The sequence below is a fragment of the Hibiscus syriacus genome, unplaced genomic scaffold, assembly GCF_006381635.1.
Source record: "Hibiscus syriacus cultivar Baekdansim isolate YM2019G1 unplaced genomic scaffold, ASM638163v2 tig00110840_pilon, whole genome shotgun sequence".
Taxonomy (NCBI): Eukaryota; Viridiplantae; Streptophyta; class Magnoliopsida; order Malvales; family Malvaceae; genus Hibiscus; species Hibiscus syriacus.
The window spans coordinates 1,786,664-1,858,752 of NW_024062887.1; the positions used below are offsets into that span (position 1 = coordinate 1,786,664).

A 72,089-nucleotide genomic window follows, 5' to 3' on the forward strand; every position below is an offset into this window, starting at 1 on the left:
GCTAGCTGGGCCTATTATATTTTTTTAGGTTTTTTAATTATTTTTGGCCTGATGTAAATTTTTTAATGATAATAATATAACATAATAATAATATAATACAATAATGATCGAACCCTAAAAACAGTGATCACACCTGCTATCATATAAAGATGATATAATACTAGTTAGATATATGTTATTCAAGATACCAAAGGTACAAGTAGATATGTATTCACTTTAGGAGGAGGAGTTATATCTTAGAAATCTTTAAGAAAACGATTATAACCAGATTCATGATGAAATCCGAGTTTGTAGCTTTAGATAAGTCTAGAGAATAAGCTAAATAACTTTTGAATTTCTTGGAGGATATTCTTAAATGGTTGAAACATGTGCATACAATATGTATATACTGTGACTAGGAAGTATAATGGTAAGTCGAGACATAAGCGTCGTTGACATAATAATATTAGACAACTGATCTTAAATGGAGTTATCTTTATTGATTTTGTAAGATCAAAGGATAACATCGCGGATCCGCAAACCAAAGGGTTAAATCAATTGAGAAAACATCTAAAGGAATGAGACTAAAGCCTATGAAATTTAAAGGTGTTATGTGAAGGAAAACCCTACTTTGTTGACTAGAGATCCCAAGATCTAGGTTTAAAGGGGCAACCTGATTACATAACCTGTGTATGGTCACTATGGCAATTTCTTATCCCAAGCTTGTTCTTATGATGTAAATAGTGATCAAAGTGGTATATGTTAAGCAAAAAGCTTTTAATGTCCATTGTGTGTTGCAGTGAACCGAGCAACATAAGTCACTTATGTGAGAGTGAAATAGGGTTGCTTTAAGGAGACTATTGGGTATAGTTCTTTTAAACTCTTACAAAACCAGCCGGTGCCTATGGTTTTAATAACATACCCATGAGAACTAACTTCTTGTCTCATTCAAAGGATGACACCTACCTATCGTATGCAACTATCAATCGTAAATGCTATCATCACATCGAGTCAAAATGTTTTTGATAAAATCATCAATTTTATTCTTACGTGGGTTTGTTGGGAAAAAAAGGGTGAATTCAGTTGATGGATTTAATGTTTATATTAAATTCATAGTCCTTTTAAATATTACAAATTAAAGCATATTATTTAATTTGAATATTAGTAGGATAATTACTCTTTGAATATGTTAATTAAAAAAGGTATTTGTAGTCTTTTTAAATTTGAATATTAAAAATAATTATATATTTTTGAAAATTTCAAATTAAATTTTGAATAGTAAAGGGGTGTTATATGTTTTGAATATTTTAAAATAAAATATATTTATTATCTTTTTAAATTTAAATATTAAAGATATAAAAAAGATATCAATATCTTTTTAAATATATTTCAAATTCAAAGATAATTAAAAGATATTATCTTTTAGAGCTTGAATATAATTGAATAACACCATTATTAGTAAATTATCCTTTAAGAATCCCCTATAAATACTGAGCAAACCTATTAAGTTTTCATATATCATAATTCAACAACTTTCTTTTCCTGAAAAATATTCTCTCATTCTTAGTTTTTCGATGATTGTTGAAGGCAAAAATAGTTCGTGATCTCGAAAGTTTGTGCAACAGTTCGTTGATAATCTAGTTGTTGTTTCCTAGGAGACTAACGACCAAAGATCTCAAGCACCTAAGGAGTGGCCGAAAATCTGTCTTAAAAAAATTTGTGTAGCGACATGCCTCGACTGTTTCTGATCACAAGATCAAAAAAATAAAAAGAGTATTGTTTATTCCTTTTATTTTTTTTAAGTTCAATTTCGTCTCGGATTGTTATTTTGAATAACATATATTAGTAAAAATAAGAAAATTAATTATAAGGAAAAGTAATTAAAACAATTTCATTGTTTTTTTAAATAGTTATGGATATATATAAACAGGTTTTACTATCACACATTAAATATTTATGAATAAATAAAATCAATTAAATAAAATTTTTGGAATCGATTAGAATTTAACTGATACTGAAATCTATGGATCGAGGGGGTGCTAGACAGCTATATGCCGAGGGCCTCGCTTGCGTCTGATAATAAATCTGTTAAATTAATTAAGATGTAAATAATAAGAAAAATACAAATCCGTACGACCAACGACATAGTTTTGTTGAAATTTTATAATCCCATTGGGCGGCTGAAGATAAATGGGGAAATTGACAGGTAAAATATTAAAATCTCTTGCTTTTGGTTCCCACCGCTGATTTTCCACACACAAAAAATTCGTTCAGCAATGAGAAATTACTTAATTACATAAGGAGGAATATATAATATCTAATATTAAGACCTTTCGACTCTCATTGCGATTCATTAAGTAAATCTGCGACATCACCAAGACCAACAATTTCAATCATTATCACCGTGTAAGATAAACTTGCAAGTAATAAGATCGGATCCCACCTTTGCTGGGATCGTGTTCTTAAAAGATAGGCTCAACTTTGACTCGTAATTTTGAGTTACAACCGAAACACAAATAGACATCAAAAATTTAAAAAAATAATTAAAGCCAAGCATAATGTAGATAATTGACTTAATTGTTTTAACTTAATTGTACTAAAGCATTTTAAAGTTTGATCTTTTTGATGTCGTTTATATTAAAATTATAGTTAGATGTTTTTAATTTTATTTAACATGAATGATCGTGAACATCAATTAAATATGAAATATGGTAGTGGGTTTGCTAAAGTATTAGACATATATACATAAAGTTAAAAGAACAAGTAAAATCATTTTAGTTTTGGTAAATAGAAACGGATTTCATTAAGTGAAATTTGTGATAAAAGGGATTGTTATTTTCCTTAGAGGTCTTAAGTTCAAGTAAATACGTTTGTAGGGGAATACGTAGTATCAATGATTGAGAAAAATTATGAACATATATTACCTAATAAATAATAATTATCTCAAACTATTTTTTGGAAAAAATATTAGAAAAAAACTGATTTCGTCTCCATAAAAATGAATTGGCTGGGTGCACTCGTGCGTGAGTCTATAAATACACATAAATATATATGTTGTATATGTATGGCTTGTAACCTAGTTCCCTACATCCATCCTTGCGTGAGGGGAAAAGACCTTAAGAATCACGAATAAGAAACAAAATAGGCAGACGATTAAATCGGGTAATGAATTATTTTAATAGTTTTTGCTATTACAAATTTGAGGAAAGGATCTGATTACTAAAGCTCGAATCATAATTTTTCATATTAATTTACAAGAATTAATATATTATGAAAATCGAATTTTAATATTTAAAATTTTAATGTAATATTCAACTATGCCTCGCAAAATGTATAACAAGAAATATATTAAAAAGTCCAAAATTTTAATCAAGGCCTTAATGTAATAATTTAGTTTTCTTCTCACATAAAAAAAGAAGGTTATTTCGTTTAGGAATGATTATCTAAATTAGCTTTTTCAACGAGTTTTTCAAACGCAAAATCACCGAGTCAATAATAACTTCTCAAACATGAATTTTTAGTTAGAAATGAGGTGTTTGTGATTACTTCCATAAGCATTCGGCCTAATTAGATGTTAAAGATGCAAACTAAAACTAAAAATTCCCCACTATTAGCTAGTTTGGTTATTCGGGTAGCGGACGGTTCGTTCGAGTATGGGGTCTATTCTTCGTTGTATTCTGAGTATTCTTTTCTTTCATTTAAGTCTAGAGAAATTTTTAACGAGACTCACTTCTAGTGGTTAATTTATTAATAAATTTAAGCCTAGCAAAAAGAAAAACTATTCAAAAATAAACAAAACTATTATTGGTTAGAGGCAACACCCTATAAACCCGAGGGTGTTATAGCCGTTGAAAATTTTGTGGTCGGTCCCTTTTCCTAAGTCTAGATCTTGTCTAAATATTTCCTCCCATCAAATATAAATTTTATTATCAGTTTAATTATTTTATTTTTATCAAATTAATTTAAATGTTTTAGAATAATAATGAAATCTGTTAACATCATGTATAATCTCAACCCAAATCAGCCTACAAAGACTATTATAAATTCAAACTAAATTTCAATAGTTTTAAAATTATTAAGAACTTGAAATACAATTCAACTAAAAAAGTTTGCGGTGGGCCATCCAACTCCCACCATGGGATGGGGACAAGGTTTTGCTCCAGAATTCTTATAGTACAATACTTGTGAGAGAACATAACCTTCTGAATGAAATGATAGCGATGGGAAAGAAACAAAACTTTTTTTGAATGAATTAAGTATGGTGTGGTAAAATTTTGCAAAGAAATTAAATCATTTCTTCTTTCCTTTTTGATGATTCCATATGGAGTGATCATTGAAGAGGAGGCGATTTCATATGACAAGGTGACATCGTATGATTTATGAGTGTGTTTTTTATGTTTGGAATTGTCATATTCATTCAAGAAAAAGGGAAATAAATTATAGGAAAATGAAAGATTAATACTGAATTGCAAATTCAAGCAAAGATTGGACCGAATTAGTAGTGAATGAAAGCCTCGGAATTCAAGATGTCAATCCAAAAAGCTGGCCTGCAATTCCAGGGCCACCACTAGACTACTTCTGCTGATTACATATGTAACAGTAAAATTACTACGTAAGGACGACAGCCAAATTTGGTATGTTGTTTTATTTTGGATTTTATAGGGTTGGAGACCCTACAATGTCTACCAACTACTATTATTACTCCGCAAACATAAATGAGAGAAGCCGCATGCTGTTCTACGATTTTCGGTCACAAGTTGTCCCTTTTTATGGGAATATTTCGCATATATTAAGGCAAATTAGAGTTTCATTTGTATTATCAAGTTTTAGGGTTGTCATATTTTTTTCTTAAATGCTTAAATTCAACACTTGAAGTTAACATATTTTTTATTACTAGTATAAAGATATGATTCATCAAAAACTGTTAAAATACCGTATAAGATGCCAACTATGTCAACACTTATATGAGTTTAACATATATCGGAGATAAATATAAGATTTTATGATAATTTAAATTTTTAGGATTGATATTGTTAATCGTCCCTCGACCTTTCATTGATTATAGTAACATGTTTAAGGTGTAGATAGTAGGAAAAAAGGGTAAATTTCTAGACGTTGTGGGGGCTTGAATTTGTTCTCTTTCCCCCCTTCTTTTTGGTGTATTTGGTCACTTTTCCTTAACGACATTATTCTGATGGAAATATTTGATGCATCCGAAGATCTTATCACACCCCAACAGCGGAATTTGTCTGTGGAGGGTTCCACACGCATTCCTGCACACTCTATTCAAAAAATTTAAAGACAAAATTCATTGCAAAATCTGGAAATGCACACAGTTTCTTCTGAGCCTAACAGGGTTTTAGTAGATGTGACCAAGATAAAAAATTGTTTTCCCATAACAACACGTTTGTAAATCATTCTCCTTATAAGAGAAAAGCCGTTCTCCTACCATACGAAACATAGTGTTTCATTCTCCTATGCCCATGTTTGAGAGAGGGAAGAATTTGCTGTGAATCTTTATTATTATCATCCAAATTAGAAAGCAAGGACTTGTTCCCTTCTGCTTTTTCTCTTTAATCAGTCCCTTTTCCTAACCCGAAGATTTTCAACTATCAGTCTACCATTTTTTCTAATATTTTCATAAATACTTTCAAGGATTATTTGCAACTAAACCAGAAAATATTGTACAAAAGAGGAGAAGAAAATGACAGAAAATGATATCATAAACAATTGGGGAACAACAAGCAAAATTCTGTCATTTTCTGATATCACATTGTTTAAAAACTGTTGGGACATCACGCGTAAAATCCAGTCTATTAGAACATGCATGCCATCTAAGCCAACGCTCGGATCACATTTAGGCTGAGGCTTGAGTACTCATGCTATAACGCTACTCTTGTATCAAGGACCAACGTAAGATTTTATTAAAAAGTATATTTATAAAATGTTAGAGATGAAAACGGATTATCAATAAAAAAAACTTAAAATATTTGAGAATTTAAAATTTTCAAAAAGTTTGATTATTCATATCCATCTCTAGTTGTAACCGAGTCAGGACGGGTTACCCGAAGTCATATCAAAGTTTGCTTATTGGCGAAATCCCCAGATTAGCTTAGGAGTTATATATCTGGTTGTCTTTAAACTTCAAACTAATAAACCCTTTCAAACCAGTCATTTAGTAGGCACAAAAAGGATGATAAGATAGGTAATAAATGTTTAATTAATTCCATTTTTCTAAAGTTTAAAAGATTTATTAGTGGAAATTTTTTGCCAAAAAGATTCCTTGTCTGGCGATAAAACAAATGAATTTAGTTAGCAGATAATGACATCATTAAGATTGAACTTAAATGGTTCAAAACTGAAGTCCAAAATTAAACGAAATGTACAGGAAAGTGATGACGATTTGGAATTGAAGTTTCTTAGACGAGGAAAAAAATGGATTTCAAGTCGATCAAATAAGCTGGCAACCAATGGATTCTTCTGCCTGCCTACAATTCATCACTACAATAATGCTTGTTTCCAGCTAGAAACTTGGGGACATCAACATAATTTGTCCTGTTTATTATTTATACATATTTTTCGTACTTTACTTTTCTATAAGATAGTACGTGTTCGAAAAATTCTCAATTATTTGATCATTAATGTTCGAACGTTCTTTCAGACATCGTACTCGAACTTAAAACTTTTAAGAATAATAACTATCTTCTTAACCATCAAATTACTTAATTTAGAAAAATAGGGAAGCGATAAATAAGTTAATATATGAAGAGAAGTGATATGATATAACTCTTTCATAGGATACAACAATGTCAAGTCCAAAACTCTTAACCTAAATGGGCAGTACACAAAACCCTGACCCATAACTATGGTCTCAAACTATGCTATTCATGGATCTTAGTTTAACCAAACCAGCCCATTGGATTAGGAAATAAAACACAACTCCTTTCATAAGTAAAAGTAGATTCAAAATACACATGCAACTCATTCGAATTAAATATTATTTTGGTTAAATTCCAAGTGTGGTAGTTGAACAAGACAGTTTTATAAGATTGATAATGTAGGTGGTGAAGTGAGGATTCAATTTGCATTTTACATATAAGATGCACATAGGAAATGGATAAGATTGGCGATGTGGAATACAATTTATAAACAAGTTTCGGATTAATTTAGCAAGGACGATGGTATTCTTCAAATAGGTGAGAATGATAAAGAAAAGAATTTGGAAGTTTCGTATGTAAGGGTATTGTGATTTTTTTCATAATTTCTTGTTCGGTCATAACTAAATGATTTATATAGTTTTCATATTTGAATCGGATGCAAGTTTGAAAACGTAACTAAAAAGCAGCAGATTTTTTTTATATTTATATTCGATTGATTATTAAAAAAAAAAAGCTGTGGTGCTGAAGCATTTGTAAGACAAATAACGAAACAACAAAACCAAGTGGAGATAGCAACGAATGAGCCAATGAAATGGGGTTAATCCTGATAACGTTGTGTCGCGTTTGCAAGCATTCATATCCAGATATGAACCACACATGCATGTCCACGTGTCAAGACCACGTCCACCATCTCCAGATTTTCTATCCCATTACCAAATAGAAAAGCAGAGGCAAACGTTTCTTTTGAGGTGCACATTTTGATCAGAGAAAAAGAAGGAATTGTGAGTAATAATGGCAGCCTCAGTTATGGCATCTTCAGTTAGCCTCAAGCCTTCTTTCAGAGTCGAGAGATCGGGTGTGAGGGGTCTCCCGTCCCTTGCAAGGGCACCTTCTTCCTTCAAGGTTGAAGCCAGTGGCGGCAAGAAGATCAAGACCGACAAGCCTTATGGTTATTATCTCACTCTCTTCCTATTTTATTTTAATTTCATCTTCAGAATTTAACATTTTATGATAAGGAAAGATTAGATTTGTTAGAGAGTTTGGTTAATATTAAACAAGGTTTAGATCCAACACTTGGACTTGATAATAGAGTCAGTTAAGTACAATTTAAGAGTACAGGGAGAGATTAAACCACCTACAAATTAATTTAAAAAAATAAAATTGAAGTTTAAATTATGATAAAAAAATTAAATTAAAAGAATAGTTTACATAATAATATAGAAAACAGAATCAGTGATTTCATTAGTCGAAAGAAATATTATTCTACCCACGTCTGGCTGCAGGATATATGTATATTGTCAATTATTAATAAAATATATAAACATATACTATTTTTTATAATTATCTCAGACTTAAATTTAATTTTTAATGTATATGAAATTCTTTTACTAAATATAATTACGCTCTTTTTAGTTAATATTAGATAATTTCAATTGAAACTATAAGATAAATAATGAAAATAATTAGATTGTTTAATAAATAAACATCTTAAAGGATAACATGGTCAAAAGTAAAGTTAAAATAAAATAATGTTAAAACTATTCTCTATTAAGTGGTAAGTAGGTCATTATCTACTAATTTTTTTATACTTTTTTCTTAAAAAAATTAACAAATAATTTCAATTTTAGACTATCGAACGTGCTTAAAATATTAAATCACTTGTAACTAAAAATATATTTAATCACTGAAATTATTAATTTTTGATGAATTAAATGTTTTTAAAGGATTATCAAGCAGACCTTAACTCAAAGCTCAATTAACAAAAATTTGGGACTTGATATAAAATGATCTAATAAATTTTCAATAATGGATTTTGAATGTTTTCAAAGGTATCAACGGTGGTATGAACTTGAGGGATGGTGCTGATGCCTCCGGAAGGAAGGGCAAGGTTGGTATTCCTCATTCTTTCTAGCCTTTTCTGTTTGTGCCAAAAAAATAGTTGAAAATTTATTGCATATACATTTATATTGTATATATCTTGAGAATTTAGCCATGTAAATTTGATGCAGGGAAAGGGTGTTTACCAATTCACTGACAAATATGGTGCTAACGTCGATGGTTATAGGTATGATGAATTATCTTCATGCCTACCACACCTACTACCTATTTATATATACATGCATTAATGAACGCATAATTTTATATCAAGAGATGAAATTATAAAATTTCATGGATAAAATTAGATTATCAATAGAATCCATAAAAATATTTAAATTTTACGATAATTTAAATTTTTTAAAGAATAATTATCTCCTTCAACTTCCTCGGTCTATCATTGTATAAAGTTCTGATATATATATATTTGTGACGGTTGAAACGCAGCCCTATCTACAACACCAACGATTGGTCTCCCAGTGGTGATGTTTATGTTGGCGGTACGTATACAATTCAACTTTGGTTCAAATACTTGTGACACTCAAAGAAGTAAATTTGGTGTGATCGTGGAACTAAATATGTTATAAAATGCCGTCGCTTGCAGGTACTACCGGACTGGCAATCTGGGCCGTCACGCTCGCCGGAATTCTGGCCGGAGGTGCACTTCTTGTTTACAACACAAGTGCTTTGGTACAGTAGATTTCTCTACGGTTGTCGGAATATAGCCTGTCCAATGTAATTGTTCTAATCGGAGAACCGATCCATGAAGTACTTTGCATATCTTTTATGTAGAATATTTTGCCTTGGACTGAATTGAGGTCTATGTATTTATAACTTTTAATTTGCTTTTCTGTTGTTTTTTCCATGAACAAAATTGTCTGGAATTACTTATATGTCACGAATATGATATCGAACTGACACGAAAAAGAGGTAACCATGTATTGCAAACATAGAAAATAAGATCTAATTTATGTTACATCACCAAAATAATATGAGAATAATTTTAAGAGATGGTACGTTTTTAAAACTAATTTCATCGGAAAAATTCGATTTAATGAATTAAATACGAAAATAATTATTATAAATTATATTAGATATTGTCAAACATTGTCTGTTGACTTTTATATTATTAAACTTTCAGTTTTGTCAATTACAGTAGTTAAATTTAATTTTACATTCAATTATATCACTTCGCCTTTAAATTATTAATGGACAATGACAAGCTAACACTTGTTGTAACACTCCGAACTTCGGGTTCATAGTTTTGGGTTGAACTGAGTGGGTCTTTGATGAATTGGATAGTCCATTAAGAAGAAGTGGGCCAAGTTTGGGCTAGTATTAAACCCAAAAGATTATAAAAAGGGTAATTTTGGAATTGAGATCAAAGTAAAAGGACCAAAAGAGTAACTATCACATTTTTAAAGACAATGATGATATTTTTTGGCTTTTACGGCGTGGATTTTGAGAAAAATATAATAACTTTCAACAGTCTCTTCTCCTCATTCTTTATTCCTCCTTTTTTTTTTCTTCCTTTTTTTCTTCCATCGTCTTCTTTAAACTTCATGGATTAAGAATGGTGTGGTAAAGGCTTCTTTTGTATTTCATCTAGCTTTAAATCAATCTTTAAGTCTTCCAACAACATCGTTTAAGGATTAAGAGTCTTGCTTTTTTTGTTGGCTAGAGAAAGTGGGTATAGATTGTTCAAATTTAAATGGAGATGAGAAAACAAATGTAGTTGAAGAAATGAGCTTCGTGTCTGATTCCTTAACTAAGGTAGTATATTTCTAATTATTAGTGGTGTTATGACTTTCATAATCATGATGCTTTGTTATGATTTAGATGTTTACGAATGTTAGGATTTTTACTTGATTTATGCTTAGATGATGTTATTGTTGTAAAGATTGTTTTTAGGGTGTTAGATGACCCTATAAGACTCTTTAGTTTTATTTACTGATTTGGGATTAAACTAGAGTGTTTGAGAAGGTTTTTGAGTGATTCTTGAGCCTTATTCAAGATTTTCTAGGTTGTAGTATCGATATTGTTCTTGTAGTATCGATATTGTTTTTGTAGTATCGATATCAATATCGATATCAATATTATTCTTGAAGTATCGATGCTCATATCAATACCAGTATCAATATTGTCCAATACCAAAATATTCAAAACATTACTCGTTGCATCTGAGTGTCTATAGATTGTTATAAAATGTATAACTAAGCTTAGAAAAGGGACTTAAATTATGAAATGACCCAAATGCCTCTAGGAGACATAAATTATCAAAATACTCTTAATGAGTAAGAAACTTTAAAAGTACCCTTAAAGGGGTGCATATTGAACGATCACGAACGACGGATCATTGTGAAGGATATGCTTGCAAACAAGGTGGTGTAGTATACGAATTGTTGAACCTATATTTTGATATAATAAATATGGGCAAAATGTTTTTGGACTTAATTGAATTTGTTTAAATTATTCAAAAATAATTCAAATTCCAAATTAATTTGAAAAATATGTTTCAAATGTTTTCTAACTTTGCTAAACCTTTTAAAAAAATACTCGAATTTTTTCGCGCTTTAAAATCGAGTTTCCAAGAATATTTTGCTCAAAGGATCGATCCCTTATATTCAGTAGGTTTTGGATCGATCCCTTCACAAAAAAGATCGATCCCTCAAGGAAAAAGGATCGATCCCTTGCCCTAAAGGATCAATCCCTTCCTTGCAACAATCGAATAATTTTAAAAATAATTGATCCCTTTCACCAAAAGATCGATACCTTATGCATTAAATTCTATTTTTTGTTGTAGTTGTGGCTATAATGATCCACAACGGCTCCAGATGGCTAGAATTGATACTTTTTGAATGTCCCTTAAAGTTTAGGGACTCGTTCCCCGATTTGAATATCATTGGTCAGCAAAAAGAATGGAAAATGTGGGATTTTTGTTTCAAACGTGTGATTGAGGGGAATTGAACCCCTAACCTTAGGAATGAGAGCCCATGCCCTTCCAACCGAGCTAAGCTAATTACTGTTCATTAAAATAAAATATAAAAATTATCATTTTTTTCTTAATTGGATCAAATTATTCAACTAGAACCATCTTCCCCATTTGAAAACCAAAATAGAGCTTAACCAACCCGTTTGTTGTTGAGCCTCGATTGTCGTCGTCCAATCGGAGGTGTAGTACGCTGCCCGTTCCAAAGTGATCAGTGACCACTCGTGACCAAAAGCCCTATGTTCTTCGTCGTAAATCGATGTCGTTAGCTATGAATCGATGTTCGAAGGTTTGTCGTAAACCCTGGCCACCGTATTGTTTATCGCAATTTTTGGCCCAATCAACCATCATTTTGTCTCACTTTCTACATCGTTGAACTCCTCGCTTCGTTCCGAGCAAAACCCAACTGATGGGTCTTGTACTATCATCGATTTCGTCGTATTTCACTGAGGGAAGCTTTCGATCGTTTTCTTTCGTTTTTCATTTAGCTTTGGGTTAGTGTATGGGCTGCTTTTAGTTAATTTTGGTGGGTGCTTGAATAAGGAGTAGTTGATCATCGAAATTTGCCCCATCTAAATCATCACGCACCACTACACGCCACTGTCGCACGTGGGGCTTCTCGGCTACCGATGAATCTTTTGGAAATGATCCAGTTGGACTGAACCTGTTTGTCTTAGATTGAACCGGTCTATTTTCCAACTAAGTCAACTCATCTAAATCAATTCAAACCGTTGACTTTGACCAAAAAGTTAAAATTTTATGTAAAAACCTACTTAATGTTTTTCGACGTCTTGAGTCCGAATCCGAAGTTTGTTTCTCCAAATTCAAACTCGGTAAGTTTTTTTTGATGTTTTATCTCCTGACTCGATACTAATTTTCAAATTTAAGTTTTGTTTCTAATGCAATTTATTTTTCCATGTATTCTAGATATTATGAGACATGAAATTAAAGTACGAGAACGATCAAATAAATTTAAAATGATTAACTGACGTGGCTCAAAAATCAAGATAATAGTCTACAACCTTTTGCATAATTTTCGAAACTCATTGATAACGGGTAAATGTATGAATGTAAATGATTGGTCAATTATGTGTATTTAATTATTGTTGGACTCGAATTGAACATGGTATAAAGGCATAACAATGTATAAGACTCAAATGGATCGCATAAGAAATTGGAAGACCTACCGGAAACAGTTCTAAGTTTAGTGATTAATTAGTAAATAAATTGACCTCAAGATCTGTAAATTCTGGTTAGTATCTTTCAAGGTTAAATGCCATGAATAATTGGTTAAAAATTACAAAAATAACCCTACGGAGTAAAATTATGAAAATGCCTTTGTATTGTAAAAAAAGACCAATATTGACCCTAAAAGTGAAAAATAACCCTAAAAAGACATACTTGACCAAATTACTAGATAAAGCACATATGTTTGGATTGAACAGAATTACCAAAATGTCCTCGAGCTACGAAATAACTAAAATAAGCTCCAGTATTCAAATGACAAAAATACCCCTAAACCCTAAAAAGATTAGAATACCTTGAACTCTAAGATGACTGAAGTAACATCGAGTGTTAAAGTGACTTAAATATCCTAATGACTTGGAATAAGTGAATGTTTTTGGATAAATTCTAGAAACACCAATAAACTTAAATGTTGTATCGTCCCTAAAGGTTATGGATCATGACACAGTCATATAGAGCATTCTTGATACTGATACAATACATAAATAAATAATACCACCGAAATACCTATTTGTCTCATCGATAATCGATCAATGACGATTCTAAATGTAATCAGTTCAGCTAGCGCAATTAGTATTAAGAAGAAAATATTCATGAAGGAATCTCGTATGAATTATTAGTAAGTATGTTGTAATACCCCAAATTTTTTAGTGACCAAAACATAAATTTTGAAAATTTAATTACTAAAGTGGAAAATTGAAAAAAAATTAGGGACTAAAAGGGAAATTTTTAAAAGTTAGGTATTTTGATGTTTTCATGGGAATCATAATTTTGATCCGGAATTTGTGTTAAAAGTTATAAAGTAGTAAAATCCGAAAGAAAATCGGATAATTAGATCAAACCAGAATTTTACGAAAATTTGAAGGATGAAATATAAAGGTTGGAAATATTATTTTCAAATTTTATAACAGTGAAATTTAATTTGGATAGGTGGTATTAAAGCCGATTTTGCACATTTAACTGAAATTGAAAAATTTAGTAGCTAAATTATAGTTTTTGAAAATTTGCAAGGGCAAAGGTGGAAAATGAATTTTTATTTGTTCATATTTGATTTTGGAATATTAAAAGGGATGATAATGCAATGTCAAGTTGAAATTATCATGTTTCATTAAGGGTAAAATGATAATTTCATATTAAAAGAATTTTAAATTCATTTATATTAGATTAAGCCAAGTGTATTATGTTTTAATTGAAGAAAAATCAGAAATTTTCAGTTTCTTCCAGCCCTAAAACGTGCACCACCATAGCTACAAGGTAAAATATTTTATTTTATTTTAAGCTTTTTCGATTGATTTTTTGATTAAACTATTAAATAGAGAATTAATCCCCTTGAAATTATCTATCATTTGATATAAATATTACATGGAGATCAGCTTATATGATGAGTTTGGAAATTAGGGTTTATGTAGGAGTTTTTGATTTTGAGGAATTGATGAAAGTTTTTTATGTTTTTGATGTTGGAGATTAATTCTAAAGCTTGTATGGTGATTAAAACTACTTGAAATTGGGTGAAATTTATGTTGGCGATGACTTAGGGTTTTGAGAATATTATGATTTGGTTAAATTATGCTAGGGCTTTGATTGTAGAAGCCTTGAAATGTTGTTTAGAGGTGGAATTCATGCTTAAATCAAGTGAAAATCAAGAACCCTAACCACTATGATATTCGACCTTAAGGAATTAATTTGGGAAAAATTGTGAAAATTTTCCCTAGGCTTATAAATGATGTTTGAAAGGTTCTACAAGCTTTAGAAAGTTATTTGGGCCATTTTGTAATTTTATGAAAGTTGGGAGACATATTCGACAATTATAAAAAATTATGAGGTTTATGCGCAAATGCTAAGATGATGTACTATGCTGGAATTGAAAGTTAGATTATTGAATTTGATGTTAGAATGTGAAATTTGACTATTTTGGAAAGTTGACAAAGTTTGAGTACTAAATAGAAAATATTAAGAAAGTTAGTGACTTAAGTAGTAATAATGGAGTTTTCGAGGTATTGAGCTGAAAATTAGATGCTGGAAATTTAATTAAGTTGTTTGAAACTTGAATTGAAGCTAAAAGGCAAAGGAATATTTGAACTAAAATGGAAATTTTATATGAATTCTAAAAGAATTCATAAATGGTAGTTAAAATGGAAAGTTGAAAAATGTTATGTGAAGTTTGGGTGAATTGGATAAAAAGGAATTTATTGGTCAATTTGAAGTATTAAAGTCAACATTGATGATGTGATATGAAATTCGTATCGAATGAGCATCGAAAGGGTTTTAGGAATTCACTTTCTATTGTGTGGCTATGTTAATAGGTTTATAACATATGGGTTGAAATGTATATGTTATGTAAATGGTGTTCATTTAGATTATGATTGAAATCAATATCAAACAATTTTAAAGCTAAGAAGAAGCTTAAGGACATAATATGAAGTGCTAGGAAGGTTTACAAGCTAAGGACATCATATGAGTGCATATTTAATTCTTATTTGTGTTATCGAGCAAACATTGGTTTGCGATGAGCCAGTGATGGAATTACTATGGTAAAATGTAACTTCTAACTATTATGTGAATTGTGATTCATACATATATGTTCAGTTAATATGCTAATAGAATTAGCGAATAAGCTGAAAATATAAGTTAGTGAAATCTACGCAGATTTATGTTATGAACAGTAAGTTTAGAAAAGCATAATAAATTATACAGAAATGATTAAAGGATAATTTTTACACCTTGGATTTGTATTTCAGTATAGTTTCGTTTAAAACAAACATATACTGATTTTCATAGGTATACAAAAAGATATAAATTTTTAATCGATGATAGGTCAGAAAGCAGAGCAACAAATTCTACTTAAAACAACTTCTGTTAATCAACTTCGAAAATTCACTATAAATTGTATAAGATGAACTAGAAAAAAAGTTCCTTATATAGTTAGATTCGCATTCAATTCTAGTTTCTATTGGTATAAAAGGAATAATTTTTAAGTGTGTAGATTAATATAGAATAATATTTCTTTGCAAGTAGTGCATATTGTCAGCATATAAAACTGGTCATAAATTATGTTTTCATGTTATTCCTATGTTATAGGTTATTATAAATGCTCAAAATAAGTCAACTTTATTACAATTGATATGAAAGTTATGATATTTATTACATGATGAATATGATGTTTAAATCTTAAAGAAAGATAATTGGCGATGATTATGATATATAAATGTTATGTGGAAATGAAATGTTTAGGGTATGAACTGCCCATTATGTTATGATATGAGGAGTTGGATATTTTGATATATTGATATCTTTGATAATTGAATAATATATAATAATTAATAGAAAATCTCATTTTATGTTGCATTGAGAGTCATATGTACATTTGGCATGCCATTAATGTAATACCCCAAACATCGGGTCAGTGACTAAAGTGTAAGAATTCAAAATTTAGTGGTTTGATTTTTATAAATTGAAATGTTCAAGGATTTATTTGGAAATTTTTGTTTATAATGTATTATCAAAGATTTAAGGATGGAAGAGAAAAATGATCTTTTGGCATGAAATAAATTTAAAATTCATTTTAATGCTATATTAACATGTGAGGAAATAAGAGAAACGAAAAGAAAAGCCTAGAGAATTCTCTTCATCTTCTTTTCTTCTCTTCCACCGTGAACTCCATTGCTAATGTGGGTATTCTTGAAGTTGATTGTTTCTTTAATTTTTGAATTGGTTTTGAGTTTTTGGATGGTATAGAAGCTTAAGAAAGCTTAAAGATGATTAGAAACTATAGGATTGATGAGTTAATGGTGATTTGGTAAAATGGGTTTTTAAGGGAGTTGATAAAAATTGATTAGTATTTAGATTTTAATGATATATTTGACTTGTAAAAGGTTTGAATAATATGTTTGAAGTATTAAATCAATCTAAATTGACCACTCAACCTGAAATGCGAGCGACTGCTTGGGTATATAACATTAAGACTAATGAAGATCGTGATGATCCAGAGATCATCGCAGGTACTTTCCAACTAATTGATAAACATGTTTTGGTATTTATTGACCGAGGATCAACTTATTCCTATATTAGTAATAAACTAGTGAGAGATTTGGGAATCCAATTAGAAGCTATAAGTAGTGAAGTTATTGCGAATAACCCGCTAGGGCATAGTGCTCGGGTGAACCAGATTTGTCGAGGGTGTCTTATAAGGATTAAGAGAACTGAATTCCCTGCTAATCTGATGGAATTACCCTTTGATGAGTTTGAGGTTATATTAGGAATGGATTAGTTGTATCGTTACCATACTAATGTTAATTGTCGATTGAAGCAGTTAATTTTGAGAAGTTTTGATGGATTAGAGATAATTGTAGTCAGCGAGAGAATTAATCCATTATCTAATGTGATATCGGTAATGTCGACTAAGAAATTAATGTTGCAAGGATGTCAAGATTTTATCGCTAATATGATTAATACTCGAGCCCCAAATATGAGATTAGAGGACATTTTGACACTCAGAGAATTTCCAGATGTGTTTCCAGATAAATTACAGGATTACCTCCAGATAGATAGATTAAATTTAAAATTGAGGTAATGCTTGGAACCTCACTTATTTTGATGGCTCCTTATAAAATGGCACCGAAGGAACTGAAGGATTTAAAGGCTCAGTTACAAGAGTTATTGGATAAAGGATTCATAAGACCCAGTGTATCACCTTGGGATGTGTCAGTGTTATTTGTAAAGAAAAAGATGGTTCAATGCATCTATGTATTGATTATTGGCAGTTCAACAAGGTGACAATAAAGACTAAGTATCTTCTCCCGAGAATCGACGATTTATTTGATTAACTTAAGGGATCTTCAGGGTTCTCTAAAATTGATTGCATTCTGGTTGTCACCAACTGAAGATACAAAAAAGGATATTCAAAAAAATGGTTTTAGGACCCGATATGACCATTATGAGTTTGTGGTAATGTCGTTTGGATTAACTAATGCACCGGTAGCGTTTATAGATCTTATGAATAGGGTATTCCAACTGTACCTCGATCATTTCATTATCGTCTTCATTGATGATATCTCGGTTTATTCAAAGACGAATGAAGAACATGATTCCTATCTTCGAGTCATTTTTCAAACACTTCGAGATAAGAAGCTTTATGCTAAGTTGTATAAGTGTGAGTTTTGATTACTTGAAGTTGCATTACTTGGACATGTAGTATCTACAGAGGGGATTCAGGTGGATCTCCAGAAGATTAAAACTAAAACCTTTATTGTTGGAGTGAATAAAAGAGTCTCAAATGAGAGATGAAAAGTGTTTAGCAAGAATAAAACAAGTGGAAAAGGTGAAATCAAATACTTTGAACTAAAGTCTGATGGATTTTTATACTACAGAGACCGAGTTTATGTTCTAAGTGATGAAGAGTTGAGGAAAAATATAATTTTGAAGTGCATTGTAGTCTGTTGACTATGCATCCAAGAGGGAACAATATGTATCAATATTTACAAGGACAATACTGGTGGCCATGTATGAAAAGAGCTATCACAGAGTTTGTTGCAAAGTGCTTAGCTTGTCAACAAGTAAAAGCTGAGCATCAGGTACCTTCAGGATTTTTATAATTAATCTTTATTCCTCGATGGAAATGGGAGAAAGTTATGATGGATTTCGTAACGGGGTTACCATTGACACCGAACAAAAATGATTATATTTGGGTGATAGTTGATAGATTGACGAAGACAGCGTATTTTATTCTTATTCAAACTAATTATTTGATGAATAAATATGTTGAATTATATATCAAGGAGATTGTTAGACTTCATGGAGTGTCGAGTTCAATAGTATCTGACATATATCCAAGGTTCACATCAAGGTTTTGGAAGTCTTTATATGAAGCCTTGGGTACTCGATTGAACTTTAGTACATCTTTTCACCCACAGACAGATGGTCAATCTGAGCGGACTATCCAGGTTTTGGAAGATATGCTAAGGGCATATGTAATTGATTTTAATAGATCTTGAGAGAAGTATTTACCGCTTGTAGAGTTTGCGTATAATAACAATTATCAATCGAGCATTAAAATGTCACCGTATGAGGCGTTGTATGGAAGACAATGCAGAACACTGCTTAATTTGTACGAATTAAAATTTGGGATGTTCTTGGTCCTAATTTGATTAAAGAAGTAGAAGAAAAGGTCCAGGTGATCCAACATAACATTAAAGTGGAAGCAGACAAACAAAAGTCCTACGCATATTTGAAAAGAAATGAGATTGGGTATCAAGTAGGAGATAAAGTGGTTTTGAAAGTCTCTCCTTATAAGAAAGTGCTTCACTTTTGGCGAAAGGAAAAGCTCAATCCTAGATTTATTGGCCCGTATAAGATTATAAAGAGAGTGGGACTAGTGGCATATCAGTTGGCATTGCCACCAGAAATGGAGAAAATCCACAATGTTCTTCTTGTTTCGATGCTTAGAAGATATCAATCAGATCCTTCTCACATCATAGCACCAGAAGAGATAAAAGTTCCAATCTGACCTGACCTATGAGGAAGAACCAGTGCATATTTTAGCACATGCAGTCAAACAACTAAGGAACAAGATGATTCTGTTAGTTAAAGTTCTTTGGAGAAATCACAAAGTGGAAGAGGTGACATGGGATCGTGAAGAGGACATGAGAAAACAATTTCCTCATCTCTTTGTGCAGTGAAAATTTGAGGAAGAATTTTCTTAAGGGGGGAATTGTAATACCCAAACATCGGGTCAGTTACTAGAGTGTAATAATTCAAAATTTAGTGGTTTAATTTTTATAAATTGAATTGTTCAAGGACTGATTTGGAAATTTTTATTTAGGATGTATTATCAAAGATTTAAGGATGGAAGGGCAAAATGGTCTTTTGGCATGAAATAAATTTAAAATTCATTTTAATGCTATATTAACATGTGAGGAAATAGGAGAAAGGAAAATAAAAGCCTAGATAATTCTCTTCATCTTCTTTTCTTCCCTTCCACCGTGAACTCCATTGCTTAGGTGAATATTCTTGATGTTGATTATTTCTTGAATTTTTGAATTGATTTTGAGTTTTTGAGTGGTATAAAGCTTAAAAAGATTAAATATGATTAGAAGCTATGTGATTGATGAGTTAATGGTGAATTTGTAAAATGGGTTTTTAAGGGAGTTGATGAAAATTGATTAGTATTTAGATTTTAATGATATATTTGACTTGTCAAAAGTCTGAATAAGATGTTTGAAATATTATAAAGGATCGGGAACATGTTTGTAGAATGGGTGTGATTTTTTGGTTTTAACCGTTTTAGTGAAAATTTTAGATTTTAAAGGGGATTTAATTGATATAAGTTGGTTGTGATAAATGTTATTGAGTTAAAGGGTATGAATAGAGTTAGAAGTTTGAGATTTAGGTGAGTTTTGGGTCAAATTTGAAATGAAATAAGTGAATTCTGGGCAAGGGTATCGGTACTGGAAGAACAATAACAATAGTATATGAATGGATGAACAAATCGATATTGAAGGGATAGTATTGATACTGGGGGTATCGATACCAATAGTAGGGTACCGATACTGTAATTGAAGAGGAAATTCCATAATGCAATTTGAGTATCGATACTGAGGTAGGTATCAGTACCATAGAAGGTAAGTATCAGTACTGGGTGTAGAGTATCGATATTGTTCAACCTGAAATTGTGAATTATGTGTTTTATTTAGTTTATGTAAATGCTAATTAGTTAACAATTATTTGAGTTCTGATATTCATTTGGTCATGTTAACGTGTAGATTTCAATCGAAATCAAGTACCGAACGACTCGCCGTAGTAAAGAGATTGAGCGAAAGTGAAAAAGATTTTGCTTAGGGCTTAAGTAAGGCAAAGGTGAGTGCATACTACTTTAATGTATTAATACAAGGGAGGAAGACTTGTGATGAGTCAACTTCCAATGATTTTAACTAAAATAGAATTTTGAATAGTTATTTATGTAAATTTTGTTTGGTTTTACTTAAATTGTATTGCAAATGCACTGTTTTAATTTCATTACTATGAATATATGTTCTATACGAATAAATGATAATTTGAACAATGATATGTGAAATATTTATATGGTTAAAGCCCAAAGTATGTGCTATGAGAATTAGAGGTATAATTGGTATGCCAACAGTCGAGGGATTCTACGCGGTCCTTCGGGACAATTCTATGTGGTCCTTCGGGGCAATTATACGCAGTCTTTCAAGACAAATCTATGTGGCACTTCGGTGCATATTCTACGTGGCACTTCGGTGCAAAATTCTACGCGGTAGTTTCGACTGCAATTACAGTGCACAACCTCAAAATACTCACATACCTTAAGTTCTCAGTGATATACGTTGGGCTATTTAAATAAGTTAATATGAATTGAACAGTGCATAACAATATATGTTATTTATATGAAATGTATCTTGTTTTACGTATTCAATGTTTCTTTTGAAATGTTTAAGCAAATGTTTTAATGTTTTATTGCGCTCATTTATGCCTCACTAAGTTAAAGACTTAATGTGTGAGTACATGTTGGTTCAGAGAAGTCAACAGAGTAAAGCTAAGTCAGGATAACATACCTTTAAAGAAGATCAGATCAGACCGATTTGAACAATAGGTGATTTTGTTATTTTGAAATTTTGTTGGCATGTACTACAAATGTTTAAATTGCAAATGCTCTGATCTGTTTTGTAAATATAATATTTAGAGTTTATGTAAATATATTAAGTATTTATTTTCATCTATAATATTAATTTCGATATTAACTTGCGTTAGGAGAGCTTCGCCACTAAAATAAAGATAAAAAGTCAAATATTAATCGGAATTTCAAAGAGTCAAGCAAGTATTGTGTCAATGTTACACCTCAGATTCATATTCGGGTTGTGTACGGGTCGGGGTGTGACAATTAAGTTAAGTACTTTCCACTTAAGTTATAGTACATTCGTGTACATTATGACTTACACCGTTGGTGCTCATGTTATGATTGCACTTGGAGTGCATTATATGTTTCAATTAAGATTGGCATCGTGATGTGCCCCGTGTGCACCTTATTTTCTACTCACGTACCTGGCATTCTCATAAATATGCATTGGGCTATGAATTTGAAAATATGCTATTAATTTGAAAAATTAGTTATGAATCTGACATTAAGCTATGAATCTGCAAATAAGATATGAATCTGAAAATAAGTTCTGATTTAGAAATTACATTCTGAAATGTGAAAGTATTTATTATGAACATTGAATATGAAAATGAATATGTGAATGAATATGAAAGTGGAAAATGAGAATAAAATAAGAAAGTTCTGAAAAGTATTTGAATGAAATAGAGTATAAAATGGTTGTTATGATTATTATTGATTATCATGGTTTTGACAAAATCATGAATGATGATTTTTAGGTCTCTGATTAGAGAAAGACAACTTGAATAAATTGGTTTGGATATTTAATGATTTTATTTGAATTTAAGTTTAATGTTTTTAATTGTTATGATATTTTAAGTTTTATATAAAGAAAATAATGTTATGATGTTGTTAAGTTGTTTAATATTTTATGTCACCTTAGTTTGTTTATAATGTCTCACTATGTGAAAACTTAGCGTGTGATGATTTTCACGCGTAGGTAAAGAAGGGCAAGTGAAGTAAGGAGTCCAGTTGGCATCAATCAAAAAAGAACAACTAAAGGTATCGCTAATGGCATCCTACTATTTTAAATTTTCTAGATGACATGTATACGAATAAGAAATGTCTAAGATATATTATTAGGGTTATAAATATGAATCGAAGTTTTATATTTTAGATAAAAATTATATTTTTCGAGAACAAAGAAATATTTTAAAATTAGGCAGTTTTTAAGAAATATTATTTACTATGAACTACTAAACTTCAGCCTAAAATTAAGCTTGATTTATACGATAATTATTATTTTACGATTTTACACAATTAATGGAATAATTGTAGAGTTAATAATGGAACAAAATTTTAAGCATTTATTATCATGAATGTTTGTAAAGTTGATATGACATCTTTAGCTCGTATTTTGAGACATATACAGTTATGAGTGTTACAATATTACTATTGTGATATGATTAGTTTGATATGACTCTAAATTCATATAGTTCAATATAAATCCTAGATATCATAATTTTTTTTTTCATGATTGGATTAACTTACCAATAATATTTTAGGATTCAAAATGTCAAAATGCCCCTAGCAGGCTGAGTAATGGAATCCCTCATGATATAACTATATGAATCTTAACTACTTCTATATATATATATATATATAAATCTTAAATTATTCTGCTGTAAAGGTTCCTGAACACCTTCCTGATACACCTGGATCATAAATGGTCCTGAAGTATCAATTTTAAATGTTTGAGTAGACCCATAGTAATCGATCCCTTTTAATAGGGACCTCGTTCCTAAAAGCTGATCAATTTACATAAGTTTTAAAGTTTCCATTCTTGATAACTATCAAGTGCCTCCAAAAAATATATGGATCCTCTAGTGTGTTCCCCATCCACAAAGTTATTCTCTGTGTTTTACAAAAAGTCTAACTCTATTATTTGAAACAAAAACATGATTTTTGATTTCTAATACAAGGTACAACTAGCTCCTGATTTTTGATATTACTGGTATTTTTGAAACTTTTTTATTTAGATACTATCTAGGTAGGTTAGAGTATGGAGGTTTAGCTATGATCAAGCTGGTAAATTCTTATGGACCTAACGTAACCCTTGGTAGGCTCTTAGACCTCGAGATGTTTCCTTGGGTAGGCTCTAAGGCCCCAAGGGCATTAGCTTAGGTTGGTTCCTAGGTCCCATAGACCTAGGGTAAGCCCTTATGGATGCAGTTCTGGGGAACAACATATAGTGTACGGTTAGAGGGCATTTATGTGATTTAAATAACTACAATGTCATTTTTAAAATATTATGTTGGATCACGATTCTGATATTATAGTTTACTGCTCAATCTGGTTTCTATTGGATATTGTATGGGGTAGGAGTTTAGAGTACGGAGGTTCAACTTTGATCAAACTAGTAATTCCTTATGGACCTAAGGTAACCTTTTGATAGGCTCTCAAGCCCCGAGATGTTCCCTTGGGTAGGCTCTCAGTCCCCAAGGTATTCATAGGATAGGCTCTAAGGTCCCAAGACATTCCCTTAGGTTAGCTTCTACGTCCAATGGACCTAGGTTAAGTCTTTATGGATGCAGTTCCCAGAATTGCATATCGGTGTTTGATTGGAGGGTATCATAATGATTTTAAAACATGTTTTACTAAAATAAACTAATATTATTTTTAAATTATGATTACATTTATTCTGGTTTTAAGGGAACACACTAGACATCCTATTTCGATCTCCTGAATCTGTTCCTCTGAACTGTAAGCTTCCTGTTTATTACCTGAAGAAATATCAGTGGAACCTTTGCTCATCATTAATACCTGTAAATGCTTGAATAACTAAGGAAATTTCATACTTTACCACATATATGTTTGTCCTTTAGCATATCATCTGGTAGTTTTGTATTACTGAGCTTTCCCAAAGCTCATTCTGCTACTTACAATTTTAGGTTAAAGAATCAATCATGTGCAATTGTCGACTCAATAATGGAGTTCATTCGGTGTCACTTGCAAAGTACGGTACCAATATAATTAGGGAGCATGTAGGTCATATTTTGTTTGTATATGAGAGTTAGTGAATTGTTTCGATATTTATTGTGTTTCTGAATTTTGTTTTAACATCTGAACGTCTTATAAATTATTGTAGTTATTCTGACATGGTTTTACATTTTTAAATTATTCTTGGTAAAATTTTAATTTTTCCTAGATTTTATTGTGGGTCGCTTCGGTGGCCTTAATGTGACACCTCGGATCGGGTTACCCATATCAGTCTGAGGGGGTTACACAGTTTCAAGTGTGAATTGAGGGAAAGTATGATGAGAGCAACTAGAGTGTCATTAATGAATAATTAACTGAAAGTCGAGTATCAAGCTAAAAATATATATACCAAGCGGGTAGCGATAAAAATAATTTTCGTAAGAATATAAAATGTTAAAGATACCTTTAAATGTGAAAATGAAAAAAATGCCTTTGAGTGTTAATTGACCAAAATATAGTGCTCTAATGAACTAATAGATGTGAAAGACTAATAAATCATTGCATAATGTTTTAAATGAGAGAATCACTGAGATAGTGACGAGTTAGGGTTGTGATAAGTTACGATAGTGACATTTACCTTGATTACCCTTGTGTAGCTTTGGTTGATGTATATTGAAACGTTTAGCTCTATAAAAGAGATTAAAAAATGAGATAATAATGTAGCGATAATGTTATATGGGTGAAAATCATAAGAACCTTATGAGGTAAGATTCCATAAGACTTATGCATTTATTTGACGCTCGGGAAATGATAAGGACATTCAAATTACTTTTATTTGTGTGACGATCGTTCTATTTATTGAGAAATATTCAGATATATCCAATTTAGTACGAGAGCACTTTAAATGGTAGTTGGATGTTGTTGTGATGCTTCGTAACCCATACACGAGTACTCTAGAGGAGTAGACTAGTCAGGTGTTAGATGTTGATGCTTCGTGACCCAGATCTCACCCTAGATACTTGGTAGTGAAGGTCATTTGGACATAAGATGTTAATACTTTGTAACCTATATCTTATACAGAGTACCTATGTTGTAGGTTGGAGGGGTGTGAGTCTCGTGACCCTAGATTACATCATGATGCCTACTTATGTATGTATGCAAGTCATAAGATAGAGGAGTGTGAGTTTCTTGAAGCTAAGTGACCCCGAACTACTACACTAAGATGCTTACTTATTGATGTATGATTAGTATTGATGGTTATGCGAGATTGGGTACTATCATTGTGTGTTGCATGATGATGCACAATAGTGTGATATTGAGGCCATATACCTAGTATATGTTTACTCATAGCGATGTCTTTAACAGGGACTAAGGGAAGCATGTGACTCATATTATAGTAATAGAACCGTTAAATCTTAAGTGGGTAGCACTTAATTATGATTATGCATGTATTTGTTGTTTATCACCATGTCTTCTAGCATGCTCATGTTTATGAGATTCATATGCTGCTCTAGATTAGTGATTATAATATTGGACTTTATAAGCTCAACGTTTGGATGTTTATGTTCGTATGTTAGTATATTAATTCGTTCGAGGAGCACCGTCACGGCAAGATTTCTAACTTTTTCTATAACTGCAACAACTATCGAGAGTTATCTAACTTTTAATAAAATTATCAATAATTTTAATTTCGACAAATATTATAGGAAATTCAACAATTAACTTAAAAACTACCATCATTAGTTATAACTCCTAAAAAATCGTGAAAGGTTTTTGGATTTATCTTTGAGTTGTGCAACATTTCTCACAACTATGATAATGTTGAAACTCTTGTAGCTTTTTCAATGACCAAGTCAATTTTCTTGTAGTTACCATGAACAATTGAACATATACATTGTTCAATGAATGACATAAAAATAACAAAATTAATTCTAATTATTAAAAAATTATAGTAATTTTTTCAGATTTTCTATTTAAAAAATATTCGATATTTTTCATAATTAGGATAATTGTTAAAAATGTATAAAGTTTTTAACAATTTAATTAATTTTTTATCGTAATTACTACAGATATCGATGTATGTACAAATTTTTTAGTAACTAACTTATTTTTCTTGTAATTTTGCCAACCACTTCAACGATCAGAGAATCGATAAATATTCTTTTTTTTTGTGAAAAAATATCAGAAGTTTTCTAATTAAAAAAAATAAATATCAACTTTTATTATTTTTTTTCTCTTAATATTGTCCTGCAACTCAGAAAATAAACTCAATGTGAATTTTACTAATATTTTTCGTCGTTGATCGTTACAGTGCTAACGTGGTAGTTCAAAGTGCTAACATAGCAGTCTACGGTGCTAACCTGACAATATATCTGTTATGTTTGAGTTACCAATTTAACTCATATATCATGTTATCTGTCATGTTATCTATTAACGTAGAGTATCACATCAGCATCGTGGATTGCAATGTTAACACCGTGAACTATTACGTCGGTACCGTAACGGTTAACGACGGAAAATATTAGTCAAAAAATCACATTGAATTTATTTTCTGAACTAGATGATCATATTAGGAGAAAAAATAATATGAAAATCACATTAGCTTTTTTTAAAATTACAAAAACTTCTAATATATTTTTACTTATTTTTTTATCTGATATTAAAATTCACTTCTTACGGTATCGAAAAAAGTCGCATGGTACATATACAATTAAAAAATTAAATTGATTGTCATCCTATGGTGGTGCCACCTAACGAGCAAAGTGTATGCCAGCAAAGCAAAGGAAGAGTGGCCAATTTTTCATCTTTGTGAGACGACGGCCAAGTGACTGGTTTTTCAAAACCCCCATCCCAATTGCTAACCCATCGGGAATCGAACGATTTTCTGGTTGTCAACGCGAGTCTATAGATTGTATCGACCGATCTTTTGTCCTCATTTTCTGGACTGCGGGCTCTAGACGTTGAATATTAGTCCCCCGCAATAAGACAATAAATTTATTACTAGAATAAAAAAGAGAAGTTTCTATTTGGACAAAACTGAAACCTAATAATTTAACTCGATATAGCCTACAAAGTGTGAAAAGTACCAAAAAAGTACAAGGTATATAGTATCAAATGACGGATTTGGTTAAGATGTATGTAAATTCTTTCTATGTTCAAGGTTGAAATAAAAAGGAGTAATAGTTAAGTGGTTATAAGTATAGTTTATCCTTTGATAAATGTAAAGATTAAATTATATAAAAATTTATTAAAAATATTATAATCCACTTATACAATGTATTTTTTTTTTGTAAATTTATGATCGTTGGATGAGTAAAAATAGATGACTAAGATTAACTCATCTTTTTTTCTTCTAATAAATATATTTTCATTTCTTATTATCAATCCCATCCGTTTATTTTCATTTATATAACATTACTAAATCTTTATAAAACTAAAAAAAATTACATTAGGTAATTAAATCACATCTCTAATTGAAATATTAAAATGACGATGGAGTTAAGTTAAAATACTAGACTTTTAGACTAATAAAAACTTTTAGAACAATAATTAATGATCAAATTGCCAACTAATCTCCCCTTTTTTGTTTAGGTCTGACGGGGCACGTTTCCTTGAACAAATTGGGTCTTCGGCTTTTACATTAAGCCTTTTTTTTTTCCAACCACACACGTAAGACAACCGACCCTTAATGTGATAATATAGTTTTATAATCTACCTTTTTCAGGGATGCGCATGTAAAAACAAAGTCAAACCTCCTCGTAGTATAAAAGGGTACCGACACACTCCTCACGGTCCAGTATCTTGAGGAGGATCAGGAGATAATCCGACATTATGGCCAAAAGGATTGGAAAACAAGCAAGCAAGAACAATTCATGGAAGAAGGTCAAGGTACACAATCAATTTTAGTGTTTTCAATCTTTCTTTCCCGATAAAATCCTTATTTACTCTTGTTGCTGATTGGAAGGAGAAGGAATTGAAACTGAAGAGGCTTAAAGCTGAGTTAAGGAATGCGAAGTCGGATACAACAAGCACATTAAAAGCCTTGGAAGAGCTTCACCTCACAATCACCCAAATTCGGGAAATGATTCGTCCCCTGTTGCCACCTGACTGGCTGGATGCTCAACTCATTGCCGTTTTGCATGGCGGTTGATGAGCTTCTCTTGAATAATGGAATATGGATATTTTAGTCCGAGTCTCAAGTGTTTTATCATAGATTGTATTATTATGTTTTCAGGGTATATGCAGTTTGCTGGATTGGCCGTTATGGACCCCTCTGTAAGGATTAATGATATATAAAAACAGAACATATGCACATATGCTGAACTCTGGCCTTTTTTCTACCGAGTACCCAACTATGGGCACTAAAATGTATTTTTATATCAGTTTTATCGTTAAACTTTAAAACACTTTATTTTTACACACAAAAGTTTAGTATGGCGTAATTGTAAGATATATCGAATTCTCATCTACAAAATTGTGATAAGTGTCCACAATATCAATTTACATGATCAAATTCATGATTAATTTCAGTAATAACTCTTAACTTATAAGTTGTTTCCAATCTTAAGAAATATTCGGGAGATGAAAATCTTTAATGTCATTAATAACTAATCCTAATATCTTTTTTTTTCTTTTGGATAATCGACTAATCATAATATCATTTCTTTATTTGATGTGGTTTTCAAGTTGCCAATTGACCAACTACACCTTTATATATATATATATAAAGCAAGAAACCTAGTCTAACTACAAGTTTATTTTCCAACACAATCTATTGGGACAAAAGAGACTGTCCTGTTTTGAAGACCATATTCCACCTGAAAATTTACTTGTGCGTATCTTCCAAAGACGGGGGTTAGTGTTGGTTGGAACTATCATCATACAAACCAAGTCGCCGTTAACTTGAAATGTGTTGACAGGTTGCAACCGGACGTCGGTACTGGTGAAATGGAACACCATTTCCGGAACATCGATGCTAGTCCCGGCTCCATAACACAAGTTAAATGTGCCTGAAGGGTCTTGCATTGGTTTTTCTACAATGGCATCTTTCACCATAGCCTCTACGTCGTTATACAAATCTTGTTTCAGGATCGTTAATGTAATTGCAGAAGCAATCACGACATTCCCTTGGCTTGAAGACGGCCGCGCGGTCTTGTTTCCGATGGTAACACTTTCGAGAGTAAGGTAGTAGAACGTTTGAGGGTAATTGGACACGAGAGGAGTTGAAACAGAACCGGGAAGAGAAGTTATCGATTCTTGTCCGAAGATTAATTTACCACTAGATTTCGTAGAATGTGGAACGAAACAATAGGAGAACCTGTGATTAATTTGAGTTCCTTTCTGAGAAACTAGTGAAAAAGGCCCTCCTCCTAAGCCAACAATTCCGGCGAAGCCAAGTTGTCCGAAGTTAACTTGATTATTGCGTCCACAGCCAAATATAGACATGGGGAATGCGATTTTTTCTCCATTTTCGGAATCGATACTCAAGGTATCAGAACTCAGGATTCCTAGGGTACTCAACCCTTCCGGATACGTACTATTATATTGACAATCATTGGTCTTGAAGCATTGTTGTCCACTCCAAGCTTGACAAATCTGTGAATCGCAAGAAGACGCTTCGGGATCGAAAAGAGAAGAGCCTTGAGAGTAACACCGAGTACACGGAACACATTGTATCCAAGTAAGGTCAGTTGCTGTATCCACAATGGCAAAGTATTCAACAGGCGGGGTTCCAAAGGACAGGTTCATCAGATAGAAGCCCTGAGCACTCGGAATAACGACGGATTTGGCGACATTGTCCTTAATCGAAGACTGTACGTGTTCGATTTGGTGCATCGAATGAATGACGTTTTTTTTCTTCTTAGGATCTCCTCAGAGACGATAGAAGCATTGTAGAAGGGAGATAGTGGTGAATGGCGATGAATAAGATCAACAGTTAAACCATATGGTGCCTTTACTAGGATAGATGAAATGACAGTGAGCAAAAGCAGTCAGATGATGCATCGTGCTACAAAATGAATGACTACTGTATGTATATACCACTTTGCATATGCTGATACTTATACTGGGATTTTGAACAATTTTTTTATATAAATTTCCTCAAAGTTCTACTGTTATTAATGAAGAAATTAATGAATTCCAATTGCATGAACATTTTATACAGGACAAATTGTGAAATGGAAACATAATATATACTAAAAAATCAATTGATAATGAATAAATGGTCAGCTCAAGTAAAAGGACACAAATAATTTAAAAATTACCCCAAATTCGTGAAGAAAGAGTGTTCTTTTTTCTAAGAAAAATGTATCGGCTTACTTTGTGTGAACAGAGGAGTTGACTCAAGCGATTTGATGGATTATATTAAATAAGGCATGTTCAACTATTTTCCATTGTTACATGTATTTATTTAATATTTAAACTATAAATTAATATTTTATGCCAAAATAGTATCTATTGTAAATTAATTAGAAAATTCCCTTGTTTTGTTTCGAAAAACTATATTAAAAAGTTAAATGTTACAAAATAATCTAAATGAAGCAATAAGATCAAACAAGAAGAACAAAAGATTTTAGGAACAAGTGGAGATAATTTTTTTATTATCTCAATATGAGTTGTGTATAATGATTTCTCTGAACTCTATATTTATAAGCATAAGGAGTATACATCATATAGAACTCTAATTCTAATGGATTTTAAAGTCCTAATAATTAGTATATTAAAATCGTACCTTATAGATAGAGATAAAAGATAGAGATATACATCCATATAAATAAATATTCATAACACTCCCCTTAGATGTCTATGAAGATAATGTGTCTCGTTAAAACCTTATTAAGATAAAACCCTATGAGGAAAAATCTTAATAAAGGAAAAAGAGCACACATATCTTTAATATATATAATATGTTGCCTCATTAAAAACCTTACCAGTGGGACAAAACCATGGTTAAGGGAAAAAAAGTAAATCACATATTTGCTTCCCTCATGATAATATCTCATAAGATCTTTGGATATTACAACTCAATCTTGAATACAATTTTCAAATGTTCAAGTAAATAATACATCAATGAATAGATCTTTTCAAATTACCATTTGAACGAATTCGTCAAATATTTACATTGCTCTTCTTTTGAAGATCACGAGAGAGGAAACTCTAGAAAAATATGTTTCTTTTGATGTATCATCTTTTCACTTGTTCTAATTTAAATACTCGATGTACAGGTCGAGATAAAACTTGATTTCAAGATTCTTTATATTGCATATTCCTTTAAATGATCAAATTACTTTTGAAATTTTCAGGAATTCTATTTTAAACTCTTTAGGAGTTCCAATTAAAAGTATATAGTGATTATTATAAATTGATCTTGATGTATGTATAAAGACATATGAGCGAGTAGACTCTCATCGATTAAGATATATCATACACACTTAGATCGATTCATTTCATCTAAATAATTTAGCAAATATATTTGTACTAATTTCCTAGGAATTTGTAAATGCTTCTAGCATTTTAATCCTTCAGGGATAAATATCATTATATATGAATCCACAAACCATTAGACACGCTATAAATTTATCATAATTGCTAGAGTATTAAAGTAATTGCATCCACCACGAGTTTAAAGTCTTTATGATTCAAGTCGTATTGTATATCTTACGACTACTCATTTATACCTTACTTGCATTACACCTTTAGGTGTTTGGATTTTTTGTTCTTGTTTTGGAAATTGATTTAACTTCACTTGAATAACGTCTTTCCATGTATCTCAAATTATTTTCATATCTATATTTCTGGATAGATTTCAATTCAAGATCCTCATTTTATTTCTTGACTTCTATAGTAATAGTATGTAACATCCCAAAATATGGGTTAGTGACTAAATTGTAAAACTTCAGAATTTGGTGATTAAAGTAGAATAATTGGATAATTCAATGATTTATCTGGAAGGATTGTTAGTAATTATTAAAAGAATTAAAGGGCAAAATGGTCATTTAACCATTAAATGATTAAATTGTATTATGTTGAGGATATATACGGGGGAAAGGGATAAGAAGAATATCTCTTCTTCTCCTCTTTGTTCTTCCATACGAGAGAAATCCACAGCAAATGTAAGTTTTCTATTTTCTTGGTTATTTGTTGTTTTAAAAGTTGGGTTATGATCACTAGATGATAATTAAGCTTAAGGAAAGCTTAATTTGTTCTAAAACAAAAAGATGAAGAAGTTATAAGAGATTTAAGAAAATGAGTTTTTATATGAAATCATGGAAAAGAGTTGATAAGTTGAATTTGAAGTTAAATTTAACTTGTCATCATGCTAATTAAGGAATATGAAGTGTTAGAATGGTATTTAGAACATATTGAAATTTGAGTATGATTCTTGAATTACATATGAAGGATAGGATTTTGAAGTTATAGATGATTTTCATGGATATAAGTTGATTTAAGTAATGGTAGTTGAGTTTAATGACATGATAGAGTTTTAAAATAGAAGAATTAAGTGAAGAATTGATGATTTTCGGGGTTAAAATATAATTTTTGGGTAGAGGGAACCGATACCCTATGAAGGGAATCGATTCCCCCTCTTGGACGAAAATTCCAGTATGTGCAGGGGGAACAGATTCCCCCTGGGGGTATCGATTCCCCCTAAATGAAAAAATGGAATTTGATTCATTAAACCGGTTTAAGTTATTAACATCAAGTTTAAAGTTTAGGCTTCTGATAGTTGTTTTGAAATGATATATTTATATAGATATTGAGCCTAAACAAGTTTCGGAATAATCAAAGGATTATAATCGAATCAAAGCAAAGCTAAGGTGAGTGCAATTTTAATTGTACTTATATTATTGAGCGAACATTGGCTTGCAATGAGCCAATGATAGATTTACTATGGTAAGAAGTGACTCCTAAAATATTATTTGATATGTGATTCTTATATGTACATGAATACATGATATGCATAAACATAAGAGCATGAAACATAAGATATATGATATGATATACATGATTATATGCATATGTGATATATGCTATGAGATATGACCAATGTGAAATGAAATAAGCTATGTGAATATATGAAATGACATATGAATATGCAATATGTGATATGATATAAAATATATGGTTACACATACATGTGGTATGTGACAGAAGAGAAATAACAAGTGATGAGAAATATATTCATAATAAATGCCCATAGTATATGATACGAGAGCTATAGGTATAGTTGGCATGCCAAGAGTCAAGGGTATTGTAGTCCTTTGGGATGTAGTCATTCGGGACGTAGTCCTTCGGGATGTAGTGGTCCTACGGGACATATATAGCAGTCCTTCGGACGAATACTGAACAAATGTTTGGTGCCCCATGAGGGAATTTATACGAGCTGTGGTGACAGCATTGGTGCACAACCTCAATGTACTCACATACCTCTATTCTCAATAATATACATAGGCAACAACAACAATAATTGAAATATAAATTAAAGTGAAAGTGATTCAAAAAGGTAAGTTTCATGTGTGCATGACTTGATTATATATGTCATAGGAAATATATCCATGCATATTGAAATATCATGATCAAATGGTAAGAATGCATTCTCATGAATCTACTGTTACATGTTTATTTATTGCCTCACTAAGTCTATGACTTAGCGTGTAAGTGATTTACACGTAGGTACCAAGAAACGTGAAGAGCAAGAATAGAAATGACAAGGACAGTATTATTACTAGAAGATCAGATCAGAAGTAATCGACAAAGTATGTATTTTGTTGTGTATAGAGTGTTGGCATGTAATAAGTCGTTAATTATGAGTACTCTGATCAAGTTTGTATTTTGTGGTCTCTTTTATGTAAATTAAAGTATTTTGTTTTAAACAAGTTTTAAATTCCCCGGGGTTTTTCTTTAAGTGTCAAGGTTTGAAAAGTCAATGTGACACCTCAGACTCGTATTCGGGTCGGGTATGGGTTGGGGTGTTACAGTTAATGGTATCAGAGAGATTATATGGTTACATGGTGTACCTGTTTCCATAGTTTTTGATCGGGATCCTAGATTCACGTCACGATTTTGGAAGTCTTTACATGGATCATTGGGCACAAGACTGAATTTTAGCACAGCGTTTCATCCTCAGACAGATGGTCAGTCTGAACGAACTATCCAAATTTTGGAGGATATGTTAAGAGCTTGTGTTATCGAATTTAAAGGATCGTGGGAAAAATATTTGCCACTTGCTGAATTTGTGTATAACAATAGTTATCATTCAAGCATCAAAATGGCTCCATATGAAGCTTTATATGGAAGAAGATGTCGTACACCCTTGAACTGGTATGAACTTAAGGATCGAGAAGTTATTAGTCCTGAGTTGATTCAGGATATGGAAAAGAAAGTTCAAGTCATTCAGAATAATCTGAAAGCTGCAGCTGATAGACAGAAATCATATGCTGATTTAAAAAGGAAAGAAATTGAGTTTTAAATCGGAGATAAAGTGTTCTTGAAAGTGTCTCCGTGGAAGAAAGTATTGAGATTTGGACGTAAAGGAAAATTGAGTCCTCGGTTTATTAGACCATATGAAATCGTTAAGAAAGTAGGACCAGTGGCATATCAATTGGCTTTGCCACCTGAAATGGAGAAAATCCACAACGTCTTTCATGTCTCCATGCTTAGGAAATATCGATCCGATCTATCTCATATTGTGACTAAGGAAGATATCGAAGTTCAATCAGATTTGACTTATGAGGAAGAACATGTTCAAATATTGGCTCACGAAGTAAAGCAATTAAGGAACAAGACTATTCCATTAGTCAAAGTGTTGTAGAGAAATCACAAGGTGAAAGAAGCGATGCGGGAACGTGAAGAGGACATGAAGATTCAATATCCCCATCTCTTTGTACAATAAAAATTCGAGGACAAATTTTTTTAAGGGGGAGAGATTTGTAACATCCCAAAATACGAGTTAGTGACTAAATTGTAAAACTTCAGAATTTGGTGATTAAAGTAGAATAATTGGATAATTCAATGATTTATCTGGAAGGATTGTTAGTAATTATTAAAAGAATTAAAGGGCAAAATGGCCATTTAACCATTAAATGATTAAATTGTATTATGTTGAGGATATATACGGGGGAAAGGGATAAGAAAAATATCTCTTCTTCTCCTCTTTGTTCTTCCATACGAGAGAAAGCCACAACAAAGGTAAGTTTTCTATTTTCTTGGTTATTTGTTGTTTTAAAAGTTGGGTTATGATCACTAGATGATAATTAAGCTTAAGGAAAGCTTAATTTGTTCTAAAACAAAAAGATGAAGAAGTTATAAGAGATTTAAGAAAATGAGTTTTTATATGAAATCATGGAAAAGAGTTGATAAGTTGAATTTGAAGTTAAATTTGACTTGTCATCATGCTAATTAAGGAATATGAAGTGTTAGAATGGTATTTAGAACATATTGAAATTTGAGTATGATTCTTGAATTACATATGAAGGATATGATTTTGAAGTTATAGATGATTTTCATGTATATAAGTTGGTTTAAGTAATGGTAGTTGAGTTTAATGACATGATAGAGGTTTAAAATAGAAGAATTAAGTGAAGAATTGATGATTTTCGGGGTTAAAATATAATTTTTGGGTAGAGGGAACCGATACCCTATGAAGGGAATCGATTCCTCCTCTTGGACGAAAATTCCAGTATGTGCAGGGGAAACAAATTCCCTCTGGGGGTATCGATTCTCCGGGAACAGATTCCCCCTGGGGGGTATCGATTCCCCCCTAAATGAAAAAATAGAATTTGATTCATTAAACCGGTTTAAGTTATTAACATCAAGTTTAAAGTTTAGGCTTCTGATAGTTGTTTTGAAATGATATATTTATGTAGATATTGAGCCTAAACAAGTTCCGGAATAATCAAAGGATTATAATCGAATCAAAGCAAAGCTAAGGTGAGTGCAATTTTAATTGTACTTATATTATTGAACGAACATTGGCTTGCAATGAGCCAATGATGGAGTTACTATGGTAAGAAGTGACTCCTAAAATGTTATTTGATATGTGATTATTATATACACATGAATACATGATATGCATAAACATAAGAGCATGAAACATAAGATATATGATATGATATACATGATTATATGCATATGTGATATATGCTCTGAGATATGACCAATGTGAAATGAAATAAGCTATGTGAATATATGAAATGACATATGAATATGCAATATGTGATATGATATAAAATATATGGTTACACATACATGTGGTATGTGACAGAAGAGAAAGAACAAGCGATGAGAAATATATTCATAATAAATGCCCATAGTATATGATACGAGAGCTATAGGTATAGTTGGCATGCCAAGAGTCGAGGGTATTGTAGTCTTTCGGGACGTAATCCTTCGGGACGTAGTGGTCCTACGAGACATATATAGCAGTCCTTCGGGACGAATACTGAACAAATGTTCAGTGCCCCATGAGGGAATTTATACGAGCTGTGGTGATAGCATTGGTGCACAACCTCAATGTACTCACATACCTCTATTCTCAATAATATACATGGGCAACAACAACAATTGAAATATAAATTAAAGTGAAAGTGATGCAAAAAGGTAAGTTTCATGTGTGCATGACTTGATTATATATGTCATAGGAAATATATCCATGCATATTGAAATATCATGATCAAATGGTAAGAATGCATTTTCATGAATCTACTGTTACATGTTTATTTATTGCCTCACTAAGTCTATGACTTAGCGTGTAAGTGATTTACACGTAGGTACCAAGAAACGTGAAGAGCAAGAATAGAAGTGGCAAGGACAGTATTATTACTAGAAGATCAGATCAGAAGTAATCGACAAAGTATGTATTTTGTTGTGTATAGAGTGTTGGCATGTAATAAGTCGTTAATTATGAGTACTCTGATCAAGTTTGTATTTTGTGGTCTCTTTTATGTAAATTAAAGTATTTTGTTTTAAACAAGTTTTAAATTCCCTGGGGTTTTTCTTTAAGTGTCAAGGTTTGAAAAGTCAATGTGACACCTCAGACTCGTATTCGGGTCGGGTACAGGTTGGGTTGTTACATAGTATTTGTAAGATCTCTTCATTATTTCTATTTTCATTTTTCAGGTACCTGAAACTCTTCTAAAGTTATATTATTAGTGATGTCTTGGGTTTCTTCGCGAGTACCCGCCTCTGCTATATGACCATATTATACTAATTTTCATTTACGTGAATTTTAATTGTCAGAACTATCATGCTTCGGGCATGGTTCACATTCTTTTACTCTAACATGTTATCTTTTTGGGATTTCGATTCAAATTTAGAGCATTTTCAACTGGTATATGAGATTTGATTACTCTCATTAGGTCAGTAAATAATTATGGTAGTTAACTTGTAATGAATTATCTTATGAACCTTTGGTTCACAACACTATGTACGAGGATCTAAATAAATGATAATTCATTCATATTTTCATCCAGTTGATTCTTCTCTCCCCTGATGAAAAATAATTGAATCTCAAAGTATTCAATAAAGTGAGACTCATATTCAATATATATATATATATATATACATTCTCAATCTACTTCAAATATCAATTTATGTGCATTTGTGGTGGATCAATATAAACTTATAATACACAACTAAAAAATTTATAATGGGAAATATATGGTTTATGACCATAAGCAAATCATAAGGAGTATAACTTGTTGGCTTGATGCGTAATATTTCTATATGTGAATTACCATATAGATATTAGAACTTTTGTTCTCTTAGTTTAGCTATTAAAAGGAGGCAATACAAAATTTTTGCTAACTGTTTGTTCATAAACTATGAGCTTTGTAACAACTATTTCAATTGATATACAATATAATCTTTGAAATCCCGGAATATAAATTCACTAAATTTAGCAAGACGAATAGTTTTAATTGCATAATTTGAAAATTTTAATTTTTTCTACAAACTACAAGTTGTGAGTTGGTAATATATGTGATTTATCTCATAGATACATATACTAAAATTTTATCAAAATTTTCTACTTTGTTGATAAATGGGCCCATATGTCAATCAGATATACAAGACATTTGTTCTCAACTTTAACTAGTGATGTTTTGAATTCATTTTGATAACAAATAACAAAGAATTTCAGGTTCTTTTAAATTATGTAAATCTCAATAATATTTGCATTATTATTGATTGGGATGGTCTAACCAATCATTCCAATTAATTAAAATTTTTGAACTTGTAAACTTATGGTTTATCATAACGTGTGATCCAATTTCATTTAAAATTTGTAAATTGTGGTTTACTAATATGTGGTACAAACAAAAGAGGCTAGATAATTTTAAGATACAAGTTTCCTCAAAACTTGAAAGTACACTATTCGTCATAAAATTGTTAATTCTAATAGGAATATATTTAATTCTTCTGGAGCTTTCAATAAATTTTGTACTACAAATATTAATAACACAATTTACTATGAGAAACATGACAAATAAAAATAAACCATGATAAGTGTATCTAGAGGTTGTTAACAATGTCATCATCATGGTTGTTCTCGCATAGACTATCATAAACATTAAAACAACCTTCCTTTCATGGTAAAATCAAAACCACAAATAAAAATATCAAATCTCATAAGTAATTAATATAATAAAATAACATTGAATAGTCAACCTTTGTGTTTCTAACATTCATTATCAATCTATAAAACTGTCATAAAAGATAGCAAAATATCCAACCATTATCATTCAATTATTCTAAATGAATAAAATTACATTTATTCATGGAAACCTAACATTCAAGTTGATCACATAGAATTTGTAATATCAACTCTTTGATTCATACCCCCCCTCTCATTATATATATAGCTATCACAAAAAGTCATAAACAACATAATACTTTAAAAATAAATATAGAATTAAAACAAATGTACTTGCGTAATCTTATGCTCAGATAAATTGTCTAGATTCAAGTTTTCGTCCAAGTTCAACAATTCGGCTCATTGTAACAAGCAAGATAGGAAGACACAATCATAAGCTCAATTTCATGCTAATCACCAGATTTCGTTAATAAAGTAACAAAGGGTTTGTTATCAACCACATTCATCTTCTCTAACAAATTTACGAAATGTTCATCATATCACAAGCAATTTAGTAGGAACCGTGAAAGTTTGCTAGAATTAAAAAAAAATCATATCCCATGTAAACTATATTAAGCAATATCATGATTTGAAAATAACATATAAAACATAAATTATTATGATACTTTAAGTATAGACCATAACTAATAGATGGTTATACGACTTCAATCATGAACGAAACAATATAAATGACATTATTCCCTTTTTAAAACTCTAAATAGTTGAAAACAGAGAGCGCGTAGCACAATATCAAAGGTTTCCAGTTACAAATTGATAAGATTTTTTTTTCATATAAATCACACAATAGATAGGATACAGCCATTGATTATTTACTTTCAATTATCGAATCAAATAATGATATCAATCTCAAAGATAACCTGCTAATTGGTTTGAGGATGAACCCATTAATAACGAAGGACAGAACTAGTGTTCTTTGGAGAGAAAAAATATCCAAGTTATGAATTTTAAAGATCAAAAATAAAAATTGATCAAATTAATGATCGATATCATCATTTGGCATATATGTCAATGATTCTTTTAGTTTTTATGAGCTTAGCCAGCAATCCAAACTTAACCTAGCAACAAGAATTATTTGAAAAAAATAGTATGCACCGCTAAATGAAAACTATCATGAGGGTTGCTAAAGTGATGCGGTCATAAATGACAGTAGATTCCATGAAATATAACACATAGGGTACCCTTTTCTCATCGATCAATCTAATATACATGAAAATATATATCTATTGAAAAAATTAGTGTAGTCACAATTCATATCCCCACCGATCCTCAAAAAATCAAATATTAATATTTATAAGTATATATTAACAAGAACAAATCAACATTAGAAAATCAAGCGGAGACTAAGGTTAATCCATATTAGTTTAATAAATCAAATAATTTTTTATGATTATAATAATGCAAATAACAATAGTCACACAAGTTTAATCCAACAATACAACCAATTCATTGAGCAGTCCAATATATTTATTGAACTTAAACATAAATGTTGTTCTAACAAAAAAATATAAAGGAACACTAAGTCACAGTAGTCCTCTTCACATATATGTATTTGTTATGAAACAAAATCATTACGGAAAAACAATGTGAACGAATTTAAAATTATAATTTAAAGAACGATAAAAAATGTGGAATACACTATCTGAGATTGTGATGTATTCTTCTAAGATCTTGAACGGAGAATTGTGGACTATAAATCTAATCTTCGATATTACAATATATCCAAACAAATCAATAAGATAGAATAAGAAGAACAAAAGATATAGGAACAAGGGGGGAGAACTGTTTTATTATCTCAATCTGTATTGTATATAATGTTTCTCTAAGCTTCATATTTATAAGGATAAAGAATAGATATCATAAAGAACTCTAACTCTAATAGATATTAATGTCCTAATAATAAGTATATTAAAATCCTATCATAGAGATAAAAGATAGGGATAGATATTCGTATAAATAAATATTCATAACATTAAAAATATTAAATTAATTTAAAGTTAAGTTATAATAAAATATTATATCAATTTAAACATAATATAAATACATAAAAAATAATCAAAATTACATCCATCATGACAGTGAATGAAGGGTGCTACTGTTGTTACCTTTCTGTATTGGCTTCTTTGTGTGAGCTGAATGGACGAACCAGGTGGGTTAGATTATATAGATCATTAATAAACATTCTTTTGATAATTAGTTTATTAATGTAAAAAATGATTATAATAAATCCATCAAATAACTTTAATAATATCTATTTAAAACACTTCGTGTTAGATTTTCCTTGAATTTCATCTCATGTTTTTAAATAACTTTATATTTTAGGAAACTTTTCAACAAAGAAACATTTGCAATTTTAAAAAGGTTAAACTACATGTTTAGTACCTTAACTCTCACTTTTATTTATTTTGGTCACTTAATTACTTTTTTAAAATCTTATCTAACATTATATTTTGATCATTCATCGGTAAAAAAATAACATAATTGACATAATATTTTTTATTTTTTTAATAATGACATGATATATCTTATGATGACACATTAGCATCACTATTAATTTTTTAGCAATAATTACTAAACTGAAACTAAAACTAAGTATTAAATATAATTTAAAAATAATTGAGTGACAAAAACAAAATAAAAATAATAATCGGATAATAAACGTGGAGGTTATCCTTTAAAAATTTACTTTTCCATGTTTAGAAACTTTTCATTTTCTTGTTATTTTTTTTTATAAACTTTCAATTTTCTATATGAGAAAATATCTCAGTGACCAAAAATCCTAGATAATATACGATTTTGATCAACTTTTTTTGGATTTACAAAAATGACCAACAAAATCGCAATACGATCTCTAATTCGCATTGCGATCTCCACTATCGTAAATTCGCGTTGCGATAGTTGAAAATCGCGTTGCGATTTTCCATTTCGCATTGCGATAGTTGAAAATCGTGTTGCGATTTTTCATTTCGCGTTGCGATAGTTGAAAATCGCGTTGCGATTTTCCATTTCGCGTTGCGATAGTCTACAGTTGTCGTTGCGATTTTCCAAATTCGTTGCGAAAATTCGTTGTGATAGTTAAAAAAAAGATTTTGTTTCTTAAGAATTTTCTCTAAAAAGATAGTATTCGCGCGGACGTGTCGAAGACACGTATTACCATTACCATTACCATTACCATTATCATTACCACGACCCGAGACGAGACGGCGGCGGCGCGCGAGAGTCCCCCTTGTTCTCTATCACTCAACAAGGAAGTGGGAAAGCCAAGCCTTAAATACCATTCCCAATAGTGTTTCAATACTATGTGGGATTGAGCATTACCAACACTTGTTTCCAATACAATGTGATTATTCAGGAAACAATTAACAATCATGCACCTTAAAACAACTGAATCAACAACCAATTGCATTAGTATTATACGATTAAATATGTTATAATTAAAAGTCAATCTACAATCAATCGCGATTATTGCAATTTTAAGCAAAACATTCAAAAATAATATCACTATTTAAGGCTCAATCCCACATAGTATTGGGAACAAGTGTTGGTAATGCTCAAATCCCACATAGTATTGGAAACACTATTGGGAATGGTATTTAAGGCTTGGCTTTCCCACTTTCTTGTTGAGTGATAGAGAGCAAGGGGACTCTCGCGCGCCGCCGCCGCCGCCGTCTCGTCTCGGGTCGTCGTCGTGTCGTGGTCGTGGTCGTGGTCGTATATTATCTGGGATTTTTGGTCACTGAGTTATTTTCTCTTTCTATATTTTACAGATTTTGAGATGTTATTATCTATTTAGGAACTTTCTATCTTTTGACGTGAAGAACATCACGTTCCTAAAAATTAAAAATACAATTTCTTCTCACCTTGATCATGGATTTTTAATTTTAAAAATTTGTTGGACTGGCTCTGATGTGTTCTTTTCATTGACGAAATAAAATTTGAAATATGAGAACACGCAATGAAAATGACGAAATCACCCTTTCATTGAGGATCATTTAGGACACTTCATTTAGGCCCAGTAAAGAAGCAATCTAAGTGATTCAATGTCAATTCATTTCAGGTGTAGACCTTGATAAGTGTAGATCCAAATCCAATGCAAACCTACCCAAGGATGCCCTGCCCGCTCATGGTTTTCATAAAAATCGAGAAAAGGGTAAACTACAAAAATGTCATAATTATAAGGTACTGTTTTGTTGAGTCATCCGACTATTAAAAGCCATAAAATAATCCCTTAATTATAGTGTCATAACGTTTTTAAAACAAAAAATTGAATTTAAAACAATTATGACTTTATTTTGGAAAATTGGGATTTTTGATGGAATGTGATTTTATTTGAAATTTTGAAGTTGTCATTGACCTTTAGGTTAGGTAGGTCGGATACCTAAAAGATATCTTTTAAAACAATTTTAAGAAAAATATTTTTTAAGACAAAAATTGATATGCGTTACAAGAAATTCATTTTTTAGGATTCAAGAGTCGATTACGTGTGTCGAGACGTTTCTATGCCCTAGCGACAGAGAGTGCAAATAGTACACCCCAGACCGTGTAACTAGTCTCGAAAAAGTAAGTGTTTATCTCCATGAATCAGATTAAACACCAAATTGTAGAGTCGCTACCAATCTTTTAATTCGGTGAGATTGATCACCAAAATGTCATATTATTTTAATAAAAATTCCTAAGAATAATATTAAAATAATACAACTCGGGTATGCTTTACCAAAAAAATGAGTTCGAGAGTCGGTTACGTATGGAAAATATAAAATTTGTACCAGTATTTATTAATTAAGTGTCTTTGCAGTAAATTATAAATTTTATTTAAAATTTGAATTTACAAATAAAAATAATAATTACTAAATAATATTTAATATAAATATTACTGGTCCTATTATAATATTTAATATTAAAACTATATTATAAAATTATCTTAATATATATAATTATACTAATAGTATAATTAGTCCTATAATTATAATTAATGATTAAAATATAAAATAATAATATTAATTACTATAATTCGAAATAATATCAAGTTATTGTACTAATAATATAATTTTCATAAGTTATTATATGGGACAAAAATATAAACTAATAATATTTAAGGGACTAAATATGCAATTTATACTAAACATATATATATAAACATGAGCAAGGACTAAAATACAAATTAATAAAATATAAGAACAAAATTAAAAACACAGAACTGATTTCTTGACCAAATTGTGAGATTACAAAGATAGAGGGACCACGCGTGTAATTTTCCCCTTTGTTTAATTTAGAAAGATACCCTCCCAAAATGACGTCGTTCGGGAGAGGGTATTTAAGCCATATAACCGGCCCTAAGGCCCTCACTCTTCCCATTTTTCTCTTTTCTCTCTCTCTAAACGAGAGAATTATCTCGCTTCTCTCTAAACTCTCCACCAGAGAGTAAATAGTCACTTGTCGGCCGCCTTATGCCGCCATATTCCATTGCCGTCGGCCACCACCCACGGTAGCCGAAAATTACCCGAATACACCAAAATAAAGCTCAAACCCTCCTAAAGCCGAATCCGACAGCCTTTTATTCTAAAACCCCCTAAATCAACGTAGATCTAGGATTTTAACCTTCGAAGTTCAACTTCTCCAACGCCTCGTGGAGGCTCGTAGATGCTTCGATGAAGGTAATATTCATTCGATCCTCTCTCTATATTTTCTTATATTTTCTTATGGTTTGGTTGCTTGGGTTTATTGCTTGCAGGATCGGCCTTATGTAGGCCTCAATAACTGACTGTAATGATGGCTTTTTCGGTGAGTCGCCGGACCTACGGTGGTGACTCACCCTAGCTTTGCTGCGTTGTCCGGTCGAGATGCTTTTCTAGAGAGTTCTATTGGATTCTGGAGAGACGGTGATCATCGTGGCAACGCCTGGTTGGAGAGATGGAGGCAGTGGCCGAATAGACCCTAGGGTTACAATGATACCCTAAGGTTTCTGCTGAATGGCTTCTTGACCCTTGATCTACTTCCTGATCATGCGGTGGAGAGCTACTGGCAGTGCTGGAATTGTGTGGAAACCCTAGCGGCATCTGGTGGGTATCTCAGACAGACCTACTGGATCTGGGCCTGGATAAGTCTAGGCTTGCATCTAAATCGGGCATGTGTGCCTTATAATCAGGCATGTATGCCTCACTTTGTAACCGGGCGTTCAGGCTTTAAATAATAATATTTATAATATAATATTATTATTATATATAACAACGTATATATAATAAACATCACTCAGACGAAAACGATCGTCGACAGCTGCCTTTCTTTGCTTTATTTGTGTATAAACAGAATAAAGCAAAGATAAAAAGACAAGTTTTCATCGAGTGAACTTCTCGCTTTGCTAGGAATTCGTTCCACTACTCTTTTGTGGAGATCGAATTTTGATTTGACCTTGCTCCTGCTTCATTACTCTTCTGTGAAGTTTGAGGATGACTGCAAATGATTTGCTTTACTACTCTTCCGTGAAGGCTGATTTTGTGTGACTTCATTACTCTTTCATGAAGGCTTCATGCTTTGCTAAAAAATCCGTTCCACTACTCTTCATGGAGACTGATCTGAAATGATTTGAACAGAACATGTTTCACTACTCTTCTGTGAAGTTCAGATTCAAACTTGGATTACTCCACTACTCTTTCGTGAAGTTCTCATACTTTGCTGAAAAATCTGCTCCACTACTCTTCCGTGGAGTTCATTTTGATCTGACCTTTGCTTTTGCTTCATTACTCTTCCGTGAAGTTTTCATACTTTGCTGAAAAATCGTTCCACTACTCTTTTGTGGAGTTCAAATTTATGATTGAATTTACTTCCACTACTCTTCCGTGGAGTTTGATATTTTGCTGAAAAATTCATTCCACCACTCTTTCGTGGAAACTGAATTTTGGTTTTGTTCTTGCCTTTGCTTCACTACTCTTCCGTGAAGTTTGATTTGACTTGAAAGAATTATCTTACTTGAGATATTTTCAAAAATTTCATTAAATAAGAGACTTTGAAATTCATTTTCTTATTCTTTGAACAACTTGTTGGTTGGGCATGCCCCAATATTTATGCTGTATGGATTGCATTAATCTCTTCTTCAGATGTTTACCTCTCCAAACATGTTTTTGTTATTTGGATTCTACCTTATAATCGTAAGGTATTTTGTTTCTGTATCTTCATGTAAATGCAGTCAATTGTATCAATGTAATGCATGATGAATGCAAATGATGTTCTTATGGATGAATAAATGTATCATTCTTTGTTTGACTCCGAAGTTTTGATCTTCTTTTTTCAGGGCTGTCTTCAAATAGTATAACAACTTATGCTATGAAACTAAAGAATCATCTGATCAACTTGTACCTTGGTATCTTCTTTTTCCCTTCAGAATAACTGTGTCATTTATGGGATTCTTGCCATACTTAGAACTATGACCTTGTTATCCCAATTTTCTTGATAAAACCAGTTGTCTCTATCTGAACTTGAGTAGAAATCTGGTAAAACTCTCATCTTTGAAAAGAGAATCTATCATCTTTGAAAAAAAGAATCTATCATCTTTGAAAAGAGAATCTATCATCATTACAAAATGTAGATATAACTATGCCAAACTCATCAAAGATTAATCAGGATATCAGCCACGTCTGTTCTGATTTGATTCTTGAAACACTTTACAAAAAGGATTTATCTTAATTCCTTTCATGTCTCCACATCTAATCATATTTTGAACAAAATTGTTCAGATCATATCATGTCAAGATGTATAATAATTTATTGTTCAATCTTAGTTGGTTCCACTAGTTTCTTGTTGTTAAAGTTCCAATTTTTCTTCGTGGAAAGAAATCTTCATCATTTCTAATTTCTGACCTTCGAAGCGTGAAGAGAAACTTAATCTTGTATCAATAGATAGAATGCCCCATGATCGCGACATTGGTTCAGCACCATAATTACAGGTTCGTAAAACATTTGAGAACACATTCATCCTTTCCTGTGGCTTCTGTGGGGACGATGTAATCGCATGGTGGACAAAACAATGATGTATACTAAGCTCTACTGTTATTGTTTCACCATTTTCATTCTTCATACCTTTTTTTTTCAAGAGAATGATTTTTTTAGAATGATAAGAGTCCAGCATGCCCCAACATTTGCTTCTTGTTGGTGCGAGCCTTCAAAAATGCTCCAATAATGATGTGATCATTCAAAATATCCTACTTGGATCATTTTTTTTCTAAAATGGTCCTTCAACATGCCCCACATTCTAAGTTGTAATGTTCACTCTTAATGTCCATTCATGCTTCTCATGAGGTCTAAGTTTGATAATGCCCCCTTATAGGTACACATGTGGCTTCCTTGGTGCCAAATCTCATAATCTTGGATGCTTTCATTCTAGTGACTTGAGAAATTCTCTTCAGGTCGTCACAAACTTAAGAGATTATCAATCATTCTGACAAAAATGTTTGAGATATGTGCCTATTCCAAATGAGGTAATAACCTTCTTCTTGACTGTTTGCCTCAAAAGGAACATTATAAGTTTGGTTCATCAAATTTTTTATCTTTTGGGCCACTTACTTTCAAGAATATGAAATGTTTTATTATTATGGCCTTGCTAATTCTTATTCTCAACAAGACTAGAATACGCATCCACTCGCTTCAAGATCTTTTCTCATTTGAAATTATCCTGTTTGAAAATATTCTTCTTTTCTTATCAAAGAATGAAAGAATTTTGTAAAATATTGTCCTTTACAAGTTCACAATAGAATCAAGTCATAAACATGAATTCAAATAATATCAAAAGAATCAACAACTTTTACTATTTCAGAGTTATAGTTCTTTAACAAGTATCCAGATTGAGAGTTTAGTTTCAGGTTGGCTTCCTTATTTTCTATGGTTACATCTTAGTGAAGATGTCACTCCTCTCTCACTCTTTTGTGAACATTGTCACATGCCTCACTTTCTTGACTTGGTATTTTTAATCGGATGCGTACAAAATGACACAATCTAGCATAACAGTTACTAGACTTTCTAGAATGCCTCTATTTCAATTCTCTGAAATCTTTGATTCTATTCAAAGTAGTGTGAAAACATTGATCTAATAATGAGATTTTTGTGTGCATATGTGTGAAATAGACTATAATATGTATTATTTCACTTCTTTTATAACAACTTCTTTTGCCATTTTGGCTTGCTGAATTCAGCTTTATTTGACATTAACCATCATTGGGCTAATTGAAACTTATCCATAAAGTCAGGGATATCAACCAATTGTTTTAGAGGGACAGCTTTTTCTGCTTGACTTTTACTTTTTAAAAGAACCCGTTATAGTCTATGTGTCGAGTGAAATTTAGAAAATCTCATTACCAAATTTCAATTCACCAGCAACTGACCTAGACTAGATTTGTCAAAGTTTCATCGTCGATTATCATCAATAGAAAATAATCTAGTTAGCTTTGCAAGGTTACAAAAGATGCCCCATGTTGTATGCTTCTAAATATCAATACCAAGCCTTTTGTCTAATTCCTTACATTGCAGAAAACACTCTCATATTTTTGGAAAGGTACAATGTTTGGGATGCATTTCTTCTGAGGTAAAGTCAGGGTCCTTTTTTTTGTATTCAATCTTGATACTTTTATCAAAGATGTATAACTCTAATTATAAAGAGCTTTTAATCTAATGATATTCAAAGAAATTCAAGATTGTGAAATTGATTTAATGCTCATAACCTTAAAAGCAACACACTTTTATTACAAAAGGCGAAGAAAAGAACAAAAACATATTCAAACAAAATGCTACAAAATGAAAGGTATAATAGTGGTAGGTAACAACTTCCACTGCCCCATTATTGTTTGGATGTTGGGTGTATAATCAGACCAGGATCTTTGTCTATATTTACTCCCTATTTCTTGATCATTTCTTAGGTAGCTTCTTTGGATGAGCTTTTAAGTTCATAAATCTCAGCTTTCCCCTGAGCTATCTCTTAGTCAAACGCCATCATCTTTCCTAATTGGCAATTGGGCTTAGTTTGAATTTCAGAACCAATCTCTTTAGTGACAATAATTGTATCCTAGTTATGGATGTTTCTTGCAGCTATACTTAGAGTACCATTCTCTTTTCTTTTTGAATTACCCTCTACTTCTCTTGATTTCAGAAGATCTGACATGGATGTTTCCAATGTTGTATCTATCTTACTTCTTTTTAATCCTAAAGGCCAATCTCGAATTACATTTCCTTTTTCTTTGCTCAATTTTGCATCTTCTTTGAGAGACGTATCAAGAATTAAATATGCTATACATACTTCATCTTTCTTGGCTTTGCCTTGTCCTCCATTTGTTTTGACACTATCAACTTCATTTCTGTAGTTGACTCTCAAATGTTTGATCAAAATAGATTGGTTGTTGGCATTCATTTCTATAATTCCATGAGTCAGAAGATCTTGAACTCGTCGTTTGAAGTTGCCATAATTTTCAATGGAGTGTCCTCGGATTCCAGCATGATACTCACAAAAGTCCCTTTTATTATACCATCTAAGGTTAGGCGGTACCAAAGGTTTAGCCAGACATGGAGTAATAAGTTGGGCTTCATGTAATTTGGCATATAACTTGTTGCATGATATTAAAGGAAAACAGGGTAGAGATTCTGTTGATATGATCGTTTCTTTGCTATTGCTTTCCTGAAAATGTTGGCTTTGAATGTCTGCCTTTCGACATCATCTTGAGAGACATGATGACTTGAACATTTTTCTTTCTCAATCAGCTTTGAGTTTCTAATGAGCTTAGGTTCCCTATTTTCGAAACATAATAACCCTTCTACCATAAGGTCTTGGATTTTTAATTTCAGCATTATGCAATTTTTAGTAAAATAACCAAAATCTCCAAAATGATAATTGCAAGGATTCTTGATATTTTTCCAATTTGGATGCAAATAAGTACTAGGAGGAATGAGTGTCACTAGACCACTTTCAAAGAGAAAGGGTAACAACTCTGAATACAAAATTGGAATTGGAAAAAGATATACCATCATTTTTTCTTTCTTACCCTTTTTATCCATTTTCAATGGGACTTGTTCCATATTTTTCTTTTTTGAACCAACTTCAATGTCCATGATATCTGTCATATTTCCTGATTCGTGAAAATGAGTTGGATTTCTATATTCCACAACAGGTTCTTGGCCGTTTGTCATCATATCATTGAAATCCAGACTTTTTCCTGAGGCTTTTATCTTTTCATGCTCAATAGGGTCTTCTGACATTTTCTCCCCATATAGCAGAGTAACCATCATACCCATCATCTTAGACATCTGTTCCCTGGACTCAGCTTGTTTCTTCAAGCATTACTTGTTGGACTTCCACAAGTTGTTCTTGGATTCTCTCAATCCTTCCAAATTGAGCTAATATTTTATTCATTGATTTCAATCTTTTCTTTAAGACCAGCCCCTGATTTTCAGAACTCCCGATTTCAAAATCTTTCACTGATTATTTCTATGTGTTCATGATTGATACATGTTATCATGCCATGCAGAACATGATTGTGAATATAAAATGTATATGTAAATGCATGTATGAAAAGGTGTGACTCAAGAGTAATTATCTTGAAACAACTTCCACTGAACACAAAAAGAGCTTTTCAATACATCAAAAGGATCATTACATATAAGGGATAACTTTCCCCTCCTAATTTCTCTATCTCCTTAAAAATTAATTTCCATTTATGTTCCAGAATCATATCATCATCCTGCTTCAGTTTCCTTATAAAACCAACTAAGTCCACCAGTTTGTGAGCTACCTTGCTTGCTTGAGCAGCAGCTTTCTTCAAGTCATTATCTTTTTCTCGAATCTTGCCTGTCATTTCCTGAAGTTATAGACAATATTGTTCATTTTCTTTTATCAGAGAACCTTTATGTTCAAGAAGTTCTTGTACCAGATCTCCATAGTCATCCACCATTTTCAGTAATGTATGGTTTTGATTTTAATGGATTTTAATTCAGTATTAATGTCACATTGATGGATCAGATATGAAGTTTCCAAGTTTGCTACATTCTTCTTCAATATCTGGAATTCAGCTTGACATTTTTCCAAATTGGTGATAGTTGTATTGTATATTTCTTCAGCAATTTGAAAGTCATAGGAGAATTTCTTTGCTTGATCCTTATGTTGCTTTTTCCAGTAATCAGCATCACTTTTTAGTTTAATGATTTATGTCATCCATTGTTCAGGGGTATTTCCTAGTCCAACATCTTTGAAGGTTTGACTGACTTTACGAAAATCATTAAGCATGGCTTCCACCTCTGTGTTTAATTTCTTATTTTCGTCTTTCCAAAAACGGGCTTGAGCTTCATAAAAATTCTCTCCCTTGTGACTACTTCTATTGATGCTCTTACCATAAATGATTTTGGTACCAGTCTAACATGATTTTTGAATGCATAGCCTTCCATTATTTTGAAAGCTTCCTCAAGATATCCTTCTTTGGTTGCTCCAATATTTACTTAATCACGAAACCCTTTGTCCATAATGAAAGCCTTTAGTTTTGATAATCACTCTTAAATCAACACCCTTCGGTATGCTATGATTATGAAAATGCAAGCAGAATAATTATTATGTGCATTTCTAGAATATATACACAAACTGGTTAGTAAGAAAAAATTATATCCTAACCTCATGCTTTCTAGTTCCATGCTTTATTTGGGAAAAATAACCTAACCGCATGATTTCTAGTTCGCATGCATTTATTCATAACATAAAATAATAATGCGTAACATGAAAGACTCAACATGCTTTCCCTTGTGTACTTAATTTCATAAGACCCAATCAGGTTAGGCTCCACCTAGACTTCAGTTCTAAGTTTATTATATTCTGAGTTTGGCTCTAAAGGAAAAAAGGTCAACGAATTATCCTTTGTTGGTATCCCCTTGGACTGTTAAGCCCTCAATCCTGGTCTATTACAGGCTTTCGGATTAAGTTTAATTTGAAGGAACACACTTCCTTAAGTCCATACAGAGGTGAAAACCACACGAGGAACATAAGGTGTGAGCTCAAAGAATGGTCCCCTATCCCATACGGAGGTGAAAACCACACGAGGGAGTAGTTTCTCATTCACTTAAATAGGATAAGAGCAAGGTTTTAGCTCATGTCATGAATGCAGTGCACAGTGGGTGAGGAAAAACATAAAATAAAAATAATATACAACCTATTATCCTATTTTAATGACCTAAACTTTAAATCGGTACACAGAAAAACAAAAAGTTAGTAAAGTAATAAAAATAATTAAAACAAAATTAAACCAAATTTATTATTTACTGCAAAGACAAATAATTAATAAATTGGTGGTTGGACTCTTATTTTAAAAAAAATCCTCAGCAGAGTCACCAAGCTGTCGAGATGTTTCTCTGCCCTGGCGACGGAGAGTGCAAATAGTACACCCCAGACGATGTAACTAGTCTTGAAAAACTAACTGTTTATCCTCCATGAATCAGATTAAACGCCAAATTATATAGTCGCCACCAATCTTTTAATTCGGTGAGATTGGTCACCAAAATTTCATATGATTTTAATAAAATCCTAAGAATAATATTAAAATAATACAACTCGAGTCTACTTTACCAGAAAAATGAGTTTGAGAGTCGGTTAAGTATGGAAAAGAATTAGCATTCCCACAACGCCTAGAATTGGTACCAGTATTTATTAATTGTCTTTGCAGTAAATTATAAATTTGAATTTATAAATAAAAATAAATAATTACTAAATAATACTTAATATCAATATTACTGGTCCTATTATAATATTTAATATTAAAACTATATTATAAAAGTATCTTAATATATATAATTATACTAATATTATAATTAGTCCTATAATTATAATTAATGATTAAAATATAAAATAATAATATTAATTACTATAATTCGAAATAATATCAAGTTATTGTACTAATAATATAATTTTTCCTAAGTTATTATATGGGACTAAAATATAAAAAATAATATTTAAGGGACTAAATATGCAATTTATACTAAACATATATATAAACATGAGCAAGAATTAAAATACAAATTAATAAAATATAAGAACCAAATTAAAAATGCAGGAACCTGATTTCGTGACCAAATTATGAGATTACAAAGTTAGAGGGACCACACGTGTAATTTTCCCCTTTGTTTAATTACAAAGATACCCTCCCCAAAATGACATCGTTCGGGAAAGGGTATTTAAGCCCTATAACCGGCCCTAAGGCCCTCACTCTTCCCATTTTTCTCTTTTCTATCTCTCTCTAGACGAGAGAATTCTCACTTCTCTCTAAACTCTCCACCGGAGAGTAACCAGTCACCTGTCGGTTGCCTTATACCACCGTATTCCGTTTTCGCTGGTCACCACCCATGGTGGCCGGAAATTACCTGAATACACCAAAATAAATCCAGAACCCTCCTAAAGTCGAATCCTACAGCCTTTTATTCTAAAACCCCCTAAATCAACGTAGATCTAGAATTTTTACCTTTGAAGTTTGACTTCTCCAACTGCTCGTGGAGGCGCGTAAATGCTCTGATGAAGGTAATATTCCTTCGATCATCTCTCTATATTTTCTTATATTTTCTTGTGGCTTGTTTGCTTGGGTTTATTGCTTACAGGATTGGCCTTATATAGGCCTCAATAACCAAGTGTAATGATGGCTTTTTCAGTGAATCACCAGACCTAAGGTGGTGACTCACCCTAGCTTTGTTGCGTTGTGCGGTCGAGATGCTTCTTCTGGAGAGTTCTACTGGATTCTGGAGAGGCGGCGATCGTCATGGCAGAGCCTGGTTGGAGCGATGGAGGCGGAGGCCGGAATAGACCCGAGGGTTACAATGATACCCTAGGGTTTCTACTAGATGGCTTCTGGACCCTTGATCCACTTCCTGATTGTGCGATAAAGAGCTACTGGCAGTGCTGGAATTGTGTGGAAACCCTAGCAGCATCTGGTGGGTATTTCACACGGGCCTACTGGATCTGGGCCTGGATGAGTCTGGGCTTGCATCTGAATCTGGCCTGTGTGCCTTGTAATCGGGCCTGTGTGCCTTACTTTGTAACCGGGCCTTTGGGATTTAAATAATAATATTTATAATATAATATTATTATTATATATAATAACGTATATATAATAAACATCACTCGGGCGAAAACGACCGTCGACAACGTGTTTAGAAAGGTAAACACCTCCACAGCGCCCGAAATCAGTACCTAATTGCTTATTCGTCATTGTAATAGAAAATATGTATATATAAATACACATACCTAGGATACTAATAAAGTGATAAAATACAAGACATAATAGTAACTAATATATATATATATATACACACACAAATACTGGATATAAATACAAAACATATAAAATTTAATAACCATGGCATATAACGTATTTAATAATAGCAAATATTTATAACATAACAGGAACTAAAATAAATGTGCGAACAATCCTAATGGCTAAAGTAAAATTAGAACAGGACTGGAATAATATAATTCAAGGAAAGGGGGCTAAATCAAGATTTAATCAAAACTAGAATGTTAACATGCTTAATATGACCAATGCATTAAGAAACAATATTCATGTATAAATCAACAAAATATTTAAAAGGAATTCATTTTTATCAAGCTTCAAAAGACACAATAGAGAAAGAGCTACAACGTTTCGTCGGGGAACAGATGACCACCGTTCTCCGATGTACATTCGATGCCAACTTCAAGGGAAGGTTTACCTCGATGCCGAGAGCTCGGATTTGGACTCGGTTTTGCGAGAATCAACCCCTAACTCCATGAAAAAGCCCAATACTTTTTATCTTTTCACTTCTCTGATCTAGTTTTTCCACCGTCAGATCGTCATGAGATCGAGATATGTTGGCCTTCATCCCAAGATATGCTCTTCCACAGTTCGGATTTACAAACTGAACGCAGGAGCCACCGTCCTCAAGAGCCTGAGGGAAGACTTTTTTTCTATTTTTCAATGATATTTTTTCCTCTGATGAGATTGGTTCTTTTTTTGTTCGAATGGTTCTAATTCTTCTCTTTATTTATTTCTTTTCTCAGTTCTCCTCTCTTATTTTTTCTTGTTCTAATCTCTTCCTCCCATCTGCTCTCCCCCCGATTCTACCTCTAATTTGTTTTTTTTTTATGTTTGAGTTGTTGCCATTAAAAAAACTTGATTGATGGCTATGGGGGTTTTCTTGGTAAGGGAATAGGTTTAATGTATTCGGGATATGTTAGGATTTGATATGATTTTTATTTTATTTTATTTGATGGTTTTTTTCTGGAATAGGGGCGGCTCGGATCCGGCTTGATGACGACGACGCAAATTCAGGCATGACTGGCAACAGGAGTGGCTTGATGACATCGGGTGGTTAGGTCTAGGGGTAGGGTAGATTACAAAAGCCTTCTTTTTTGGTTCTATTTGGGCCATTTCGAGTTTTGGGTTTGGGTTGTCATTGGTCTGAGTCTGATTAGGTTGTTGTAATGACCTACAAAATAATAAAAATAATTAAATAATTAAATATTAATATAATAATGATAATAATAATAGTAAACAAAAAATGATTAAAAAATAGGTGTATACAGTTTCTCCTATTTGTCCATTCTTGTGTTAACAAGAATAGGGCAGAGATAAAAAGACAACGAGTTTTTGTCTGGTTCAACCTTTTGCATTGAAATTTAATGTTATCTCAAAAGAGACTAAAAACGATCGTTATCTCAATGGAGATGTTTTCAACATTATGTTTCAATAGAAACATTCTCAAAAGAATTAAACTTTAAGCAAGACATAACTTGTTTTAAGGGAAGCGATGTCAAAGCTTTGCTTTTCTAAAGGAATTGTCTCAAGCGAGAAAAAATTAGTTTCAAAAGAAGTTACCTCATGCGAGATAAAAATTTAACTTTTGAAAACTGTCTCAAGTGAGATAAAATTTGTTTGTGTTTAAGAGAAACAATCTCAAAGGATTCAAATTGTTACAAAGGGGATAGACTTTTTTATCGTTTCAAGGGAAACTGTATTGAATAAAATAAAATTTTATTTCATGAGAAACAATCTCAAAGGATACAATTATTATTTGTTGACGACATAGTTCCTTCATAATGAGGATGGCTAACCGCATTTGAATGGCTACCTTTTCACTTGTAAAAGTCATACTTGAAGACAATGTAGTTCTCCTTCTTCTAAAGGACACTGAATCTAGTAACGATCTCACTCTTTTCTCTAAAAGATGTTGAGTCGTGGGATGATCTTACTCCTTCTTCTGAAGAACATTAAGTCATAATTGGGGTGATCCAATACTCTTGATGAAGGACATTGAATATGGTGATGATCTTACTCTTACATTGAATCTGGTGACGATCTTACTCTTTCCTCTGAAAGATATAGAGTCGTGGGACAATCTTTCTCATTCCTCTTAAGGACGCTAAGTCATAATTGGTAGGTGATCCACTCCTTTTAGTGAAGGATATTAAATCTGGTAACGATCTCATTCTTTCCTCTGAAAGACGTAGAGTCATAAAACGATCTTACTCCTTCCTCTTAAGGATGCTAATTCGTAATTGGGGTGATCCACTCCTTTTGCTAAAGGACGCTGAATCTAGTGAAAAAACTCACTTTTTCCTCTGAAAGACGCTGAATCGTAGAACGATCTTACTCATTCCTCTAAAGGATACTAAGTCTTAATTGGGGTGATCCACTCTTTTTGCTAAAGGACACTGAATCTGGTGATAATATCACCCTTTCATCTGAAAGACACTGAGTCATAGAATAATCTTAATCCTTCTTCTAAAGGATACTAAGTTGTAATTGGGGTGATCCACTCCTTTTACTAAAGGACGCTGAGTCGTGGAACGGTCTTACTCCTTCCTCTAAATCTCCTTCCTCTAAATGACACTAAGTCATAATTGGTAAGTTACATCTGGAGATATCACTATTCCTTCTCGTTGTAGAAATTTGATTACCTGGAGATAATTTAATGTTGGAAGTGACACGACTCATCACATTGAAAAGATCTGACCACTTTTGGGTGATTTACTTGCCAAAGATGACATTATTCCTTCTCATTAAGTTAGTCGAGTCAATCAAGAGATAATTTGGTGTTAAAAAATTACACTGATTCTTCGCGTTGAGGAGGTCTGGTCGCTAGACGGCATTGTTCCTTTGCGTTGAGGACGTCTAGTCGTCACAATCCTTTTCCTAAAAGGTTTGTAAAAAATGTTCATGTATAAATGTAACTATCTTAAGTGTCTTAATGAATAACAGGATAAAATTCATTTGATTTTTTTAAATGAGCTTTCTAGTTTTTCTTATGAGAAGAGAAAATGAGTCTTACATAAGACAAAATTTCAACAGAAATTTTAAAGGCATCATCATGAGAGGTAAGTCCAAGTTTATGTTGTATGTGTTGATGAATGTCTAATGCAAATAAACAACTTTATGTGGCATGTAAGCCTATGTGAATGCATGTTTTTTCTCTGTAGTCGGGAAGGATGAACGAGCAGTTTTCATTCTCTTTTCGGTTCAGTTGTCTTCAATCTTTTGTACACTAGAGTGTAACCTTGCAATTCTTGACTTGTGACAATTTATTCTTACCTTAGCAAATTTTGCCCCAAAATTATCATATTTTCTTGCCCTAAATTCTAAGTATGAGCTTATGTGTTTGGGAAACATGTGTTAATTGCCAAGATCTACTCTAGGGAGATTGCCTTGTTTGAAAATGTTTTTCTTCCTCTTTTATTTTCAAAAGTTGAAAAATATCAATGTAGAATTTTTGAAAAATGTTTGATGAAAGAATTTTGAAAAATATTTGATAAAAGAATTTTAAAAATGTTGCCCTTTTCTTTAGGGTTCACAATTGAGATATTATAAAACAAGAGTTCATTAGAAAATCAAATAATTAATTGTTTTTTAATCATTCAAAGTCATAACTCTTTGACAAGTGTCAAGATTAATGCTAATTTTCTAGTTATAGGTTAAGTCTGGAAAGATAATGTGTCTTGGGTTAGCTTCTTTGGTCCAAATCTAGCATCTTCACTTCTCTGATGTTCAGTGATCGGATGGAGTAGTTATTATGCTCATATTCTAGAAGTGTTCATTGGTTCTCAGCTATTGTGAGCATATTTGGGTTGTACGGTGCCTTATTAAGAGATTCATAAAATCGTTTCCTATGCAACAGCTGCATAATTTGTATATTTGAGTCATCTTTCCAGGTTTTCAATTCGAATTCTCATTTGGTTTCAAGACGTCATTCAAAATTTTACGTCTTAAACCCCCTTTTTTATTTTTCCTTATCATGCATTAAAGATTTTGGAAAACCTTTTGCAAATAAAAGATTAATCCTGAGAGGCAAAATGAAAATTGAAGATACCCTCTTTTTCTTATAAATCTATGTATGATTATAAAGGACTTTTAAGGCACGTAATGTAAGCCATGGTTCATGGTTATGAAATAAAGGGATAAAATAGACCCAAATAAGTGTTTAAGGGTGATTGAACCAAAGATCAATTCGTTTCGATACCTTCAATCTTGCTCTACTCGATTTGAATTTGTTTTCACATGCCTTTTTTCTGGATCCCTCTAGACTGCTCATTTAGGGGTTTTCACCCTAGAGTTCATTTCCTCTTCGATCTTATTATGAATTGATTCGAAATCTTAGAACCAGTTATACTTGGTTAATCTTATAGTTTGGAGATCAATGCGTCATTTAACTTGAGGGACTCTTTGCATGTGCTTCTTGTCCTCTTTCTTGATGAGTTTAGGGCTTTAATTGACTTGTGCACTTCTTGTCTTCTTTGTTTCTTGCATTTGAAATTTCTTTCGTTGTTCTCGGTTTGATTTGATCTTTGAGCAATTACATTTGGTCTACCTTACGGTACTTTATTATTTCTCACTTTATTCCATAAGGGTTTGTCTCTGTAACAAAACCTAGATTGATGGTCTTCATTCGTGTGAGCATATGTTCTTCTCTTTGCCCCCAATGTGGAAGGTGATCCTTGGTTAGAGCTGAATCAGAAGAAAAATAATTCAGGCTCAAATAGGGACAATAAGGGATATACATTTTCTCCTTGTGTTAATGGATGTTGAAAAAAAACGTTCATTATTTCATACGCAAAAGTCATTCCAAAATTGGTATCCTCAGGGAGATAAATTTTCAGAATTAACTTTTATTCACATGAAAATAATATAATTAATTCATTATAGAATTATTTCGAATAATTTTCCTTTATTTCATCTTCTTCTTGTATGCCCAGTTACTTGGGCTTATCTTGCGAAACTTGATCCAAGGTGCCCCATCTCGTTTTCTTTGCAAGAAGATTCACAGACCAATGGATGTTTTCCACTCAATGCCTAGTAGAAAAAAAATATGGTTTTGTGTCTAAAAAGACGGGATGCGACTTTAGTGCGTCAAAAAGAGGTAAGGGTATGAATTCGGGTGCCTCAAAGAGAGGTAATGTTATGACTTTGGTGCCTCAGATAGAGGTAGTGTCAAAATTTGGTTTTGGTAGTGACCATGAATTATTTAGGATAAAGAATCGAGTGATTGGATTTTTGGCTTAAAACGGGTAAATAAAGGTCTAATATTCTCAATTTTCAAAGATATATAATTCTTGAAAAACTAGAAGAATCTATAATTCATTCAATATTCAAAGAACTACAAGATTAAAACTTGTTCCATTGTTCACAACCTTAAAGGGTGGCATAAGTTCTACCATCAAACGACTTACAAAATATTTAATCAAATATTAAATAAAGAACAAAAATGAATTCAAACAAAACAATTCTCTTAATGTAAGTGCAAGAACACTTTATGGTAGATGAAAAGACTTCTTCTTAATTCACATCAGAATGCCTTATCATCTTTGAATGTCTATGCTTTTGAATCAATTAAATTCTAGACCTTGCGCTTTAGTGCCCCATAGTTCTTAAAAGTAGTGTGATTAGGATCAATTCCACAGAGTTCTCCATGAATTAATCCCATGTTCTCATGATTAATGAAAAAAATGTTTAAAATAAATGCAATGCAAGTGTGAGATGCAAAGATAAAAATGCAAATGCAAGCGGTATTGATCCCAATGGTGAATATCATAAAATAATTTTCCTCAGAAATAAAAGTGGGTCAACGCTTCGCCTCAAAGATTCATCCTCAGAAACTATGCCCCTCGAATGCTATATGACCAATCTCGCTCGATACCCTCACGGTTGTAGTGATAAGTCGTGCGTCACGATTTGATTATTAATGGTGGAATGGTTGTAGATAAGAATCCACTAATGAATCACTTCTCAGATCAAGGGATCACCTTTCAAATATTGGATGTTGTTCCACTAGTCAATCAGGGTGCGCAAGCTTTCTTGTTCTCTGAGCTTTCTTTAGCCATCAATGCATGTCTATGTATGCGACTATTTGATTAAAATTTTTTATCTCTCATTATGAAAGATTCTTCACTTAGATAGACAACTTCGGATCAATACTTTCTCATTATGCCATGATGATGCAATGCAAAAAAAAAGGTGAAAATGACACAAAAATGAGAAAAATGAGTTACTACAGGTAATATAATTAATAAAGATAAAAGTGCTATTTAAAGATAAATATAACACCTATTCTATCATTATATCTACCCAAACATGCTTTTATTAAATAACAATCCTACATGAACATGTTTTCTACCCGACGTGATTTATTTCGAGAAGTTGGTCCTATCCGTATGATATCTAGTTCATATGCTTTCATTCGAAAATAAATCCAGTCTATGAATTTAAAGCAAAGGGTGAAGGTTCAGAAACGCTCCTCCTTTGTGTACACTTATTTCGATACCTATTGATAGACAGAGGTTCGACATATCTCTACTTAAGGTGACCAGTCTAGGGTTATCTATATGCATGGTTTTGGCTCTATAAGGAAAGTGTACTCCAATTGTCCTTGATGTTGGTGCCCCTTGGGCTGCCAAACCCTCGATCCTCACCCGTTACAGGCTTCAAACAGAACGAGTTCAATTTGAGATGATCCAATTCCCCATACCTATACGAGAAAATAAATTCCCACAGAGGTGTAAGGCGTGTATCCTAAAGATTAATTATTATATCTCATACGGTGAATAAATTCACCACGAAAGCATAACATTTTCCCCTACTTAATTGGGATAGAGCTTGGTTATAGAGCTAATGTCATGCAAGTGCACGTGGAATGTGTGAGAAGGAACTTCCAAACCTTTGACAAAAAACATAAAGATAAAATAACCTTCAAACAGGGAAGTTCAATGAAACTACAACCATAAAGTCAAACATCAGTACAACTATTTATATAAAGAATGAATAGTAAATTAACTAATGTTTAATGAAAAGGATCATAAGGTAATTTTGGACTCAAATCCAAAATTTTCGTCACTACGACAACGTATAAGCGATTAATAACCTGACTCTCTAACCTTTCCCTACTGGAGTCGCCGAGTTGTCATAACGTTTTTAAAATGAAAAATCGAATTTAAAACAATTATGGCTTTATTCTAGAAATTTGAGATTTTGATGGAATGTGATTTAATTTGAAATTTTGAAGTCGTCATCGACATTTAGTTTAGGTAAGTCGAATACCAAAAAGACTACTTTTAAAACAATTTTAAGAAAAATCATTTTTAATACAAAAATTGATATGCATTACCAGAAATTCATTTTTCAAGATTCAAGAATCGATTACATGTAGAGAAAGGTAAACACCCCTATAATGCCTGAAATCGATACCTAATCACTTATACGTCATCGTAACAGTGGAATTCACAAATTCAAGTCAAAATTAAAATACGATCCTTTGTAAAATTGACCAAGTTCACTTTTCGTTTGAATGTCGTCAAATCGTACTTCTCCTATATAATAGTGTTTTTCACGTCCATTCTACGACGAGCGTTCTTGAAAATATTCGAGCAAAAGAGACAAAAAATATTAGCTACTAAAAGGGATATTTAATAATAATTAAGACATACCTGCAAAAACTGTACATAAATAATAATAATTATTATTATAAGAATAATAAAATACATTTTTATTAAATACAACCTAGTATATATAAATTACTAAAAGATTATAATATATGTATATGCAAATACACGTACCTAGGATACACTTACAAAGTGATAGAATACAAGACATAATAGTAACTAATTTTTATATATATACTCAAATACTGGATATAAATACAAAACATATAAAATTTAATAACCATGGCATATAACATATTTAATAATAGAAAATATTTATAACATAAAAGGAACTAAAATAAATGCGCGAACAATCCTAAGGGCTAAAGTAAAATTAGAACGGGACCAGAATATTATAATTCAAGGAAAGGAGGCCAAATCAAGATTTAATCGAACAATCCTAAGGGCTAAAGTAAAATTTAGAACGGGGATCAAAATATTATAATTCAAGGAAAGGAGGCCAAATCAAAATTTAATCAAAACTAGAATACTACATGCTTAATATGACCAATGCATTGAAAAACAATAATATTCACGTACAAAACAACAGAAAATTTAAAAGGATTTCATTTTTATCAACCTTTAAAAGACAGATGAGAGAAAGAGTTACAGCGTTTCATCGGGGAAGAGAAGACCGCTATCTGCCGCTGTTCTTTGGTGTCCATTTGGTGCCAAACTTTAAGGGAAAGTTCGCTTCCATGCCGAGAGCTCAGATCTGGCCTCGGTTTTGCGAGAATCAACCCCCCAACTCCACGAAAAAGCCAAAGACTTTTCAACTCTTCATTTCTCTGATCTAGCTTTTCCACCACCATATCGTCATGAGATCTAGATATGTTGGCCTTACTCCCACGAGATGTTATTCCATCGTTCAGATTTACAAATCGAACGCCGGAGCCACCGTCCTCAAGAGCCCGAGGTAAGACTCTCTCTTTTTTTTTCGAATGGTATCTTTTCTTCTAATAAGATTGGTTCTCTTTTTGTTCTAATGGTTCTAGTTCTTCTCTTTATTTCTTCCTTTTCTCAGTTCTCTTTTTTTTTCCTTGTTCAAATCTCCTCCTCCCATTTTCTCTCCTCCCGATTCTCCCTCTGATCTGCTCTTTTATGTTTGAGTTGCTGCCATTAAAAAGACTTGATTGATGGCTATGAGGTTTAGTTGGTAGGGGAATAGGTTTACTATATCCAGACTATGTTAGGATTTGATATAATTTTTATTTTATTTGATTTGATGGATTTTTTCTGGAACAAGGGTGGCTCAGATTCGGCTTTATGACGATGGATGCAGTAGTGGCTCGACGACAGCAGGTGGTTAGGTCTAGGGGTAGGATAGATTACAAAAGTTAATTTTTTTTGTTTGGTTCTGTTTTTTGTTTGATTCTGTTTGGGTTGATTTGAGTTTTGGGTCTGGGTTGTCATTGGTCTGGTTCTGTTTGGGTCTTTGTAATTACCTACAAAATAATAAAAAAGTAATACAACAACAATAACAAAATCCTATTCTCATATGCAATGGGGTAAAGGGAAGGTAGGGTAGTAGGCTGCCCCTAACGCCAGGTTGAGAGCAGCTTCCGTAGAAAACCTCCGGCAGTCAGAAAATTAAAAATAGAGATCAAATGCAATGTATGTATAAATAAATACATAGTTGAACACTCTTCATATGCAGTCTTCGTATACGCATTTGTAATGGGAAGTAATCCCTGCAAATAAATCTCTACGTAAAAATATTTGCATATAGACAAAAACGTAAGACCTAACTAAATTTAAAAAGAGGAAACATGAAGAGAATGATACACAGAAGTCAACGATAGCAAGCTATGAGAAGGAATACAGTCAAAAGGGTTAAAACCTAAATTAAGGCAACACTACTCCGCTACCCTAGTTCTAAACCTTCATAAATTCCAATGACAAAAAAACGTATAAAAAGTAGAGGTCATGTAAATTACTACAAAGGCATTAAAAGAAGACAGAGATGATACACCCTTTGGATGTGGCCCGTACTAATCGGCTACCCTGGTCTTAAGTCTCCATACTTTCCTATCAAAGGTCATGTCCTCGGTAAGGGCTAAATCCTTCAAATCAGATATCAAGCAGTCTTCCTACTTCCACCTTGGTCGTCCCCTCCTTTTGGCATCGTCGACTGTAATCGACTTTAACCTCCTGATAGTCTTCCCTCCTTCAATTTTTCGGATACAGGCACCACCCCCATCGAAGCATTCTCATTTCTGCGGCCTCCATCTTCTTTACGTGATCCTTCTTGATTTCCCAACATTCTGATCCATACAGCAACGCTGGTCTTATTGTCTTTCTATAAAATTTTCCCTTAAGTTTTAGAGGCACCTTCTTCTCACACAAAACTCCAGTTGCAGCCCTTCACTTTAGCCATCCCGCCTTTATACGGTGTGTAACGTCATCATCCACACCCCCATCTTTATGTATCATAGACCCTAGGTACTTGAAACAATCCTTTGAGGGGAGAACGTGTCATTCTATGCCTACTTCTACATCTTTATTGTTTTGGTTCCCACTGAAGTTTGAACATAAATATTATGTCTTTTCAATATTGATCCTTAGACCTTTTTCTTCCAGAGCAGTCTTCCAGGTAGTCAGTCTACTATTCAGCTCAGTTTTTGTTTCAGCAACTAGGACAATGTCGTCAGCTAAAAGCATACACCATGGAACACCGTTAGGTGTCGCACAATAGATGTCGTCCATAATCAAGGCCCCCTGGTGGAGTTTGATTTCCACCGGGAATGTCTCGGTGTCGCCAACTGTAGTCCTGACATATGTAGTAGATCTACAATACATATCACGAATCGTCCGGATATAAGTAGTTCGGATCTGTCTCATTTCCAAGGTCTTCCATATCATATCGCGGGGAACGCTATCATACGCCTTCTCAAGGTCAATGATCGCCATGTGAAGATCTCTATTTCTTTCCTATATTCTTCCATAAGTCGTCGAAGTAGATGAATCACCTCCATAGTAGACCTGCCTGGCATAAAGCCAAATTGATTTTCTGAAACCCTAGTAACTTGTCTCAACCTAGCCTTTATCACCCTTTCCCATAGCTTCATGGTATGGCTGAGTAGTTTAATACCTATGTAGTTGCCACAACGTTGGCGATCTCATTTATTCTTATAGATTGGTATCACCGTAGACTGTCTCCACTCCTCGGACATCTTGGCAGTCTCTAAAATAATATTAAAGATGTTGGTCAACCACTTAACTCCCTCTTCTCCTAGGGCCAACCACACAGTGATTGGAATTTGATCTAGACCGACAGCTTTGTCCCTCCCCATCTTTCTAAGAGCCATTTTGACTTCCTCAAACCCAATCCTACTTGTGGGTCAGTCATTGGTTGTAGTATGATGGTCGACTGACTCATTAACGATACTATTTCTACAGGGAGTGGCACCGTCATTAAATAAGATAAAGTAACTACCCCAAACCCTCTTAATATCATGATCTTTCACTAAAAGAACTCCATTATTTTTCCTTAATAAATCTAATGCTAGATCATTTTTGCTATTCTCCCTGGATTTTGCTAGCCTGAAGATGTCGTTTAGTCATTCCTTGGTGTCTAATCTCTTGTACATTTCCTCATATGCCTTATCCTTTGCTTTAGCCATCGTTTTCTTTGCTTCCCGCTTTGCCTCCTTGTATCTTTGTTGAGCTCTCGATCTTTCTTCGTCGTCATTGCATTGTAGATACTCCTTGAAGCAAGTTTGCTTTGTCTTCACCTTAGTTTGGACTTCGTCGTTCCACCACCACGATTCTTTATGCTCATTGACCTTCCCTGTTGACAACCCAAGGGTATTTTTGCCCACCTCTTTGATAGAATTTGCCATATTTTTCCATAACATATCTGCATTATTTGAGTTTGGAGTTCCAAAACCTATATTAGACAAAACCTTACTCCTAATGTCATCAATTATCACTCTATGTAAGTTCTTCCAAAGGATCCTAGGTTTACCAATTTTAGCCCTCCTATGAGTGCTCCGCCCGTGGCGTACGCGGAACACCAAAACCAACAATATATATTGTGATGCACATGCCTCTTCAGGGAACACCTTATAGTCAATGCAAGCCCATCGATCCCGATTTCGAACCAGGATGTAGTCGATTTGGGTACAATGTCCCCCGTTATAGAACGTAATCAAGTTCACATCTCTCTTGTTAAATAAGGAGTTAGTGACCACCATATCGTGTGCCTGTAGTAAATTCAAGCAACGTACGCCCCTTCTCGTTCCTACTACCAAAACCGAAACCCCCATGAACACCGTCATACCCATCGGTTGCACTACCTATATGACCATTAAAGTCTCCCCCTATGAAAACTCTTTGGTCCTCCGGAATGCTCATAAGTACATCATCTAACTGATCCCAGAAACAACGTTTCTCCCCCTCCCCTAGGCCAACGTGTGGGGCATACACTGAAAGGACATTTACCACTTCCGCTTTTATAATAACTTTAATCATCATGATCCTAAAATTATCATTTTTATTGAAAAATTGACTACTGTATGAATTGTACTTTAATCTATTGATTCTGATATAATAAAATTATTTTTTAATAACATCGATTACATCGTTGTTTTTTTCCAACATTGGCTTGATGATAATATGTTTCATGTACTGGCTCGATGACATTATGTAAATAGAGACTCGATCCACAAACTCAAATAATTATAAGATCATATTTTTATTATATGACAACGAACTTGTTAACGTTCAACTTTGACGACCGTTAATTTTTCAACGAAAAAGGATGAGTTTAGAATAAATATAACTAGTCGAGTGATTATTTTATAATTTTTAATAGTCGAGTGACTGACAAAACAGTGTCTTATACTCAGAAGACGAATTTGTTACTTTCAATAGTTGGATGACTTAATAGAGTGATATCATATAGTCAAAGGATCATTGTGTACTTTATCTAAAAAATAATTTTTTTTCTTTTTTTTTTTGTTCTCTTCTAGGATTGTTAAAATTCAGAGATCTGATTTGATCCAAAAAAATTGATATCTAAATTTTTTGATTGGGTATCTAAATATCCAAATCTAAATTTAAAATTTAATTTGATAAAAATAATAATTTTAAGTTTTATGATTTAATATAACTTTTTTTTGATACTTCTACTATATTTTTATATATATTTAATTACTCACACACAATAAATAATTAAATATTCTAATTTTTATTGAGTTAGAACTTTAATAAATTAGTGTGTTACTCATTTATTTGGTTAAATATATCTAAAATCCATTGTTTTGAAAATCGGACCGGACCGGTCGGTTCAACCGGGAACCGTTGTTTAGTCCGGTTCAATTTACACTGGTTGAACCGCTACTAGTGAACCGGCCAGAACCGTTGAACAGTTCGAATCGGACCGGCTGAAAACCGGAAATTTTATTCTTTTTTATTAAAAAAATTAAACCAAACGACATCGTTTGTTAAACGAGCCAAGTCGAACTCAAGTATTGCTGAGCTCGACTCGAACTTGAAAACTTTAAAAGTAAGTTCAACTCGACTCAAACTCACGAGCTAAAAATTATCAAGTTCAACTCAAACTCGAAATATAATATTGAAACTTGAACTAAAAAAGGCTTGAACTCAAAAAAAAAATTAGAAGCTCGATTGAAGCCTAAAATTTGAGCATAATTAAAGTGAAAGAATAGTTCACTCAATGCTCACCAAAAGGCTCCATGATTTTGAATGTCAAATTACATCTATTATTTATAGAAGTTAGTTGTGATACTCTTCTATGTTTTTTAGTCACGTGGGATTGTTCTGTTCTCATATTTTTACTCTTTAAACTTTTGGGATGCTCTTCTATATTTCTTAACCATGTGAGATTACTTTAAAAAAAAATTAAACTAAACAAATATCATTTTGTTATGATTTTTTTAGCCCTAAATTTATTTTTTAATTATAGTTATATAATTATATTATTATTTAATATGTTTTACTTTAAATATTATGTTGTAGTTAATTTAAATCATTTTGTTTCACTTTATTTTATGGTTTTTAACTTATATATGTTATGACTTGATTTGAATATGACTTGTGATATAAAAAATTATTTTTTATTAAATATTTTTGGTATTTTTATTTAATTTTTTAAATAATTATGACGTTGTCCGGTTCTTCCTACTGGTCGGATCGATTCAACCGGTTAAACCAGTGAACCGGTAGCATGACCGATTTGCTAACCGGTCCGGTTTTGAAAACCATGCTAAAATCTAAAATTCAATTTTTTTGATTTTCAGATAATCCAAAATTAAAATTTATCCGATTTGAATCCGAACTAATTATCAAGATTATTTTAAATATCCTATCCAAATTATCCAAAAATAAAAAAATTAATCGAATATCTAACTTTTTAGATCCGATCAACAGATAACATATCAGATCTTTTTGCAGACCCTCTCATTGTGTGGAAAAAAAATCTAAACAAGTGAGAAGGTTCCGGAAAAGATGCTAAATATCTTCAAAATTTGTTCTGCCATTGAAGAATGGTCTTTTTCATTTGTTTACGATCGAGACTTTCTTTTGTTTTCTTTACCATTTTGTTGATCAACAAATTCTTGTGTTCTTCACACAAAAACTATTTTTTTTATTGTTTAACTCTTATGGCTCTCTCCGCTGTTTCTTCTCTATCATTTCCCCAAAACTTACCACACTTCCTTGCTTCCCACTCATTTCCCCTCTCTCACTCTCGTCCAATTTCCTTTCTTTTCTTTCAGACACCGCCTCCGCCACCAAGAAGCATCCATAACCACCCACCAAGAGCTCTGAGGGAATGGCAAGAATACGAGGAAGCAGTGAAGAAGAAGGACTTAGCTACCGCTCTAAGGTTCCTCGTATCCATTGAAAAAGACAACAACGACAACCCTGTTGAGGAAAATGGCTCCTTATCCACTCGGTCACAACTCGGCGATTTGAATCTTCTCGGTGGGTCTGTGAGGGATTGGGAGGTCTTGGACACGTGCCTCAATGCTGATGACATGAAACTTGTTGGCACTGCTTATGAGTTCCTTAAGGTCAAAGGTCTTTTACCCAATTTTGGAAGATTCAGTAGCATCGGTAAATAAGTTACTTCCTATATTCATGCTAAATTAGTACTGTTAGTATTATGTTTGATTTCTAGTAACTTCTAGACGCTGATTTGATATCTTGATTTCTAAATTTTGTTCAAAGCAAATTGGTACCTGAGAGTGTGTCCCTATTGTATCCTGGTTCAAGTAGAAAACATTCAATATACAGAAATAATTTAATGGCCTGTGGGATTGGTATATATTGTCATGATTTCCCGAACATTACAAAAATATTTTCTTTTGGACCAAGCACAATGTGGTGCAGTTAGTTTGGTCATTGGCTATATCTTACTTTACATGCAATGTGTAAACTAGCATATATAATTTCACTTGATAATGATTTCTTAATTAGTTTGATGTCTCTGTGAGCTCTTCATAGTTTTAATTTGCTCTCTTTTATGCATAATTTGTGTCGCATGTTTTCTTATTGATATATGGTCCATTGTGTATGAATGAACTGTAAATTAAACAAATTAGATGATTTCAATGTAGTTAACTGTGAAAAGCAAGTTTTACCATCGTATTTGTTGGCTTGGTTTTCAATTCATTTGCTTGGTTCCTTGTTTCTAAAGAGCCATGTTTTATACCTGGATTCTAAATGCTGATATACTTTATAACTGTCATCAATTGCTACTACTGATCTGCTGCACTAGCTTTTTAAATTTTTGGCTTATCATACTGCGAGTCTGTTGGCCTTTCCAGCTAGCACTTATTTGCATGATAGACTATCAAACATGTAATCTTAATGCTGTGGTTATTTTTGTCTTAGATGTTGATGTGTACGTAATAGTGTCACATGTTTCTTAGTTTTGGGAAAGAATACACCAGTTACCATCATTCTTTGCAATAATACTCAAATGAAATATCCTCAGTGATGATATCTGAGCAATTTTATTCCAACTATATTCTTGAGCTACTAGGACTAACAGCAGTGTCATGAGATTCCCCACCCCTAACATATTGATTTGTAATTAACTGAAATCATATTTCTAAATAACTAAGATGGTGCATAAATAATTTCCTACATTCTGCAGTTTTGGAGGGGACTAGGGATGTTACACCTTCTGTGTTGAAGTCTTCTACTGGGCTAGAAGGTATATATCTATATTAATTTCCTAAGGTGGTCTAATTTGTTCTATCTGGTAATTTTGACTTGATGTGATGAACCTTTCCACCCTTATAATCAGCTTCTAAACTTTCTCCAAAGAAGTGGGGTCTTTCTGGAAGCTCAAGTTTGTATTGGCTGGTTTACTTGGTGGGCTTTCCTTTATACTCCAACAAGGAATTGATATCAGGCCTCAACTTGCAATTATAATGGGGCTAGCCTTCACAGACTCTACCCTCCTTGGTGGTACCTGTTTAGCTCAAATCTCGAGTTATTGGCCTCCATATAGGCGTCGGATTCTAGTTCATGAAGCAGGGCATCTATTAGTAGGTAGGTGATCAATTGTTTGCTTTTTATGTCAAAGCAACTTGTACATACAAACCAAAACATTGAATGTTAGTCTTTAAATAAGAAATGCCTTATTTCTTATATTTAGAACCTGTCGTGATTTCATCTGTTTCTACAACACTGTTATTTGAATTTATTTTGTGTTGCTTGAAGCATAATTGATTCTGTAAGTTTATTTACAGCTTATCTTATGGGTTGTCCTATTCGTGGAGTGATTTTAGACCCAATAGTTGCAATGGAAATGGGCATCCAAGGGCAGGTATTTAAGTTATCATTTGTTGTTTTCGTGGACCTTCTCTTCTCTATGCTATTGGGAGCCTGCCTCCTTCACTGTGATGTGATCTATTTCACTATTCTTGAGACAACTTATCAAGATGAATATTAAAATAAGGGCTGCAGTTTTGCATGAACTAATGTTAGTATTAGAGTGACCCTTTTTTTATTTTTATTTTTTGTATCTAAGCAAACGATTCAGTGTTCTTTCTTTTAATTTTGTGTGTGTCGGATACAATGTTGTCAAGGGTGCAATATGTATGTGTGAATTTTTCTAATATATAAGTTAAGATATATAATATACTCTAAAGTGGAGTCTAGTTTATATACAAAACAAGAAACTTTGTTATTGGTCAATATGCATGATTACCTTATGGTTAATGTTTGTTGAAGGGTGATAACCATGAGGCGGCAGTTCGCCAATTTCTTTAGCTCTAGACCTCCACCTGGTTGTCCAATGAAGAAAAAATGCATGTGAAATTCAATCAGGTGGGTTTCTTTATGACTATCGTCTTACAAAAAAGTGTGCCTAGGTGCCCCAGCTGTGCGCCTGTTTGAATGGGCCTGGCCTAAAGGGTTTGAGGTGCTTTTGTTGAATAATGCTAAGGCACAGGCGCACTTAGGCTCAAACCTTGACAATACCGGTCAGATTAAGATGCATGTGTCATAGGATCAAGTCGCTTTACATTTATATGTTATACATAGAATATATTGATAACATTTGTCGGGATTCTTAATCAGGTTTGATTTTCTTAGTTCTAATATCTCAAAATCCTCTTATTTTAACTTGTCTTTTATGTTACCTTGAATTATGTATTAGTTTCACACCTGAAAAAGTAAAACTAAAAACTCTATTGCTAAGGTGGTCTAGGATGCCTGAGTGGTGAGCTGGTCATGGTCTTGTCACCAGATATTTTTGCATGAAGCTGGAGGCTAGTAGCCTTCTTGAATTAAGCATGATGTTTTCTGCAAAGCATATAACATTTTATTTACCCTTTCACGTTGTATTGGCTCCTGATAATGTACTGCTTATGTATTCCCTCTTGCTTGTCTTTGAGATGATGTTTTAAGGAATCTGGTTACTTTTTATCAACATATGACAGTGTTACTTGAATGATCCCGAATTCTGCC

At 32.4% G+C, this 72,089-nt stretch overlaps 1 protein-coding gene and 2 pseudogenes across 1 annotated transcript; 2 read left to right on the forward strand and 1 right to left on the reverse strand.

Moving 5' to 3' along the window:
• Nucleotides 1–7,604: 7,604 nt before the first annotated feature.
• Nucleotides 7,605–9,596, forward strand: LOC120143282 (photosystem II 10 kDa polypeptide, chloroplastic-like). Its single transcript, XM_039157646.1, has 5 exons — nucleotides 7,605–7,806; nucleotides 8,687–8,745; nucleotides 8,867–8,922; nucleotides 9,180–9,232; nucleotides 9,337–9,596. The coding sequence occupies exons 1-5, from the start codon at nucleotides 7,650–7,652 to the stop codon at nucleotides 9,429–9,431; spliced, it is 420 nt and encodes a 139-aa protein (XP_039013577.1). The 5' UTR covers nucleotides 7,605–7,649; the 3' UTR covers nucleotides 9,432–9,596.
• A 19,711-nt stretch (nucleotides 9,597–29,307) lies between these two features.
• On the reverse strand, nucleotides 29,308–51,123 carry LOC120143264 (annotated as a pseudogene).
• A 17,549-nt stretch (nucleotides 51,124–68,672) lies between these two features.
• Nucleotides 68,673–72,089, forward strand: part of LOC120143314 — a 4,239-nt pseudogene continuing 822 nt past the window's right edge.

What these genes read in the sequence shown, in the direction of transcription:
- LOC120143282 (XM_039157646.1), top strand. Translation starts at nt 7,650, where the DNA reads ATGGCAGCCTCAGTTATGGCATCTTCAGTTAGCCTCAAGCCTTCTTTC. An exon ending in CAAGACCGACAAGCCTTATG is followed by an intron (nt 7,807 to 8,686) that starts GTTATTATCTCA and finishes ATGTTTTCAAAG; the next exon opens with GTATCAACGGTGGTATGAAC. An exon ending in CCTCCGGAAGGAAGGGCAAG is followed by an intron (nt 8,746 to 8,866) that starts GTTGGTATTCCT and finishes AATTTGATGCAG; the next exon opens with GGAAAGGGTGTTTACCAATT.